Source organism: Zingiber officinale, chromosome 5A (genome assembly GCF_018446385.1).
Source record: "Zingiber officinale cultivar Zhangliang chromosome 5A, Zo_v1.1, whole genome shotgun sequence".
Classification (NCBI taxonomy): domain Eukaryota; kingdom Viridiplantae; phylum Streptophyta; class Magnoliopsida; order Zingiberales; family Zingiberaceae; genus Zingiber; species Zingiber officinale.
Genome location: NC_055994.1, coordinates 14566132 through 14638220, shown reverse-complemented (window position 1 = coordinate 14638220; position 72089 = coordinate 14566132). Strand labels below are relative to the sequence as shown.

Here is a 72089-nt window from a genome sequence, read left to right as displayed (position 1 = left end):
GCATGCTGATCGGTCCCTGGACCGATCAGAGGAAGCTCTGATCGGTCCCCAGGACCGATCAGAGGTATCCTGGACCGATCAGGCTTCAGCCTGATCGGTCCAGAACTATCCGTTGTGAGCCAACGGTCTTCTATCTTCTGGCTTCTTCTTCGCAGGTGGATGCAGGTATAAGAGGGCTGAGGGCTTCTACAGTGCGGCAATCCTCTCACTCTTCTTCTGGTCCGAAGCTTCTGCTTCTTCACTGCTGTGCTCTTGAGCTTTGCTGAGCTCCGAAGCTTCGGGTGAGCTTCTTCGACTGAGTTGCTTGTTGGCATTCGTCCGTGAAGTTGGTGCTTCATCCGGGACTTCAGTCGACGAGAAGGCAAGCGAGTATTTGTACATTCATTGTGTATTTTGTTCTTGCTCTTCTTTGTATTTCCATATTGCTGTTGCAAGTTATTGTGGCGAGGTTTCTCCACCCACAAGGAGTACTTATTAGCCGGTTCTCCGGGGACTCATCCACCGACGGATTGATAGGGCTCGTCCACCTTACGGACACGCCGAGGAGTAGGAGTATCACCTCCGAACCTCGTTACATCCATCGAGTTTGAGGTTTGTTTTCTTCCTTTTCGTTTCTACGTTTCATTTCCGCTGCGCTAACCCTAATTGTAGGAAGAAACGCGAAGGATTTGGGGCGGCTATTCACACCCCCCTCTCTAGCCGAGATCATCGGTCCTAACAAATAACACCAGTTTTGGCAGCGGTAAATGACCGATGTAATATTAGTTAATAACACCGATTTTGCAGCGGTGGAAAACCGATGTAATATGTATATTTTTTAACAGCACAAATTTGATTTCCGAAACAATGAAAAATCGACAATAACAAAAAAAAATACACAAATATTCAAAAATTATACAAATATTCTTCATTCAATAATATCCATAAAATACACAAATATTCACAAATTATATAAATAATCTTCTTACAACAATATCCATAAAATACCCAAACATTCTTTTTACATCAAAAGCTAGCTAATAGATATCAAAATCAAGGTAGAACATTCTTTTAACACATCAAGGTAGAACCGCACTTCAAATGTAATCTAGCATGCATTCTGCCCACTCGAACTGCATTTCATCAATTTCAACTCTGGAGTACTTGAGATTTGTAAACTGTAAAAACACATAAATCCACCATATGTCAAATAATTAAAACAAATGTGTACATGTATCAAATAAAAAATATAAGATCACAAGTGCTTGTCATAAACATGCTTACCAGCGTGTTGAAACCTATTCTGTGAATGGTGGCTTCGAATGAACTTCACGAGCAAGGCCAAAATTTGCTATCTTCACAATGTCCTTGGTTACCAATAAGTTCTCTGCAAAGGTCATAATCTAGTTTAATAGAATGCTAACTTCACCAGAATAATTATAGGTGCATAAATCACATTTAACAAAATAAATGCTAATCCTAGATAACAACGTTGTAGGAATAGATCTGTTAAGAGCACACAAATGAATCTTTATAGGGATATTTGGTTAAAAGCGGAACTAAAGAGGTACACCTACCTCCCATGTCAATAAGTCACTTCCTCGAGTTGGATATGGATTTTGCAAATCTAGCTCCATATAGAAGGTGTAGAGTTTGAAATCTTGAAGCTGCAAATCCAATCAGAAGTAGGATTAGCGTGGTAAGCAAGACATTGAAAATCCCATTAATAGACACATATTGGCCATGAGAACCCTTGTTCTTGTCATTGAAATAAGGTGGGGTAGTTGTCATGCCTCCCAAACTTGAATTAAAAGGATATGGGAGAAGACCCCTAAATCCTTCATTTATCCATTGAACTTCCTTAATGTACGAAGGCATAAAAAATGAAGAAGGATAACGATGCCATTCACTTCCGATGCAAAGCATAGTCTCTGTGCATAAAGGCAAGCATTCCATCAAATTTAAAACTATAATCCAATCAATATAAAACTATAATCCAATCAAATTTACAGGCTATCGCTTCTGCATAATTTCCCTATTGTAATACAAGAGAACTATCAATTTCCAACTAGGGGCAAAGACAACAAAGAAGATGATAGACAAATTATATGACTTTCTTCTATTAAATGAGGCAATATGCAGTAACTCTCAAACTAGCAATGAAAAAGGCAGATATAGTACTCTACCTGTTGCTTGTATATAATAGCCAAGTTGTTGAAGGGCACAGATATCCCTGTTGTAACTGCTAAAATTGCCTTATAGAATGATGCAGCAACACTCATCATATTACTGCATGAAGAGAAGTTTCATTAAGGAACAAAAATAAACTATCCGCACAGTTGTCATCAAACATTTCTAAAGCTTACCAATCCATGTATATATATGTTGCCAAGGCTTGACAATGCTTGTGGATGGTTAGGTTGTAAAGCAAAGCATGACTTGGGAAAATTTATTAAAATGAAGTTATTCAACAAGGAAAAAACAACTTGTTATTATCTCCCTGATTTCAGGATCATATGATTCCAGTTTCAGAACTAAAATTCTTTCAAATCTGTAACATTCTGAACGGTTGGGTTTTTTCTGCAGTTGGGCCCTGTACTTCAAAAGACGGTAGAATCTTTTCGTCTCCTCCCTCCTACGGAAAATTATGTTCCCCCATTTAAGGACCCTTGGAGGTTTTGGTGACGACTACAATGTTTTGGTATGAAACCTTCCAACGTGTCTACAGATGACCGTCATTGTATTTTTTGTATATACCTTGCTTGGTGTTTGGATTTGTTTATGCAAGGAATGAGCACTGCATCATCTACTGGGGATCTTTAACTATGCTTTATTTCTGAAGCAGCTACATCAGCACACTGGGTTACATTAGTTTGCTTTTTGTTCTAGCATCTAAAGCAAAAGAAAGTACATAAAGGATAGAGGATAAGGAATAACCATGACAAGAAACCAGGAAAATATATAATAACAGTAGTCCTTCAAAGACAATGAAAATAAAGTAACTAACTTAAATCTGAAGGTGATGCGTAAGTTCAAAAATCTTAATAAAATAAATTATAAGTCGACATAAAAGGATATAGCTTTATAAGTAATTTAGAAATTATAGACAGTTTTAGCAGCCAACAATAAAATAAATTAACAACAAAACTAACCTAAAGACCTTGTAAATAGATTGCAATTTTAGCAAAGAACACGAACTTGCTCTAGGTGCCGGTGCCATATAGAACGACCTCATAAATAGGTTGCAGCTTCAGCAAAGAACATGAACTTGCTACCGTAGTCATGTAGGATCAGCAAGTACTCACGTATCTTGACTCGAGGAGATTCTTCAAAGTTTCTTGGAGAATCTATCATTAGTGGCAATACAGTTTAATGACAGAATCTGCTCCAGCTGTGAATAGCCATGGCTGCCTCGGATGAAATTTACAATCTAAAACACCTGTTCAATTAATAAGTTAATGTTAGGTCTAAGATAGGCAGGAATTGCAATTTTTATTTGAGTTAGAAAGCCATAGTTTCTTAATCTAGATGCGGTAAATGAAAAACAAGGAAAATAACAAAGTTTGCAACACAACTGACCTCTGTCATTAAACTGAGAGAATTTGGTATGCCTAAACTTTTCAGGGCACTTTAGGTTTCATCCTGATTCCTGCCTCAAAGGCTAGGTAACTAGGTATAATGTCATGATTTTTATATATTTCCAATTTGTCAGTGTGTATTAGAAAAAAGAAAGAAAGAAAACTGAGATATAAAATAGGCACTAGGAATGACTAAAAATAAGTACAACTAAAATTCATAATTAGGATATCACTAGGAACGACAGTAGTGAAATAGTCTCCTTTCCGATGCCAATCAATTTTTTCACAACCTGCAAAGCAAAAGAATGAATAATAGAAAGGTAGTGGCAAATACTCTACCAATTAAAATAAAGTAATCCAAAGGATTAAGTCTATGTCCAGAAACAATTAAGGTAATTTGATGTGCCTATATTGAAATTAATTACTATACAGATACATATGTACTCTGAAGGGGGGATACACAATGAATATAGCTCACCTTGCAATGCTTTAATCGGATGCAATCATATTTATCATCTCGAACCCATCTCACTGCTGGAGTGGTATTTCCTAAAGCACAGAATCGAGTGCCAACTGATCTGAACAGAAACTAAAATAATATTATGAGTAAAAACACTTACCCTCATCCTCCTCTAGTTTTGATTCCTCCACATGAAGCAACTCCTTGACCCTTGCTTGATTCTCTGCACTTCCCAATCCAGTATCTAAAATAAGCACATCGCATCCTCTGAAACAATGTGTAAATGTATGTCAGAAAGAAGCAGGGTGGAATTAGGCATCGAAAACTGAATTAAAAAAAAACCTAGAGGGTGGAAATTAAATTACAAAAACCTGGAGGAAATGAACATACAAAAGAAACGCTAACCATAGGTACGGCTCCCTTCTTTTAACATAACCATATTAAATTTATATTCTAACCTAAACCATCCAATATCTAAATTCCCATTAGATCTTCAAGGTTACAATCTTCCATAATCACCTAACATGAAACCTAAATGTCACTGAAACCATTTCAGATTCAGGTTAATCTTTATTTACAACATTCAATTACCCAATATAACAACTCTTATCCTTGTTAACTAGTAACACATCATACCCTTAACCTCCAACACCAGAACAAACAAATTCTTATTGACTCTGCCGTGGATCCAGCTCAAAACACACAAGATTCATTAGGTAACATCTACTGCAACTAATGATCGCACAAGGGTAAGGAACAAGAACTAAACCGTACCTCAATCCCCTACAAACAGAACATTACATAGTGCATCTTCACTAGCCGGATCAAGAAGAAAGAATAACAAGAAGTCATCAAAACAACCTGTTAACAACAACAACAGATCGACCTCATTACCTTTGCACCCTTCAATCACCGGAGACGATCACTGATACGAAGAAGAGATCGATCCAACAGAGTTGTGGTGGCCGGGACCAAAATACCAGTCTCTGCTTCCCAGAAAGAACCACCTGAATCAACACTAGAAAGGATCAAGGTTCGAATTCACAACCAAAACCAAACCCTTACCTCCAAGATCGAAGTTAGGGCAACGACTTGTTCTTGCCGACGAACAGGGACAGAGATCGGGAAGGAACAATGGTTGTTACCTCCTCCAAACAATCGATGCTGGCCTGATCCAACGTCGATGCCCTTGGTTCCCTCCCGACAGCCGGCGAAATCCACCGATCGAGATCCGTCGCCGTTGTTCACCGAGATCATAGAAGGAAGGGATCGGGGAGAAAGAAGGTTCGGCTGTAACTAACCTCTCTTCCTCTCAACGCTCCAAGGTCCGCTCTTCGCCGGCGCCACCGAGAGAAGAAGAAATCGCCGGTCTCAGTCGCGTGAAGTCCGAAGTCGCGAGAAGCAGAGGAAGAACAGAGGAGAAGGTCGTGGGAAAAGAAAAGGCTTCGGCGCTTTATAGAGAGGCTAACCCCAAACCCCATCCTCAACCTTTAACAATCAGACGATTAAGAAGAATGAAAAGAGGAAACGAGAGGTTTTGAAGATGACCGTGTACCCAGCGAGCGAAGAGGCCGAGAAGGAGAAAATGAAGCACGGAGAGCCTTTATGCCTGCAATTTTAGGGTTTTAACAGTCAGACATACTTCGTTATTCTTGTACTGCACTCGATCTCTCTGCTTCAGAAGAAGGAGACCCCTTTACACAAGATTAGAGATCTCGGTGTTGTTCTCTCTTCCTTCGGATTCCCTCATGTTGCCGACCAACCGTGCCATGGTGGTCGTGGGCGTCCTCTAGCTGTTCGGATCTTGTCGGCCCCTACCTTAGCCGGGAAGAGCGAAGAGAGGAAGGAGGAGGAGGAAGAGAGGATCGGACGAGGAGGCAGAATGGAACTACGATTTTGCTTAGGATCGAAGTAGGTGGTTTTGATCCTAATCGGGAGAGGAAGGGGCGTCGATCCAGGAAGGGGAAGAGATCCAGGAAGGGGAAGAGGGAGATGAGGCTGAGAGAGATGGTCGGAGGTTTAGGTTTAGGTTTAGGCTGAGAGAAGGGGCGCGATATTGGTTTAGGTATGGAGGGAACTTTGTGAAGTGTTATAAATTTTGGCTGGTGGAAAAATTAAATTATTTTTTTTTGGTTCATTAACATCGGGTTTTAAAAATCGCTGTTAAAACCGATGTCTATTAACAAAAAAAAAGGCGCTCATAGACATCGGCTAAAAAACTGATGTCTATGAGCGAAAATCTGCGCTTATAGACACCGGTTTTTGGAAAAACCGGTGTAAAATACTCAAAGACATCGGTTTTTGCTTAAAACTGTTGTTGTTCCACCGATGTCTATGAGGCTTTTTCTTGTAGTGTCGGTTCCATAGCTATATGGAACTCTATGGTAAGAAATTACATCCTTCTTAGCCTTAGGTTTGTATCCCAAACCTCTATGGCCATTGGATGGCTTTTGTACTCCTAGACCTAGGCTATGCTCATTTTGCCCTTTAAGGATATTTTCCATCCTTTTTAGAGTCTTTTCCATTTTATCAAGTCTTGACCTCAAGACTTGATTTTCTTCCCATAAATCTCTAGATTTTGATTTTTTTCCTTAAATCCTTGAGCATTTTTGTTTCTAGGCTTATAGCTATGGTCCTTAGTGTTATTTCCTAGACTTTTACCTACATTCCTAACCCTAGGTGTGGTAGTCTTAGCCTGGAGAGTCATATGTTTTTCCTTAATGCTATCATGCTTCCTATTTCTATGGTAAATAGCATTAAAATGGTATAAAATAGAACTAACATGTTGTTTACCATTATTTAAAGGGGTAGGCTCAATAAATGATACCTTTCGTTTTACCTTGGAGGCTCCCCCTTGACTCATGCTTCCTCCCTTAGGCTTGATGATGTACGTAGATTATATACTCTTTTATGCATGTTTTTACGCACATTTACATACTTTGAGCATGCTTGATCTATGCATTTTTATACTTCCAGCTTTCCTTTTAGCATATTTACTCTTTTGGTTCGGAGATCTGCTTTTTGTGCATTTTCTGTACACAGGAGTCGATTTGGTGAAAAATCTACATCTTTAGTCATGCATTGGAGGAAACAAAGGGAGAAAGCACCGGGCCGTGCACCTCACACGGCCCTGCACTGGTATGGAGCTCGGGTCGTGTGGAGTTTGGCACCAACAGAAGAGGAAGATGACATGGCCGTGTGAACCTCGCACGGCCGTGTCAAGATTTGAAGCCATCCAGAGCAGAAGCCTTACATGGCCGTGTGGATCTACACGGTCATGTGAGGTTTCCAGAGACCAAGCAGGCTGTGGCCGTGTGCACCACACGGTCGTGTAGCATTTCCAGAGAGCAGAAGGGTTATGGCCGTATGGAGTCACACGGCCGTGCAGCTTTGGCAGAGAGGGAACTGGACATGGCCGTGTGAATCTCACACGGCCGTGGTGTGGCACCCGATTCCCTCCTCTATTTAAGCCCTCCTTCATGAATTGAAAGGGGATCTCTCCCCCTTTGGGAGAAAGCAAGATTTGGTGGTTTCCTCCCAATCTTGGGAGGATTTCTGGGCGATTCAAGGGGAGATCTCGACGATTTCGACTCTGGAGCGAGGATTGGATCCAAAGACGAGGCTTCTTCGTAGATAAGTTTTCTCTTTCCCCCTCTTCTTGATTTCTTGGATTGGGGATTTAAGAAATGCTTGTAATCTCTATTTCTTCGGGTTTTCTTCCTCGATTCATGGAGTAGATCTTGTATTCTAGGATTAAGGGAGTATTTGTATGGTGGATTGATGTAATCTCTCATGGATTTGCCATTTTCTTGTTTCAATGACATTGTCTTGCTTGTATCAATTAGATCTTGAATGATTAATGGTGATTTATGCTTAATTCTCATTCTTGATTGATTGTTTGAATTTCTTGTGGACTTTGTAAAGATAAACTCTCACTCGATCATCCGAGGGATCCACGTGACAGGTGCAAGCCCGTGTAAGGACGTTTGAGAGATAATCTTGAAGAGGAAATGGGAATATTCAAGAGAGTAGGATGGATCTTGTGATTAGTTTCTTGTATCTTGATAGATTAATAAGTTGTGGGCTTCTATGTTGATATCCGAGGAAGGCATAGTAATAGGTGCGCTTCTGTGTAAGGACAATGTAGGTTCATGTCTAATTAATCCTATTTAGATACATTTCTCAGTCCTTAGCCGGTTGTCTATTGCAAGAGAGAACCGGCAACTTTCTACATGTTTGGAAATTGAGGGATAAGAATTGGTGAACCATTTACATTCAAGAAATCTTACAAAGAAACCAAAACTCCTAGAATCTCCCTTTATCATAACCCAAAACACTAAACTCTTGTTTGTTGATCTTTAAGATTAGATTTGTTTACCTTTACTTTGCTTTTGAAACGATTGGATAGTTGTTTAGCTAATTCGCATTGAGACATTTCTAGTGCTTATTCCAGTCCCTGTGGATACGATAATCTTTTATATTACTTGCGACATTTCCGTACACTTGCGGAGCGTAACAAGTTTTTGGCGTCGTTGCCGGGGACTGTGCTATAACATTAGGAATTATCAATTGAGTTAGACTAAACATAACTTTTATTTCTTTCTTTACATTTTCATAGTTGTAACTTTAGAATCCTGTTTCTATAAGCTTTTCTTTTCTTGAATAACATTCTTGACAATTCTTTTTGTTGCAATTCTAATTCTAATTCTAACTTTGCATTCTTGATTTCTAGCACTCTAATCTAACTTTTCTCTGTTTTCTCTTTTGATCTAGTTTCTTTCTTATTTTCTTTTGTAAACATATCTTGCAATTTTTAGCATATGAATTATTCTAGATATTTTTCTTTTTCCTTTTATCTTTTCTTTCTTGTTTTCATTATGCACTTTCTTTCTTGCAATTTAAATTCTGCATTTGCTTTCTTGCTTTTCATATTGCATTTTATTTCTTGTTTTTGATTCTTGATAATTTTCTTTTTCTTCTTGAATATCCATGAGCACTAACATGTCAAGCAGGCCTATGAGAAATTTTTCTACACCCTTTTCTGCAAGATTTTTATCTCCCATTGTGCAACCTCAAATTGAAGCAGAAAGTTTCCAACTAGACCCAGAGATAATTTTCATGATACATGGTCACAAATTTGGAGGAGAAGTATCAGAAAGTCCTTATCTGCATCTTGAAACATTTTTAGAGATTTGTGATTTGGTGAAATGCGAAGGAGTATCAGCAAATGCAGTTCGATTGATGACATTTCCTTTCAGTATCAAGGATAAAGCAAGGACTTGGGTATATTCTCTCTGTCCTCAAAGCATCACAAGTTGGGAACAATTGGAGAAGCAATTTCTGAATCATTTTTTCCCTCCAAGTAGAACGGTGTATATGAGGAATTGCATAACAAATTTTGCTCAGGCATATGGAGAATCATTATTTGAAGCATGGGATAGATTCAAGAGTCTTCAAAGACAGTGCCCTCATCATGGTTTTGAAAAATGGTTGATTTTGCACATATTCTATGGGGGAATTTCTTTCTCAGACAAGACTTTATTGGATTCATCAGCTGGAGGTTCTTTTATGGACAAAAGTGTAGATGAAGCTTATTCGTTAATTGATCAAGTGACATTGAACCTCCGTGAATGGTCGAACAAAAGTTGGATGGAATTTCCCTCAGATATTCAAGAAGTGAAAGCCATAAATGTAAGAGAGCCTGTCAAACAAAATGAAATTCAACCACCTAAAAATGTTGAAATTCACAAGTCACAGAGTGAGGAGTTCAAACATTTGGGGGCAAAGCTTGATAGAATTGTTTCAAAATGGTTTAAAGAAGATCCCCCTCCTACACAGTCAAGATCCAATGAAAAGTGTGATGATGTGGGGTTGAGAAGTGGCAAAAATCATGAAGAACTTCTGAAGAATGACATGTTTAAAATTGAGGAGAAGAATAATAGAAGATCACAAGAACTCAATTCCATTTATCTAGGAAATTCCCAAAGGCCAGAAGTACCTTTCCCTCAATGATTAATCACACCAACATTAGATAAGCAAGTTGGACCTCCTCCAAAAGCCCAAAGGGAATTTGGGAAAAAGGGAGTTCAGTCTTTCCCGGGACCTTCACTAAGGGTTCCTTTTCCACAAAGGTTAGTGGGGGTAAATGAAAATAAAGACTTCGGCAAATCCTGTGACACTAATATGGTTGAGTGTAGATTTTTAAATATATATGACGATGAAGATTTTTCAGATGAGGATTTTATTGAAAATGTAGTGGTAAATAAGTTTTCAGATCTACCTCAAAATTTTATAAGGTGTTATAGTGACATTGAATTTTCAGATGATGAATGTGATGTGGTAGATCAACTTAAAACTGCAAGTGAAGTTATTGATCCTCTTGTTATTGATTCTCCTATTGAGGATATAGATGTTGGTTTATTTTTTGATGTATGTGTTGATGATGATGATATGGAAGAATGTGTAGGGAGCTGTGTTGTGGAAGCAGCATCTCAAGGATCACTACCTTTGTCAAGACAACCCTTAGAGGATCTAAGAATTGATCATGTTGTGGAACAATGTGTAGGGACTTATACAGAGCTAGTAGAGTCTCAAGAATCACCATCATTGATATCATCAACACCTAAGCTAGAGCCAGAACCATCATTTGATTCAGAGGAAGTCACATTTACATGTTTAGAAATTTCAGGTATTTCTCAGCAAAGTAAGGTTAGTATTTCTTGTGATCTTTTAGAAAACTTTATGGAGGTACCTATAATTGACTTTGTTGGATGTGATTCAGTTTTTATTACTTATTCATCTTATCTTGATATGGTTCTAGCTCTATACTATATAATATGCTTGTGGGAGATTTGTTTTTCTTTTGGATGTGCAGATTTCACATGGGCCAATAATTGGAAGCTCAATCTGAACCGTCTTCGACCACCTGAAAAAATTTCCAAGAAGACGAAGATGGAGAGAGTTATACTTTACTTTGTAGCTCCTTTGATGAAAGCTCCCTCCATAATAAGAGCCCTTGGTAGGAGGGTTCTAAAATATCTTACCCCTCCAAGAGCAAGATTTAGATGAATCTAATGAGGTGGTCGAGCTAATGACCTTAAACAAGAGCTTCTTGGGAGGCAACCCAAGTTCATTTTCCTTATTTTCTTTTATGTCTTTAGTTTTCTCTTTATAATAAACATGTATCCTCTACTTAATTTTTCTTGTCTATCTTATTTTTTGTAGATTTTAAAGTTTTGGAGGATTGTGAGCATTGGATAGAGGAGTATCTTAAAAAAAACATGAATGTCAACCATTTGGAGCTCATCACTTGGTAACTTCTCTTAAAATCTCCTCCACATTGTTTTTTGTTTTCATTGGGACAATGAAAAATTTAAGTCTAGGGGGATGCATTAGATGCATTTGATTTGCTTTGTTTGTTTTTGTTTTTGCTTATGTCTTGCATTTTGGGTTTTGATTTTTTGTGGCATACATCTTGAGAACATCAAAACTTCACTTATATGCTTTCTTGGATTCAAGTGAAATGTTAGCACGATTATTGTCTTGATTCATGATGTTAGAATGATGCTAGTAGTAAACTTTGTGTAGTTCTTTTTTCTATCTTGGGAAGCATTAATAAGCTAAGAATCTTATGGTGATGAGTTTTAGTTTTGGTTCAACCTTAAGGATTTTATCTTCACTACACTTGTGCTTGATGCTTGAATAGTTGATGTCATTGAAATAGTCATGATTCATCTTGTTTGCTTAGTACTTGGTTTCCATGGTGATTTCTCAACTTTCATTTTGGTTACTAGATGAGGCTCAAATCATTAAAGCTCATTTGGAAAAATCAAAATATCCTAACATGTGTGCTAAAAGTACATTTGTGAATAAGTTTTGCACAATGCAAACACTTAAAAAAAAAAAAAAAAAGAGGGATATAAAAAACAGTTTTCATGAGTGGAATCTAGCAAGTCACCCCTTTGAGACCGAGTTAGGTTACTGGGGAAATGACTGCTTAGCTTCCCTTGAGATTGAGCACACCTTTGAGACCTTGGGTTAGTTGAGAAATATGAACCAAGTGAATGGTGAGTAAGTGCCTATCACTGGTTACTTGTCTTTCACTGGAAACATTAGGAATTCAAATTTGATGACGACTTGACTAGGACATGGATTGAAACTTGAAGGGTGTTGAGTTACTTTTACACTGTGCACAAGATTCTTATGCTTGAACCATACTTTACTTGTTTCCATGATCACGCTTGTTAATGAAACTTTTTGATAGAATTAGGAAAGTGCACTAGGTTTTATAAATATGTTGTAGAACATATGAATTTAGACTGCAGCATTTTGCTTGAGGACAAGCAAAGGTTTAAGTCTGGGGGTGTGATGTGCGTAGATTATATACTCTTTTATGCATGTTTTTACGCACATTTACATACTTTGAGCATGCTTGATCTATGCATTTTTATACTTCCAGCTTTCCTTTTAGCATATTTACTCTTTTGGTTCGGAGATCTGCTTTTTGTGCGTTTTCTGTACACATGAGTCGATTTGGTGAAGAATCTACATCTTTAGGCATGCATTGGAGGAAACAAAGGGAGAAAGCACCGGGTCGTGCACCTCACACGGCCCTGCACTAGTATGGAGCTCGGGCCGTGTGGAGTTTGGCACCAACAGAAGAGGAAGATGACATGGCCGTGTGAACCTCGCACGGCCGTGTCAAGATTTGAAGCCATCCAGAGCAGAAGCCTTACATGGCCGTGTGGATCTACACGGCCGTGTGAGGTTTCCAGAGACCAAGCAGGCTGTGGCCGTGTGCACCACACGGCCGTGTAGCATTTCCAGAGAGCAGAAGGGTTATGGCCGTATGGAGTCACACGGCCGTGCAGCTTTGGCAGAGAGGGAACTGGACATGGCCGTGTGAATCTCACACGGCCGTGTCACGGGGCCGTGTGGCACCCGATTCCCTCCTCTATTTAAGCCCTCCTTCATGAATTGAAAGGGGATCTCTCCCCCTTTGGGAGAAAGCAAGATTTGGTGGTTTCCTCCCAATCTTGGGAGGATTTCTGGGCGATTCAAGAGGAGATCTCGACGATTTCGACTCTGGAGCGAGGATTGGATCCAAAGACGAGGCTTCTTCGTAGATAAGTTTTCTCTTTCCCCCTCTTCTTGATTTCTTGGATTGGGGATTTAAGAAATGCTTGTAATCTCTATTTCTTCGGGTTTTCTTCCTCGATTCATGGAGTAGATCTTGTATTCTAGGATTAAGGGAGTATTTGTATGGTGGATTGATGTAATCTCTCATGGATTTGCCATTTTCTTGTTTCAATGACATTGTCTTGCTTATATCAATTAGATCTTGAATGATTAATGATGATTTGTGCTTAATTCTCATTCTTGATTGATTGTTTGAATTTCTTGTGGACTTTGTAAAGATAAACTCTCACTCGATCATCCGAGGGATCCACGTGACAGGTGCAAGCCCGTGTAAGGACGTTTGAGAGATAATCTTGAAGAGGAAATGGGAATATTCAAGAGAGTAGGATGGATCTTGTGATTAGTTTCTTGTATCTTGATAGATTAATAAGTTGTGGGCTTCTATGTTGATATCCGAGGAAGGCATAGTAATAGGTGCGCTTCTGTGTAAGGACAATGTAGGTTCATGTCTAATTAATCCTATTTAGATACATTTCTCAGTCCTTAGCCGGTTGTCTATTGCAAGAGAGAACCGGCAACTTTCTACATGTTTGGCAATTGAGGGATAAGAATTGGTGAACCATTTACATTCAAGAAATCTTACAAAGAAACCGAAACTCCTAGAATCTCCCTTTATCATAACCCAAAACACTAAACTCTTGTTTGTTGATCTTTAAGATTATATTTGTTTACCTTTACTTTGCTTTTGAAACGATTGGATAGTTGTTTAGCTAATTCGCATTGAGACATTTCTAGTGCTTATTCCAGTCCCTGTGGATACGATAATCTTTTATATTACTTGCGACATTTCCGTACACTTGCGGAGCGTAACACTTGACCACCTTCTTTCCCTTAGGACATTGGCTCCGGTAATGTCCTTTTTTATTGCAAGAGAAGTACACAATGTGCTCCTTACTCTTCTTTGTTGTGGGGACGGTCTCCTTGGGCTTCACCTTGCCCTTTAGTGCCACTTGGCCCTTCTTCTTGGTCAATTTGGGGCACTTGCTCTTGTAGTGCCCATGTTCACTACACTCAAAATATATAATATGATTTTTATTTTTAATTGAAACATTTATACCTTCATGTGTAGGGATGGCATCTTCTCCTTTTGACCCGGATGTAGAAACTTCCTCTTGTTCCGACAGTGATGCTCCTCCAATAGATTTGACTCGACTTGTGGAGGTGGAAGCTTCTTCATCATCTTCTTCTCTTGATCTGGATGTGGAGACTTCTCCTTCTTCTTGATCCGGTGTCACCGAAGGTCGCTCCCCCTCAATCCTAGAGGTGGAGGCTTCTTCCTCCTCATCTTGTATATGGAACAAAGAGTATGCTCCCTCTTTGCCCTTTTCATTGTACTCCTTTGAAGATGAGGCTTCTTGGACTTCTTCATCTTCGGAAGTTGAGCATCTCTCAATTTCGGAGTCCTCTTGATTTTGATCCAGTGAGTCACCTTCTTTGGATTCTTCTTAATTTGGTACAGTGGAGGGGATCTCATGAATCTTGGCCAATTTTCTCCATAGCTCTTTGGCATCTTCAAAATCTCCAATTTGCTCCAAGATGTTGCTCGGCAATAAATTGACCAAAAGCTTGGTCACTTTGTCATTGGCCTCACATCTTTAGATTTGTTCTTGGCTCCACTTGCACCTCTTGAGAATTTTGCCCTTTGAATTCTTTGGAGCTTCAAAGCCTTCCATTAGAGCAAACCATTGTTCTATCTCTACCATCAAGAAATTCTTGATCCTTGATCTCCAAAGATTGAAGCTCATCATTGTGAATGGTGGAGGCACCCTTGTATCGAATCCGAGTCCATCTCGGAATTCCATCTTGAAGTTGAGCTTCTTGAATTCTTTGACTTGATGAATTTTCTTCAACTTCTTCACCATCAAGCTTTGTTGCCCCTTCCGGCGATGATTCCGGTGAAGAGCGGCCTCGCTCTGATACCACTTGTTGGGACCAAATATGTAGCTAGAGGGGGGTGAATAGCTCGGCACGATCTCATGCTCGTCGTTGCTTGTTTCTTCAAAGAAATGCAGCGGAAAATACAAAGAAGCAAATACACAACGCTAACTTGTAGATTTACTTGGTATCCACCTCAAGAAGAGGTGACTAGTCCAAGGATCTACACACTCACGCACCCTCCACTAATAAAACACTCCTTTATGGTAACTACCGAAGGCGGAGAAGCCCTACAAGTTCACACTACAAGAAGAACGGGAAAGGAAACAAATTATAAGCAAAAGCTTACAGGTTTGCACAAGAACACCCTAACCCTAGCTTTCTTCTTCTTGCTGTAGATCCGCCTTTTGACTTGGAAAAACCTCCAAGAACTGGCGGTGAGAACTCTATCGAGAATCTGTGGAAGTGCTGTGAAGATCTGAGATGAAAATCGTGAGCTCTGCCGAAGACAAACGCACGCCAACAGCTATATCCTGCGCCAACGGTCGGATCCCAATCGATTGGATTGCTCCCAATCGATCGGGGAGGCTTTGGATCGATCGACCGATCGATCCAGAGCGCCTCTGTGCTCTTGGGAATTGTCTGGATCGATCAGCAGATCGATCTAAGGCTTATCGGATGAAATCGCACCTCCCAATCGATCGCCCGATCGATTGGAGGCTCCCAATCGATCGGCTGATCGATTGGGAGGCTTTCTGTTCGCGCGACACTTCTCCCAATCGATCCACTGATCGATTGGGAGGGGGCTTGTCGCAAAGACTCGCCCAATCGATCAGCTGATCGATTGGGCATGAGTCAATCGATCAGCTCATGATTTCGCCCAAAATCAAGTCCAAAGCCCCCTAGACCAACATTCGGTCATCCATGACTTGTTGGTCCATCATGCCTAGCATCCGGTCAACCTTGACCTACTAGAACTCCCTCACCAAGTGTCCGGTCAATCCCTTTGACCTACTTGAACTTTTCTCCTCGTGCCAAGTATCCGGTCATCCTTGACCCACTTGGACTTATCTCCACCAGGTGTCCGATCAACCTTGATCCACTTGGATTTCCTGTGCCAAGTATCCGGTCAATCCCTTTGACCTACTTGGACTTCCCAACACCAGATGTCTGATCAAACTTGATCCATCTAGATTTTCTGTGCCTGGCTTCACTTACCAGGACTTTCACCTACCTTCACTCACTAGGTTTTTCCTTCTGCCTAGCTTCACTCACTAGGACTTCTCATTTGTCTGGCTTCACTCACCAGGACTTTCCTCCTGCCTAGCTTCACTCACTAGGACTTTCACCTGGCTTCACTCACCAGGACTTTCCTCCTGCCTAGTTTCACTCACTAGGACTTTCACCTGACATCACTCACCAGGATTTTCACCTAGCTTCACTCACTAGGATTTTCCTTCTGCATGGCTTCACTCACCAGGACTTTCCAACTGTCCGGCTTCACTCACCGGGACTTTCACCTAGGTTCACTTACTAGGATTTTCCTTCTGCCTGGCTTCACTCACCAAGACTTTCCTTCTGCCTAGCTTCACTCACTAGGACTTTCCAGTCAAGTATCCAGTCAACCTTGACCTACTTGACTCTCCTTCACAATCTCACCACATGAACAATTGCACCTGCAATCTCCATGTCTTGTCTCCATGTATTGTCAAACATCGAAGCCCAAACATCAAGACTCGAGCTTGAGCCAATTCAAGCTCAGTCAACCAGGTCAACCTTGACCTAGGGAATATTGCACCAACATATAGGACATGGCGCGAATGCATTCTCTCATATAACTCGATCGGATGCACAAGAGCCTGGGACATGGCGTGAGAGCGTGCTCACTTATAACTCGGCCTATGTGGCTCAGGAGTCTAGGACATGACGCGAGTAGGGGTGAGCATTCAGTTAATTCGATCCATAAATTAACCGAATTAACCGAATTAACCGAAAACTGATTTAGTGTTGGCTAACTGAATCAAATCAAAGTTATACTAAAACTGAATTAACCGAATTGGTTATTTCAATTAACACTGAATTAACTAAATTTGTTTAAAATAACAATAAAAAGAATTTATACAAATTTAATATCAAATTAACCGAATTAACCGAATGCTCTTCCCTAGGCGCAAGAGCATGCTCACTTATAACCCGACCAGATGCACGGGAGTCTTGGGCATGGCACGAGAGCATGCTCCCTTATAACTCGGTCGGATGCACGGGAGTCTAGGACATGGTGCGAGAGCATGCTCGCTTATAACCTGGTCAGATGCACGAGAGTCTGGGACATGATGTGAGACCATGCTTGTTGGACCGAATGTAAATCAAAATCCTGGGTAAGAGTCTGGATAGATGCACAAAATTATAACCTGGTCGCTTATAACCTGGATAGATGCACGAGATTATATGACATAGCGTAAGAGTATGCTTGCTTATAACTCGGCCGAATGTACGGGAGTCTGAGATATGGCATGAGAGCATGCTCACTTATAATCTGGCTAGCGGAATGGGAGTCTGAGATATGGTGCGAGAGCATGCTCGCCTTTAACTCAGTCGGAGGCTCAGAAGTCTAGGACATTGTATGAGAGCATGCTTGCTTATAACCCAATTTGAGCGGCTTGAGAATATGGGACATGACATGAGAGCATGCTCACTTATAATCTAGCTTGAGTGGCTCGGGAGTCTCAGACATGGCGTGAGAGCATGCTCGCTTATAACCCAACCTGAGTGACTCGAGAGGCTCGGGAGTCTAGGATATGCCGTGAGAGCATGCTCGCTTATAATCCAGCCAGAGGCTCAAGCTCAGGAGTCAGGCTTAGGAGTATGATCTAACCGATCAAGGTCACAAATTTAACCTAAAAAATGTTAGTTTTCTGTAAAACAGAATTAGAGAAATAGGCAAATAGAATAAAATATAACTTTGACAGTCTCCAGACTGTCCGTTTCTGACTTTTGGATTTTATAGAAATCCTAGGTCGAATCGACACCTACTGTTCCCTCTTCGGGGAACACGTCCTCACCTACTCTTAGGAGAAATTATCTTTTGCCAGACTGGTCCTCCAGACGGTCTAGACTTTTACTCAACGTCTGAAACCTTAGGACTTCATGTTGAATGTCTGCCCGATGACCCGTCCAGACTTTCACCTGGTCCGCGACCCCCAGGATTTTCACCTAGAGTCCTCGACTCTAAGATTTCACCCAAAGTCCTCGACCCGTCAAGACTTCGCCCACTCCCCCAGTCCAAGACTTCGTTGCCTAATCGCGGTTAGGACTTTCCATAACCTAGGATTACCACCCCAGAACCTAGGGTTACCTCCCTCTAGGGTTTTCCACCTGCCTAGAATCCACTAGGACTTTTACCTAAGAACACTTAGGACTTTCCTGCAAGCTCATTCACACTTGTTAGACAACAAGTAACCGTAAATTTGAACCCTTTGACATTATCAAAATATAGGTTTGATCATCTGGTGCTCCCTACACCAACAACGCTGACTTCAGCCCTAATAATCTCAACATAACACTTGTGTGCTACTAGTTAGTTTCCCCTAACTTCCCCCACCTAGTCATTGATGGGAAATTTTATTTTTTCGTAGAAGGTTGAAACGACTGCTCGAAATTCATTTAGGGTTGGTTGACCTAAAATGACGTTGTATGCTGAGGGTGTGTCCTCATATGGGGTTCCTCCTCTAAAGATATGGCCAGCTTAATCTAGCCAGGTGACTACACTTCATTGCTTGTGAACCCATATGGGAGTCGTCATGGGCTAGAGCTCGCTTGGCTCTATTTGCAGCTGCTCAAATGCTTTCTTGAAGATGATGTTGACAGAACTGTCTGTATCAACAATGGTGTGATGTATGTTATAATTAGCTATGGTAGCTTAACAATCAAGGTATCATTGTGGGGTACTTCTACCCCTTCTAAATCTTTGGGTCTGAAACTAATCTCAGGCCCTTGTGCTTGCTCTTGGTTACACCCAACCATTTGGATCTCTAGTCAGTAAGCGTGTGACTTCCTTGCCCAGTTGGAGTCTCCGTTGGTTGGGCCACCAACAATCATACTGATATCCCCCGAGAGGTATTATTATAGTTTTCCTCTTGTCGCGTCAGGGGATGATCCTACATAACTCGAGCGAGGGCTTGAGCCTGGTTCTCTTGGTGCTGGGGCGTCCTTTGACGCCGCTTATCACCTTGATGTTCTCTTCAAGGTGGTCCATCTGGCCTCCGATAATGATGAGGGTTGGGAGATAGTGACTGATAAACCTATATTTTTGTCATGAAATGGGTATCAAATAAAATACCAAACTCCTTTCTACACTAGTGCAGTATAGGGAATGACCCAAATCGTCTCTCACAAGGAATGTAATGATAATGAAATCTTAGGATCAATTTATTAGTTTGGGGGTTTGGTTTTTAACAGCAAATAGAAAAGACGAATAATGAAAGACAACCTATTTAACCTAAACTATGATTTCAACTAACCTAAGAAACACAAAGCATGTAATGGAACTTAAGCATTGACAAAATCTAACTACTACATGCATAAGAGAGAAAATAAAGGAAACTATACTACACATGCAATCAAATCAGGAAATTGGAAAGAAATAAAGCATCCAAACTATCCAAACTACAGAACTGAGGTAGAGAACCCAAAATAACAGCTAACTCAATCAAGAACATGAAACAAACAAACAAACAAACACCTAACCAATCAAGCAACAATCATTCGGATTACCCATGGAATTTGTTCAATAAAGTAAATGTAAGGAAATTGACAACCAAAGTAAACTCACAACACAAGCTAGTCCCTAACTCGTTCTGATTTGAAATTGCGGTGAAGAACTCAAAAGAAAAATCTGATCAAAGATGATGAAGTGTTGATCTAAATAGGGACACAGAAGTTAGAAGGTGATGGAAAAACACTATCTCCCTCATAGCTTCAATGATCGTCTCATCTTAGATCTAAGATAAAGATTAGCGGCGATGGTTGAGGAAATCAACGATCCTCTGTTCTACTAGATGGAAGCCTGCGTTGTGATTGATAAGAATTATGGTGGGCATGGAGGTGGCGTTGCCGGTAGTTGATGACTAGAGGAAGGAAAATCCCTTTAACCTCTTCGAGCAGATGGATAGAATTCTGATGATCAGTGATGGAAGGTGAACTCACAGAATGGAGGGACGTTGTGTGGATTGGGTGAGGGAGATAGTGGCCGAAGCTTTTGATGGAGATAAGGATGGATAAGGAAGGGAAACCTTGACCTCAGTGAAACTCAGGTGGCTGGTGATGCGTCGGAAGGAAGAGGATCGCCCCTCCTCTACTTTGCGCGATCGCGCTCTGCACTATACAAGTTGATGAACCAACACTGTAGCTACTCGTCCCTTTTAAATCTGATCAAGATCTGAACGAATGGCTCTAATCAACCATCTAATGGCTCGATCACATCAGATCTTGATCAATGGCCCTGATCTACCCTCTCTTTAACTTGGATGGAATAGATCGTTGATGGATGGCTTAGATCTCCTTGGATCTTGATTCAACACAAGGGTGCCTCCACCATTTACATCAATGGTAAGCTTCGATTGTTGGAAATCAAGAATCGAAAATTTTCTCATGATGGAGATAGAGCAATGGTTTGCTCTAATGAAAGATTTTGAATCTCCAACAAGTAGCAAAGGCAAAATTCTCAAGAGTAGCAAGTGGAGCCAAGAGAAAATCCAAAGATGTGAGACCAATGATCAAGTGACCAAGATATTGGTCAATCTATTGCCTAGCAACATCTTGAAGCAAGTGGGAGAATTTAAAAATGTCAAGGAGCTTTGGAGCAAATTGGCTAAGGTTCATGAGATCTCCTCCACTGCACCAATTCAAGAAAAATCCAAAGAGGATGACTCATTGGATCAAGATCAAGAGGAAGAGGACTCAGAAGTTGAGAGATGCTCAACTTCCGGAGAAGAAGTCCAAGAAGCTTCATCTTCAACGAGGTAAAATGAAAAAGGCAAGGAGGGAGCATACTCCTTGTTTCATGTGCATAAGGATGATGATGATAAAGCCTCCACCTCTAGGATTGAGGGGGAGTGTAAATCATTGACTCCGGAGCAGCCTCTACCTCCGAATCAGGTGAAGAAGAAAAAGATGGTGTCACCCCTACAAGTAAAGAAGGTATAACTATTTCAATGTTAAATAATAAAAATCATATTATATGTTTTGAGTGTAGGGAACATGGGCACTACAAGAGTAAGTGCCCTAAATTAGCCAAGAAGAATGGTCAAGTGGTACAAAAGGGTAAGGAGAAGCCCAAGGAGACTGCCTCCACAACAAAGAAGAGCAAGGAGCATATTGTGTGCCTTTCTTGCAACCAAAAAGGACATTACCGGAACCAATGCCCAAAGGGGAAGAAATCGATCAAGCCTAAAGGAGGAAGCACAAGTCAAGAGGGAGTTTCCAAGGTAAAACCCAAAATATCATTTTTTGAGCCAATTCCTTTAAATCATGGTAAAAAGCATGCTAATTCTAATTTATATCATTTTAATGCTATTTACCATAAAAATAGGAGGCATGAAAGGAAGCACAAGTCAAGGGGGACCCACGAGATCTTCCTGCCCCTCGATCCACCCGACCTACTAGGACTTCCTGCTTGGTGTCTGGTCCTCTTGATCCGAACATAGGAGTCCCCACTTTCTTTGTTCTAGGTCAATATTGTACCAACATTGCTCAATCAGACCATAGCTCTTATGGACAGTCGGCGGTTAAACCTTCTGGTAGTCCAGACTCTAATACCAATTGTAGGATCGAAAAGAACTTAGATATATCCACAATTGTATGATATTGTCCACTTTGGGCCTAATCCCTCATGGTTTTGCTCTTGGACTCTACTCAAAAAGCCTCATGCCAATATAGATATCTTTTCTCTTATAAATCCATGATCTTTCCCATGTCTTTTCAATGTGAGACTATGTTTGTAACTTTACAACCCCAACAGAAAAGACCCTAAAGAAGATGGAAAATATTATTAAGGGTCAAAAAGAGCATAACCTAGGTTTAGAAAATCAAAAGTCATCCAATGGCCATAGAGGTTTGGGATACAAACCTAAGGCTAAGAAGGATGTAGCTTCATATCATAGGATTCCATATACCTATCGAACCAATCCTAGGTCTAGGAGTCAAGTCAATGATACAAGGGAAGTTTGTATCAATGATCAAACCTAAGTTTTGATGAATGATAAATAGATTAAAGTTAGATGTTATGTGATCTAACATTTCTACCAAGTGTACAGGATTTGACGGGTCTGACTGGTACCAAGCTGAAATCCAGCTAGGTTTTAAGGACCTGATAGCTGGTGTAGAAGTCCAGATAGGTCAAGAGGTGACCTGATATCTAGCGAGAAATCTAGCTAGGTCTGCAGGACCTGACAGCGCGGAAGTCCAATTGAGTCTACAGATCTGACAACTGGCGAGAAAACCTGGTGGGCCGAAGTAGAGTCAAATGATTCTGCATGGTAGGTAAGGTAAGTCACTGGAGGAAAGTGTTCCAATGAGGACGAGTCCAATTAGGGACTTTAGGCATAGGTCCAGTTTAGGTCCATTTTGAAAACCTAGACTGAGACCATGACTAGATTCTGGTCTTGGAAATATATGATCTAATTAATAATACTATTTTATTATTATGCTAACTTTATTCTGCATGTTACACTTTATTTTTGGACTAACGTGTTTTGCAGAAGTAAAAATGCACAAGACACACTCGGGTGAACAGTGCTCGAGGCGTCTCTTGTGCAATTAGAGGCGCCTCGACTACTTTGGCCAAAGACCCTCACAGAAAGGAGTGGAGGTGCTTTCCATGTCGCTCGAGGTGCCCTGGATCGTGGTGCGGAGGCTCCCTGAATCGTCGCGCAAAGGTGCCCTTGATCGTGGCGCGAAGGCGCCTTGGAGCGCCTAGAAGGCGCCCTCAAGTGGATAAAGGTCGCAGTCTACGTGGCTTATCAATTTTGAGGATAAGGGGATAAATACTGCCTCTGGAGGTGCCTTGAACGATGTTGGAAGCGCCCTCAACAGCCTATATAAGCCCTGTTCTAGCAACTTTCTACACACAACTTAGATACAACTTCTACAAGTGATCTTTCAAGCTTTCAACTACTCTGACTTTGTCCTCCTGCTGTGCTACAATGATGCCACACCCTACTACTATTGAGAAATCGTCCGATACCGACACCGAGCCCGATCTAATAATTTTCAAGTATTGGTTAATGGAAGTTTTAATTAAGTGCTTAATTACTGTATAAACAAAAGTGTAGATTGTTACACTTGTCCTTAGTTTTCTATTGTACTTGATTTACTCTTCCAGCGGTTTTGGAAGAGGTTTTTAGTGGATTGCCAGTCAATACGGTCTGAGGGATCGTGAGTCTTGGAGTAGGAGTCGCCGAAGACTCTGAACCAAATAACTCCTCGTGTACTTGTGTTTTTCAATTTCTGCTTTATTTTATTCCACTGCGTACTCACGTTTAAAAATAAAAAGATAGATTTTTAAAATCACGTGATTCACCCCCCCCCCCCCTCACATGCGTAACAATCCTAAAAAAAGTTGACTAATCGAACACATCAGTTGACTAGTACAGTAGTAAATTACTATTCATAATCATTGTAGCAAAATACTATAGCAGTACTATAACACAATTACTATAGCAATGATGTAGCATATTTTAGAGTTTATTGTAGCAACCTTATTTTAAGCATTTTATGTTAGTTGATTGATACACCCTATCCTACTAGAACTTCCTTTACTCAACATCTGGTCAATGTTGGCTTGTTAAGACTTTTCATTGCCTAGCATCCAGTCAACCTTGATTTGTCAGGACTTCCTCGTTGTCAAGCATCTAGTCAACCTTAACCTACTGAGACTTTCTTATTGCCTCTCATCTAATCAACCTTGACCTGCCAGAATTTCATGTTTCATGTCAACTTTTTGTTAGACTTTCAACCATCAAATGTCCAATCAATCAGGACTCACGTGGGATTTTCCTCTTACCAACCACCTATTAAATTTTCACGAAGATGTGTGTAAATTATGCATGTTTTTTAAGCATTGTTTGACATATATTTTCTTGTATTTTATGAGCATGATTTGCATTCACACGCCCTATTTCTATGTGATTTCATTAATTTATTCTTTTAGTTCGGAGATCTGCTCTTTTCTTATTTTTCATTAATAGGTCTTGGAGTTGAAGCAAGGAGCACACTCCGGTCGTATCTCATGACACAGGTGTGCTCCAATAGCTAAAGAAAAACGAAGGATGGAGTGGAAAAAGGCTCAACCTAAGCACAATTGTGTCTCATCATCAATCCTCATTATCGAGCTAGACACGAAGAGTACGGGAAGAAAAAGGCATTCAAAATACCATTAAAATAAAATTTTAAACAAATAATATTATCACGCTCTAGGACTAGGGACTGACATTGGCGTTGCTTTCAACCTAAAGTTCAAAAACAACCAGCCTTGGTAGTATAGTAATTGTCACATAAAGTTAGTTTTTACATTCCCAACATAAAAAGTACATTGTTTTCACTGTTCGACGAATTAAATTGCATTCCCCCTAACTAAATTAAGAAACTCCTAGTTGCAGCAGAATTCTAGTCCTCCTATTTGCAATTAGAGTCGGTTCAACATCGCCAAAACTCAACTTGCTCTCTATCCTCGATCTCATTCTCGGTACCACCTTTGTCTCTAACTGAAATTGTTTGTAAGGAGGTAAGTGATTTGGGAATCACTTGGCAGATCTACCGGGGTTCTATCTTCTCTGTCGGTCAAAACTTCCCTCTAATAGGTGTGAGGTTATTTATAGTGGTGGGGATAAAGATTTGATTTCCCACTAACCCCACTACTTCCACCTTCCATTATCGCAGTGTTTCGAGTCCCACTAATTCCATCCTTTCCACTCCTTCCATTATCTGACCGATCTTCACAAATACACTCTAGTCATATCCCATGACACTGGTGTGTTCCTACAGATGAAATTTGACATAAAATAAAGTGAAAACAAAGTCTATAGCCTTCAAAAAGCGTCGACCGTGCCAAATCTACAGATTTTCCCGAGTGGAACATAGCATCACCGTTTTAGCTTTCGGCCCAAACTATTGACTAAACTTTGAACCACCATGACTATCGACTCGATTTGAGCCACGGGAGTGCGATCTATTAAAATGTATAATTTTAAGATCTACAAGTTTGGTTCAAAATGCAACCTGAGAAAAATGGATCTAAGGGGAGAAAAACTCATTTTGGAGGAGCGCAATAAATCTAGCAGATCTAGACAATTTAGGAAAGGTATAAAAGGGTCAAGGAAACCCTTATTTGGGGCATCTTGGACCAGGAGGCTATGCCCCTTCCTTGGATAAGGTTTTCCTCTTCTAGGGGAAACCCTAGAGTAGTCATCTTCTTTCATCAAGATGATTCATCCACCGTCGGAGCTTGGAAACACTTCCATCGACGCCGAAAATCCCTAGATAAGCATTCTCTTCTCTCGATTTCATATTTTGAGTCGTAGAATATTTCCTTTGATGTCTCTTGGTTGTATTTCCTTCTCCATGGAGTAATTCTCTAGATGTTACTAGTAGGAAGAAGTTACGATGTATTTATTGATATATGAACTATGTATTTATTCCTTTTTCTATTCTATGATATGTTTACTCTTTGTTCTTGTTTGAATGTATATGTGTGTTAAATGAAATAGGATGTGGAGGATTGGTCACCATGTAGAGGAGATTCTCTAGATTGTATGACCATGAGGCCTCATGTGACAGCGGTATCCCTTTAAGTAGACTTTTTAGAGTCACCACCTTGAAAGGAGGTTCATTCATTGCAAAGGATAACTATCATAGAGCTTAATGTGCTTGCTCCAATTTGATGTTAGGAAGTAGGGTAAGTAATATAGATCATATGACTTTGGGGTCTTATACGACAGGAGTATTCCTTTATGCGGACTTTCTAATGTTAATACTTTATTTAATAGCGTTGAATTTGTGGTAGACACTCTGATATAGTCCTCCCGAGTTCATATTGGTAATTTGGATAGAAATTCCTACAATCAAGTAAATATATAGATAGAAAAGTAAACAATACTTAGAGTGTCAACTAGCATCGTAATAAAACTGAAATCCTAGAATTGTTTCCCCAAACCAATCTCTTCAACCACTAGCTTTTCCTTAACCTCCTCTACTCTAGACCCTCTCAAATCTTTCCCTCTTGCTCTCCCAACTCAATCTCTCTTTCTCTCTCAATCTCTCAAACTAACACACACTTTCGACTTTCTATATAACTAATTTTACAAACTCAATTAGTATTTAATCAATTATCTAAATAAATTAATATTTTATTACTTAACAATAAATCATACACACTTCATCATGCTTAAACTTTAAAAATAATCATTACAACTATTTAGTATTTTTGCCACATGAATAAAAAAATATACAACGGAATTCCTAGTGACGTTGATCTGACAAATGAATATGGAATCAGAGTATAGACATGTGTTATAGTGATGAAAAATTTTAAGTAATATAAAATAATTAAATCTTCTAACAACTTAGAGACGCAAGTAGATTTAGGGTCAACATTGACAATGAAATTTTTTATAGCTTAGACATTTTCTAACCCTTTAGGTCTTAAAAAAATTTCAACTTCACTTAACTCTGTCAATTCATTAATCAAGTCATTTACCCACCCTCAAGCTCCATCATCCACTTCAATCCTTCATCTCATCCTAACCAAATCCAGCCCTTAAGAACACATGTAAACATATTGACCCTGGTTGAATTGGTTCTAGTTCCAAAAGTAACCATTGGTTCGTAACTCAATTCTTCCAAATTTCACCCTACTTGACTTCATGCGGCCAAATTTGATAATGGGGTTAGAACAATACGTAGTAAAATGGTAATCCAATTGTAGTTTGTTTTAGAATTATATAAATTCCATTCTGCCAACATGATGGTGCTGCAATTTCAAACATTCTGCACGCAAATCTATAATTGCAACAGTTTCTCATCTTAAACTGCTAATGTCGTTTTCTTTCACAAGAAAGGATTTCCCACACGGATTGATTTAATACAACGGGAAAGTTCATATATCACAACAAATGGATTTTGTAGTGCTTGCTGCCTTGCCAATGCCAATAATCCAACAATAAAAAACGCACAAAGAACAGCAAATGAAGACCCTTTCTCAGGCCTCTTTCCTGGTTATCCTGTCGTTAAAACAAAGAGCAGGATACCCACCGTTCAAAAAGTCGCAGTTGGTTCAAAAAGACAACAGTGGAGTAACCAAAAGGAATTTTTCTCACCTGAAGCAGAGAATGCCCAGAGCTGTGGTTATCTCATGGATAACGGACGTGGCAAAATGCAGGTAGAGTCCCACTGTTGTTAAATAAAAGGGTTCAAACAACAAAGAAAGCAAGCTACAAAAAAAGACTAAGAAAAAAAAAAGAGGCCGTACAGAATGTAAGTATCAATTTTAAGAGGAAGCAACTTTGTCACATGATCTAACTGTTAGATCATTACAATTCTTAGTTGTATATAACTTTGTGAAAAAAAAGTTGTTGATCCACCTCCTGTGGATATTAGACAGTGGAAAATATAATTCTAGCCATTGTGAATTTATACTAGCAAGATCTTAGCTGGACCAAGAGAATCCAAGATATTTCTGGCTTCCAAGAGTACATTAATGGTGAATTTGATTTCGTATGAAATTGATAAGGAACAAATAAGCGATTCTATGAAAAATGAAATTGAAAAGAAAATAGGAATATCTATTTTTTAGTTCATGAAATCAAATAGATGGATTTTTTTTCAATTCTGACGCTACATTTGCCCCCAATATGAAATATTTTTATTCAACTCATTTAGCTTGCATTATCTTGCTTGACCCAATAAACCAACCAGCCTAGGTATCTCAGTTCTTCAACCTGTGGAGCCTACAAAGCCTGATCAATCTCGACTTGACCAAAGTTAGCTCAACAAATCTACATAGCCCATCCGAGATGCCTGGATTGCTGATCCATCAGATCCAACCAACACATTCAATCACCTAAAAGACTATATTAGTTGCCTAACTCGCTCAACCTAAGCATTTACTCACTACTGTTCAACCCACTCAACTAGTTTAGTTTGTTTAATCCTCTCAGCTCAACTAGTGTGCCACTCAACCAATGCATTTGGCATGCTCAACCAACTGTTGTATCCAAATCATCAACCCTCACAATGCATCCAACCACGTAGCCTAATTCAACTCATTGGTTTGATGCATTCAACCCGCCTATCTTGATTGGTTCATCCAGCTGAGCAATCTAGATTACCCAGCCCAGCTGATCATATGAGCCCGACTAGCTTATCAAGCTGGCTCAATCCATTCGGTCCAAAGCAATTTACTCAACTGCCCCAGCTTACTTGACTAGCCTGTACAATCATTATTGCTCATTCGTCAGCCAGACCAATTGAGTCGTCCCAACCGCTCAACTTTATTGGCTCATAATACATTCTTAGGAAAATGGAATAAAAAAAGAATAAGCATCTTTGGAGAATGGATAAACGAGAAATAGTTATTTCTTTGAATAGGTAAGCAATAACTAAAAATAAAAAAATAGGGAATCTATGTTCCATTGGAATCAGTAAATTCCAATCTCATTTTTGAAATGAAAAATAGAAATATATTTATTCCATGTAAATTCATAGGAAATAAAATAGGTATGCCTATGAACCAAACACATTATAGGGTTGTTTTGGTAATCTGAATATAGATACAGTAAATTACCTGTGAACAAGCAATACACAAGGAGGACAATGTACTCATCTACTAGAGGTTCTCTGCACAAGGAAGAAAAACTCTCATGTAATGAAATAATCGGCTGCCCAACATTATTGAAGATTTCATAAGCATTATATATGTCTGTTATGCCAAAAACAAAATATACCCATCATTGAGCTTGGCAGTTAGAGCATTTGCAATAGCAAGAGGAAGAAACAGCAGAGACTGTCGACAAGAAAATCAGTGAGTGAAATATTTCCAAATTTCATTCATAAATCCACATGGTAAGAAAATTTAATGCATGGATAATCCTAGTAGATGACTATGACATGAAATATATATATATATATATATATGCAGAAACAATAAACTTAGAGATAGGTATGTACCATGCACATTCCAGTCTTCAAACCCTTGGGTTCATCACATAGGTGTGCAAGAATCATCCTCCCCTGTCAATGTTCGGAAAAAAAAAACATGGTTGTCTTTCTTTTATTTAAAAAAAAAACAAGACTGATGTAGTGCTAGGTCTTAACACAGCTTATTGCTGACTACTACCCAATATGCTACAGATCATATGGAACTATTTATTTGGATCATAAGAGAAGTACTCTTTTCTTTTGTTGTGCAAAAGAAAAATACAACCAATACATTGAAAGGAGAAATTATCAAAATAGGCAGATGAACTCAGAATTGGTACTATAAACTTTGATAATTGGAAGATACGTAAATTGTTTTATGCATGTGATGTGCATTAAATTTACTAGGAAGAAAATCATAAAAGCATTAGAGTTCATAGAACTATTGTGAAATAATTATAGAACAAGAAACTAACTATTGTTTCATTTATCCACAAAATTACAAACTAGACATGCACGCGTACATGTCTAGCATTAACCTAATTTCATTATAGTTACTTCTTAATTGTACAGGAAGCAAAATCACACCAATACTTAAAGATAACACATTCTTTTACATCAAATCATGAGGTATCATACCACAAGAAAGCCAAAAGCAAATCCAGTTCCAACTATAAGCAAATGTGGATGCTCACGCATAACATCTGAAGGGGACAAGTACCACCTGCATACAACTTCAAAAATATGATATAAACAAAATTTTGAAGTGATGAAACTTGAAAACTTAAGTTAATTATCAAGATTTAATGTATCCAACCAGACAAGAACTCCTGCCATTAGCACACCAAAAGGATAGACCTGATAAGAAAGAAAATTCATTAAAGAACCTCGAAATTTCAATAGCTCAAAAAGTGAAAGGAGACTGCCTAAAAACTTACCATTGCTAGTGCTAACAACATGCTTCCTTTTCTTGCTCGAACAACCTTGTTGACATTACTAATGCTGCACAACGCAAACAATCAATAATGAAATCTGATCCCAAGAAAACAGGAAAAGAAAAGCAACTTTACCAACCATATAATACACTAATAGGTTAAATTAATAAAAGTTTCTTTTTAACCACAAAATAAACAGGTTCTAGTAAGTTGTATAACTTAGGCCTAAGAGAACCTTTTCAGGATGAAAGAAAACCTTTACAAAACTCGAGTTAAAATTAATATGAATAATCTCTGAAAAACTTGAATGCTACCAGAGGTAATCAGGATTTCAGTGACTTGGCTAGAAAAAGTACATACAGATTTTTCTTTTGTTTTTTTGTTATAGCTTAGCTTTTAATAAAGAATATTGTCCTATAAATCTGATCCCTTTTTTTATTATTTTGGTCTTAATCCAACTGCATAGTAGCAAACTGGGGCACCATGTGTATATCTTGCTGTTATGTCCACATTCTTTGGAGGCTTTATTGTAAGGCATGTAAAAGGTGTATGTAAAACACAAGGTATTAGTTGAGCTACTGTGCCTATTATACAGTTAAAAGCATAAAGCTGGTAGGTTTTCACCAAAACTTGAGAGCGGAGTGATTAACCTCTTTGTTCAAGAACCTAAACACCATGATTTAAGGTTTAACCTTCGCTTTGATGAATAAGGCTCTAATGAACTCTAACTCAACGAAGGCTATATTTACCTTTCCATTCCTCTACTTGTGTTACTTCATATATACATAGAATCTTTTGTGTGATTATCGCATGCTAATTTTATCTGCCATGACTATTGTTTATATTAAATTATTAATACATGCTCAGAGTTGGTTGTGTTGATGATGCATGCTTAGGGTTGTTATTCTTATTTGATGACGTGTTTAGAGAGAATACTTTTACATGTTACTTGTTCTAATATGTAATATGCAAAACATTTACCCTAGTACTATTGTTGCCTAACTACATATCACATTACTTCAGGGATATTATAGCATGTGACCAGTTAGGATCATCAGTGCCTAATTGGAAAACATGACCTTAGAGATGTGAATGCATGCCGGTTAGGACTGCCAATGCCAAAATAGGAATGGTGTGACCTCAGTGACAGTTATCCTGAAGAGGCCCTTTGAGTCAATAAGTGTTCCACCCATCTTGTGTTGATTATGAGATGCGGCCATGAGCATTGAGATATACATGATATTTGTATGTCTTTGTCATATTTTTGAGATTGACAAACCTATGGTATTGTTGTGCATTTTAAGCTATTTTTCTTGGACTTCGTGCATTATTCTCTATATAGATGTATTTTTTATAGTTCCAACTATATGGGGTGAGCTTTGTTCCTTAGTATTGCCCCATTTAAAAATAAATTCAAGGAAGCTACAGGAAAGAAACAGAACTATGATATCAATTCTATGGCTAAAACAAGGACAACGATACAATCAGGAAACTGGTTACATAAATTAGTTAACTACAAAAATCAGAATGTGAAGTATAAGTTATCATAGAGTATCAAATTAAAAATCTTATAATCCACAAATTAAATATATTCCAGGCATATATATTGTATCAACCTCGTATTAATGAGACATTCTTCTTTACAAAATTAAAAAATCACAAAACATATAAAATACAGATTATATTCTTGTTAGAATTTATAAGCACTATATTCCAGATGAATATAGAGTTACCAAATATGTCATCTGACGAATAGTGATATATCATTGCAAAGACACTTACTGGGAGGTAATAGTCAGAATTATAGCAAAAGAAATAATAATGAACACAACTCTCACTTACTTGGAGCTAATAGTCGGAATTACAGCAAAAATAATCATAATGAACAACACAACTCCATAAGTAGGAATCTCTGTAACAAAGAAAACACTATAATTTGGCAGGTGAAATTGTAGATAACAGCATGAGGCATTTGAGTGCAACAACAATGAATTGAAGAACACGAACAAATGTCAAGTAATCATTGAACAACAATAATTGTCACTCAATAGATGGGAATAAAATGTTCATAGCAAATATTTCTGTAGCTGCTGGTATTTTCGTCCATTTTACCATCTTAAAATAGTTCATACAAACAATATAAGTTACCCTTTATGCAAAAGAAGCATACATAAAGAACTCGTGCAATTGCAATCACTGCGAATAGCACATATAATGATCATACTAGTGCAACCATCCAATATCAGTTGAATTTTTTTCCAAAAGAAGAACCATAAAGTAAGCTGTGAATCATACAATTTTTCTAGTTAATATTAGTTGAAACTATAATTCCTTTTTCTTGAAAGTTTTAAGCAAGAGATGGACAAGTATCCACTTCTTTCCATATTTTTCTCCTCTATTCTAATAACTTTTCACATATTAACATTATTTCTCTTAAAAATGGGACAGTATGCCTCACCAGATCCAGCCACTGGACACATCTCAGTGATGATTAGTAGAACATCAATATGTTATTATGTCATTGCCATGCCAACAAGGCTCCACATCAGTAGTAAGGAATAAATGTATATTCAAGGCTGTGAATTACTTTAACTAGCTGAAATACAGAAAATCATATTACTAGTTATGGACAATATATTTTTTTTGTTGATATTAGTTTAAACTTTAATCTAGACTTCCTTTTAGTTGAATCAGTTTTTAGAACAAGATGAGCAAGCACCAATGACTTCCATGTTTTTCTCCCTTTCTCTTATACCGTTTTTAATTAGCATAATTTTCTAACAAATGCAACAGTATGCCATACAATTCAGAAACTTAACCCAAGTCAATAATGATTGGCTGCACATCAGTCTATTATATGCTTATTTGCCACAACAGCAGTAAATAAGAATGAATAGTTGTCTTTAATTGTAATTATATTTTAATAATTTTAATTAGAATTAATATGAAATTGATCTACTATGGATCAAGGGATTAGGAATATTATTTGTAATTGATCTAAATTAATTATTAATTCAAGTAAATAGTCATGTACACCGAAATCGTAGGGGAGCAAATTATAAGAGTTGGCTATCTATATGTAATTTTTTTTTTATATCAATAATAGTCAAGAATTAATCTCAAAATAGTTCTGCTTTCTTATTTTCTCTTCTTATCCTCTCTTTCAAGAAGATAGGTGATCTAAGAATGCTACCTATCCTCAATAGTAAGACTCTAGGAATTCCAGGATCAGTGGGGTGTTCCTTACATACTACAGGTGAATAGAATAGTGAGAGTTAGATATCTTCTTGGAAGAAAGGGTAACGGGAGAAGAGGGGACTATTTTGAGATCAATACTTGCTTTTTTACTATTGATGCAAACATTATGCAAATATATGCATTAAGCCCACACTTATAATTCAGTCTCTTGTGAATTTGCAAGACTACTTGATTGAATCGATATAGTAAAATTAGACCAGTTATAAAACATATATTTCCAAGTCTGGTGTTCTTTGAGTACAACAAGAGGATAGAATAGTATTCTTTCAAAGTTAGAGGTCTTCTTGGAAGAGAGATGTAAGTTTTGAAGAGAGGATAAGATGAGAGTATTTTGATATCAATGCTTGCTTGATTATGATTGATGTAATCATTGCATGCAAATATCTATGTGTATAGTCAATTCTTAGAACTTGCTCTCCTATGAATTTGTAAGATTTAATTGAATCAAGCTAGTAAACTTAGGTCAGTAGTAAAAAAACATTTTTAATTTGTGGTCCATGGCAAACCAATTCCTCATTTACAATACAACAACAGCAACCAAGCCTTATCCGACTAGGTAGAGTCAGTTATATGGATCCTTTTACGCCATTGGGTTATATCGTATACAATATCATCATCATCTATACTTAAATAAATTTTATCATGTTTTATTGTTGCTAACCAAGTCTTTTTTTGTCTTCCTCTTCCTCGTTTGATGTGTGTTTGTCAAAGTTTCACATCGCTTAACTAGAGTATTTATTGGTCATTTAAGTACATGCTCGTACTATCTTAAACATGTCTCTCAGAGTTTCCCCTCAATAGATGCAACTCCGACTCTCTCTAATACTCTCATTTCTTATTATGTCAATTTTCATATGTCCCCATGCAAAGTCTGACTATAACGTATCAGCAAGAACCGCTACATCTCTATGAAAACTTAGGTGATGTGTTAAATAGACAAAAGTTCTCACATCATAAGTTGGATAAAAACAAATATTATAGGAAAACTAATAGTCTTAGATTTAGAATATGGAACATAAGAACCCTCACTAGTAAATCAATGGAGGTAGTGATACGATGATTAGGAGAAGAACTAGTATTTTGTGTGTACAAGAGACAAAATGAATAGGCAAGAAGGCAAAGATGATAGAGAACTCAAGTTTTAAGTTAAATAAAACAAGAAATGAAGTGGGTATGGTTGTAGATAGTTCGTTAAAGGATAAAATTATATGAGTAGCTAGAAAAGGGGATAGAATTATAGCTCTTAAGATAATAATAGAGAAAGAAGCTATGAACGTAATTAGCATATATGCACTGCAAGTAGGATTAGATGAAGCTACAAAATTAAGGTTTTGGGACAACCTAGATAACGTATTACAAAACATTCCTCCAAATGAAATGATTTTAATAGAAGGTGACCTAAATGAACATGTTGGAATGAACAATGAGAAATATGAAAATACATAAGGGTTATAAGTTTGGAATGATAAATGAAGGGAAAATTATATTGGATTTTGTGATAGTATTGACCTTATATTAGTTAATACATTTTTTAAGAAAAGAGAAGAACACTTGGTCACGTTCAAAAGTGAGAATAATAAATTGTAAATTAACTTTCTTATGATTAAGAAGAAGGATAGAAAGATTTATAAAGATTACAAGTTCATCCCTGGAGAGAGTTTAACTACCCATCAAGGTCATTCCTCATTTACAATATAACTAAAAATAAAGATAATTACTTATTCTTCAATACTACTATATGGAGCCTTGCTGACATGACAAGTAAGCATATAACAATCATTGAAGAGTAACAATGCAAAGATTTATAAATTGAAGTGAAATAAATCAAAAGGGTATGACTGAAAATTAAAATCTTAAGTACTCATGCATGCAGCAGATAATACAAAGGATAGTAGACAGATAACTGTGTATTTGTATTATATTCTTAAGGATGAAAAACTACAGGATTTTTCACAGAGGGATGGAAATCGAGAATAATCTAAACTCAGCTCAAGCCTACCCTGATTGAGAAATGCTTTGCTAAAATTTGTTCAGACTTACTGCTATCAAATGGCACCCAATCCATGAGAGGAATAGATTTTCTGAAATCCTCTGCCCACCATTCAGCTCCTAACAAAGGTCATTGTATAGAGATAAATATTTTTCAGAAAAACTGGATAATGCATTCATTTTTTAAGTGCAGAAACAAAACAGAATTTAGTCAAAACGTACCCAAAAAGAATGTAATCCAATGACAAACATATATCAACATGAGGCCTTCTGTAGGTCCATTGAATATTGGAAGAATAAGGGTATTTGTAAAGAAGCTGTGACATAAATGGCTGAATTTCAGTAATGCATATATAAACAATAACAACCACCAAGCTTTATCCCACTAGGTGAGATGGGTTATATGGATCTTTCTACGCCATTGGACTCTATCCCCTATTATATTATCATTTATATTTAAATAAATTTTATCTTGTTTTATTATCGCTAACCAAGTTTTTTTTTTTGTCTTCCTCTTCCACGTTTGATATGGACATTTTTCATAATTTTGCATTGCCTAATTAGAACATTTCTTGATTGTCTAAGTGCATGTCCGTATTACCTTAAACGTGAAAGTATGAGTTCAGTAAAAAGAACAAAAAACAAAAAGGTGAACACAGTAGGGCCTACAAGTTCAACTAACAAAACCACTATGTATACTGAATGATTAGATGAACTAATGGTTAGGTTAATTTTCTTCTATAGATTAGATGGAATAATTGTTCAGGGTTATAAAATTCACAAAAGCAAGAATATAGAAAATTTGGACTCTTTACTTGCTCTCAGCATTAGTATTTGAATATGAAGCATAAAACTTGGTTAAGAGATTTCTAGATAACAAATAAGGATAAGTATAGGGGGGAAGCTGGAAGCAAATAATCAAATAGGAGAGTTGGCACCTTTTTTCCTTCAAATGTTATTGAACCAAAATTTACAAGTAGATGGACAACCTAAGTTTGAGTTGGTTTGTTTGTTACCACTGAGACCAAGTAGTATGTCTTATGAACTACCTATAACTAGTATATAGGCCTATTAGGTTCATATCACTATCATATGGCACCACCCCATGTCTTAACCATCTGTTCATATCACTATCAAGCACATAACAATATAGGCCATTGTCTTTTTATCAGACAATCAAATGTGACTTTTTAAAATTGTTTTATTGTTTCTAGTCCTATAGAAATATGTTGTACTAAATTATGATAAGAATTCTAGGAATAAATACAAAAAGATAAAAGATTAAATATGAGGTGCAAGTTAAGCAGCACCAAGAAGTGAATAAAAGAAAGTAACAACATGAGAAGCATATACAGTAATCTGTGTCGACATAACTATCCGTGAACCATACAAATCAATCTCCACAGGTTACAACATAAAATCAAAAGATAAAAGTTAAATGTTGGCTGACAAAGTGATGAGAACTCTTAAAATTGGTGAATACTCAAAGAAATGTTCCAGAGCAATTAGAGGAGAACTTTAAACAATAGGTTCTATCAAGAATTGAAACTCAGGGAAATGCATTTCATGTGCTAAAATAACAAACTTGATGTTTTAATGGTCGATATGCATTGATGGACTAATAAACAATAGCAATATTGTTTCGTTTCATTAATATTTTTCATTATTCTGTAATCAATGGTAACATGTGTAATATAGGATACCTGGAAAAGGATCAACCAAGCATTTGCACATGGATTCATGTCGATTGCTGGTATGTAAGGTTCTATGTAATGAGATTTTAAACATTTTCGACCAGAGGCATTTTCACACTATAAAAATACCCTACTATGCAAAAGGCAGTACCAATTGTCATTGCCGTGTCCCATTGCAATGTTTTGCCTACATCCATTTTCAGAATGATACTAAGGTGAATCATTTCTCTAATGTAAGAAAATAAAATGTACTTGCAAGTTGCAATAAGCATAGTTTCATCTTCAAATCTAAAAAAAACATATTGGTTATTGGTTGAGACGTGAAATGAAGCCAGAATGTATAACAAATGTCTAGAAAACATCTACGAAGATTTAGCAATCTAGCAATCAATGGAGGTGAACACTGAACGTAACAGTCAAAACAAACAATGAGATACAAGAAAATGGAGCTGCAAACAAAGGACATACTGCTCCCATGTTGCGAAATAAAAAGGTACAGCTGCAATAACCCAAAACCAAAAAGTAGTTCCACCACACATTGCGGTGCTCCCAAAAGCCAAGGCTTCAAACTGATATGAAAAATAATACGTCATGGAACTAAACATCAGAAAATTAATCAACAGAGACAAGAAGAATGACATACAGCACATGTCAGTGCATCACAACCTGCAATAATCATCACTCAAAGTATCAATAAGAATAAAATGTGCATTAGTAAGGCAAACCCTATTAGCAATGAATCTACCATGATCAAAAAGTTCTCCCAATGGACTTGATGAATTGGTCCGCCTTGCTTGTTTACCGTCTACAGCATCAAAAGTCTATGATGACATGATTAATGCATACAAAGTTAGCAAGATATGTTTATATATATATATATATAACCATCAATTTTAAACATGTACAAAAGTTTGTTTGAAATCCAAGCTAACTACACATAGGAAAGCTTAGTGCAGAATATCGAGGAATTATATGAACCAGCAAATGTGTGTATAATCAGTATTTCTCTCATAAAGGTTCTTTCAACTACATGATCCTTTTTATCTTCCATACATCCCCTTTAATGGCCCAACAATAAGGAAATGAAAATTCAGAATAATCTAATAGCATCAAGTTGATAGAAGTAGAATATTGGGAATAATCCTCATTTTCTCCACCATTAGCTTCTAGAATAAGTATTGGATCTTGTGATCCTACCTTCCAAACCTAAGGAGTGTCTTGTTCCTTTGTAGGGTTCGATCTTGATAACCTTCAATTTAATCACTGTGAATTCATAGTAGAAGGCCACAATTTGAACATGACAGAGCTAAACCTCCAGACCAGTGTTTAAACTACTGTGTCGAGCCAATCGAAACGGGAAAACATCTCGTTCCGCCCGTCGACCGGCACCGATACGACCCCGGCACCAGGCCCCACGACAGCTAGGAGGCATCGTGCAACCCCGCAGCCGCAATAGAGGGGTTGCACAACCCCACAATAGCAGTGGAGGCGTCGCGCAACCCTGGGGTCGTCGTGGAGGCGTCGCGTGACCACGCAACCACCGCAGAAGGGTCGTGCGACCCCGCAACAATGCCGGAGTCACGTGAGCTCGCAAGTGGTGTCGGATTTCGGTTTTTTTTAATTAAAATTTAAGTTAATTATTTTAATGAACTCTCAACTATGATAGGGATAATTTAAAGAGACTTTATTAAACCCTAATAAAATTATCTAATTAATTTTATATTTAATTTATTTTAATTTAAAATTTATAATAAAATGTTTATTTATTTATTTATCTATTTTCTTATCTTTTCTTGTTTTAAAAGATTATTTTTTATATTTGTTGTGCCTAAAGGATGTTTACATATCTCCACAATGGCATGATATTGTCCACATTGGGCATAGACCCTCATGGCTTTGCTCTTAAGCTCTCCCCAAAAGGTCTCATTCTAATGGAGATATCCTACATCCTTTTAACCCCATGATCTTTCCCAAATCTTTCCAACGTGGGACTTTGATTGAATCCGAACAATCCTCCCCTCAAACAAAGGACCACCATTATTCTCATGGTCTAGGCCTCCACATGAGCATCCAGTCACTTTTGACCTACTTCGGGCCTCCCCTCGAGCATCCCGTTATCCTGACCTGCTTCGGGCCTCCCCGCAAGCATCCAGACACCCTGACCTGCTCCGGACCTTCCCCACGAGCATCCGGTCATCTTGACTCACTCCGGGTCATCCCTGTGAGCATTCGGTCATCCCAACCTGCTCTGGGTCTTCCTCGTGAGCATCCCGTCACCCTGACCTGCTCCAGGCCTCCCGCGAGCATCTGCTTCCGATCACTCTTGACCTACTCTGGGCCTCCCTGCGAGCATCCGATCACCCTGACCTACTCCGAACCTACCCTCAACTTCGTTCAAGGTCACCCCACATTGCATCTGGTCTGGACCATGGCTCTGATACCATTTATTGTGCCCAAAGGATGTTTACATATCTCCACAATGGCATGATATTGTCCACTTTAGGCCTAGGCCCTCATAGCTTTGCTCTTGGGCTCTCCCCAAAAGGTCACATTCCAATGGAGATATCTTACATCCTTTTAACCCCATGATCTTTCCCAAATCTTTCCAATGTGGGACTTTGATTGAATCCCAACAATATTGTTTATTTTTTAAAAATTTATGTTAAATATTTTATTTTTTAATTAATATATTTTATATTTAAAAATTATCAAAATTATATTGGCACGACACGATACAGTACCGAAACCGTAGGACTGAAATCTTGACATGGGTCAAAATTTTAAACCTTGCTCCATACTACTACTAAAATTATCTGCTATCTCTATCTAGACCTTCCCATTTCTCAGAAAAATGAGCTCTTAATTTCACTAACTTGCATCCTCTCTCACTATACCTCTTATAATTCCTTGTCACCCTAATATTCTATTTTTATTTCATCTTCATCTCCAATTCAAATTACTTGTTCAGAGGTACTAACCAATTGATTTGAAGGACACTCCATGGTAGATGAGATATTAAGGCCGTGTTTAGTTTGTTTAGTAGGGAATGTTTTTGGAAAAAAAATCATTTTTAAGAAAATAGAATATAAAATTTGAAAAGATGGATAAAATAAATATTTTTTTAAAAAAAATGTAGTAATTTTTTTTAATGACTTTTATTTTCTGAAAACTATAAACTGAAATGGAAGATTTTAACTAACCAAATAAAGCCTAACTTTTTGCTCTAACAATATTTAGGAACTAGTTTCACTACCCTTCTAGTAAATTTACAAATGAACATACAAGGGAACTCGATATTAAAATATTGTAACAAGTTTGGTAGATAGACAAAAGCCACGATTAGTAGGGGAAGAAAGGAAACACCCAAATCTATAGCGTTGACTATGTTGACACTTTTTATCATTGGCTAAGATTACACTTCCTCACCTTAGTAGCTATTGTTTCAACAGCCACCCTGTTGACTGGATATCGAAAACAGTCAAAACACACAAGGAAGTACACATGAAGCAACCCCTTGTGTTTGTTGCTCAAGAGGAGTATGACCTTGAGTACAAACTGAAAATCACTATTAGGGTTGAAGTAACTTCCTAAGGCATGGTTTACTAAATTTAGTTTTAGTGTTCTCTAGATAACATGATCATAAGGGTATCAGGTCACTCACTCAGTATTTTGCTTTATCTTTCAATGTATTTATTTTCATTAAATAGATGACAATACCAAATCCTTATGATGAAATTACTTAAATAAGGCTGAAAACATAATAAAACACTTCCAAATGGACACTCCTAAGCATCCAAATGTCAGAGTACCTCAGGATAAAAGTTATTTACTGATCCATAAAAGTACAGAATTTGTTGGTAAATTGAATTATCTTTGTCACATGTCTCATTTACCATGAGCATCATTAACCAATTTATCAAATCTCCATGTCATAACCACTAGATGGTCATTTTAGGAATTTGTAAATACCTTTAAAATGCTCCAAGAAAGAGAGCCCTGATTCGAACCCGTGACCTTTTGATTATTTAGTTATAATAATCTCTTAGCATATTACTAATTAAAACATAATTAAATCCTTAAGAGGTTATAGAATTGAACATATAAATAACAAACTGGTATTTATGATTGAGGAGCCTATGTACCACCTAAAGGAAATGATTTAGGTTTGTTTTATAGAAGTGTGTATTATCATGTTTTTCAGCAAGTAACCTATACTTCAGCTGGAAGAAACAAAATCATTGTTTCAGAAATTACTAGGCTCGCACGATTGCCAATGCAAGCTTTAGACATTAAAATTACCTCTTTGAAGTTTAAATCATTATGCACAATAAATGTTTTCATCTAGAACAAGTAACTGCCTAAAATGCTCAAGAAAGAGAGCCCTTGATATTATATTGTGATTGAGACCATCTCTAGACTATATAGGTTACAAAAATACAAACTGGACAAGTTCTAATTGTGCTTGTACTAAGCCAATAAACTTCTATTATGATAATCGAAATGTGGCATGATCTCTAGTTCAATCTTTCACAAGAGCACAAAACACATAAAGATACACCTGTACTGTGTTAGAGAAAAAGTGCAGTACAAAAGATCATTTAGTTCTAATAATTTGTTAGCATATTTACTGACTAAGTCCTTAAGAGAAAAAGTGCAATAGAAAAAGATGATCTAGTTTTAAAATCTGTTAGCATATTTACTTACTAAGACCTTAAGAGAAAAAGTGCAATACAAAAGGATCATTTAGTTATAATAATCTGTTAGCATATTACTAATTAAAACATAATTAAATCCTTAAGAGGTTATAGAATTGAACATATAAATAACAAACTGGTATTTATGATTGAGGAGCCTATGTACCACCTAAAGGAAATGATTTAGATGATAAAGCTCTGATAATCAGTGAGTGGCTAATTCATTCCCTTTGTTGACCTATAAAAGGTTTGTTTTATAGAAGTGTGTATTATCATGTTTTTCAGCAAGTAACCTATACTTCAGCTGGAAGAAACAAAATCATTGTTTCAGAAATTACTAGGCTCCCATGATTGCCAATGCAAGCTTTAGACATTAAAATTACCTCTTTGAAGTTTGAATCATTATGCACAATAAATGTTTTCATCTAGAACAAGTAACTGCTAGATAGTCAATTAAAGAAAAGTGAATAGTCAGGTGGGAAGAACTATGGTATACATGATAACAATCCATCTAACTGATAAAGTGAACCAAAGAAGAACCCATCCCATGAATCTATGACCATTCTATTAATACAAGAAATTCCCAACTCCAACCCTCATTCTTTACTTAGAGATAAACTCCCCTCAAAATACTTGTTCTATTTTCAAAATCTTGTAAAGAAATTTTCAGAACATAGGACAGCATTCTGAACAAACCTGGTATAAGAATAGAAGCAATCCATGAGCAAGGTGAACCCATCTTGGTGGAGCTGCGTCTAGACGAGGTGAATAAATCTGTAAAAGAAACAAGAAAGAGATCCAAAATATAGTAAGTAAAGTAAATAGTAAATACATCTTGCAGTTAACTACATAGCAGTAAGGATGAAAGAATAGGAGATTTTTATTTAGCACCATGGTTTAAAGTGTCATGCCGAGACGGTCGAAACGGGCGAAACATCTCGTTCCGCTCGGCGACCGGTACCGGCACGACCCCGGCACCAGACCCGCGACAGGTGAGACGTGTTGCGCGACCCCGTGGTCACAGCGAAGGGTCACTCGACCCTGCAACAGCAGTGGAGGGGTCGCATAACCCTTCCACTGCCGCCGCAGAGGCATCGTGCGACCCTGCAATCACTGCAGAGGGGTCGCACGGCCAATGCGGTCACGCTGAAAGAGTCACGCAATCCCCGTGGCATGGGTGGTCGCGCAACCCTGTGACAGCTCCGAAGTCGTGCGGGCTCGCAAGTGGTATTGGATTTTAGATTTTTTTAATTAAACTTAAGTTAATTATTTTAATCAACTCCTAGCTACGATGGAGATAATCTAAAGAGATTTTATTAAACCCTAATAAAATTATCTAATTAATTTTATATTTTATTTATTTTAATTTAAAAATTATAATAAAATGTTTGTTTATTTATTTATTTATCTATTTTCATATCTTTTCCTTTTTTTAAAGATCATTTTTTATATTGTTTATTTTTTAAATATTTATGTTAAGTATTTTAGCTTTTAATTAATACATTTTATATTTTAAAAAATACCGAAACTATATCGGCACGGCACAATACAGTACCAAAACCGTATCATTCCGGTGCAGGACCGAAACCTCGGCACGGGTCGAAATTTTAAGCCTTGTTTAGCACAACAATAAAAGAATGCAAACAAGGAAAATGGCAAAACCACAAAAGAGATCATCATCCAGTGGTAATAAACTGTAAATAAACCTACACTCATTATGCTACTATATGACCCTATTCCAGAAAAAATATGGGACTGGTGGGTCACGGAAGATAGTTTGGAATGCCGAACATAAAATGATATAGAATATATGGTTCTCATGTAAATCAAATTATAACAGGAGATAGTAGCAAACTTTGGCAGATAAAAACTTCAAAATGATGGTTTAAGATTGGCCAACTTAGATGAGTAATACATACAGAAAAGTGAAAATGAAAACACCACTAGGATCCAACATCCAAGTCAAGAACACCTTTTTAAAAACAGATTAAAACTTAAACACATTAAAATTTAGAAAATTACTAATAGAAAGGATCAAAAGAAATGATCATTAACTTACATAGCCAAGAAGTGCTGATATAACTAAGAACATAAGTCCTGTGAGAGTAATCTGGAAGCACATAAAGAGATCACTGCTCCAGCAGGATGAGTCAATTTAAAAGAAATGCATAAAAAGGAGCCACATTTCCAAGGTTCTTACCAGGTTTGGCCTACAAAAGTATCAAACCTATGAGGGTAAAGAAATAAATTGTAGAAAATCTGATGGATGCAACATAAGATACAACTTGAAGTATCATACCAAAAAAAACTGTTAAAAGAATGTACATAGGGATGTATGTGTGTATTCATAAGGATTTGTGCATGGGTTCTTGAAAACTTTTATATATGGAGGGTAGTATGAAATTGAATTCAGCTAAAGAATTAAAAATGATATTTGTATATGTTTGTGAAATCATCTAGATAGTGAAAAATACAGGTTCTCTTTTGTCCCACTACACTCATTGCATTGTTCACCAAGAACTAGAGAATTATTGCATATCTGCAGTAATGCAGACATTATGTCCTTACAATTTCTTTATATGATGTCATGTCTAAAAACCTAAAACAACCATAAGTTTGATATATTCATTCAATCCTGGAAAGAAACTTTGGTATTGACAAAGAACCAAAAGCTAACCGTCAATGCGTGAGAGCTCCTATGTACCAACTGTACTAATACATGCACCCATTCTCTTGCTAATATAGAGTTGAAGGGCAGTGTAATGCCCAATACACCCACATTCAGTACTTCTACCCTATGTCCAACGGACATGAGAAGTTATTTCCACATAATTAGATGCTAGATGTTGTTTAGGTCTTCCCTCAAATATTATTTCTCTTGTATTCAAGCTCAAAACTATGGCACCAAAACTACAAGGGTTACTTGACAAAAGTAAAGATTGGATAAATTAATCGAGACAAAATTCATTAATGTGTCCGTCAATATTAGCGTTTGACACGTCGACTTTATTTGCTTCCAGCAATAAGATCCCACTTATTATGTACTGTATATATCATGTGCTTGGCAGTGCATCAATTGTCGATCATGATAAACTATAGGCATTAATCTTACTCTTAAATCTGACATCCATCTAGATGAAGACTTAAATGAAATAGCTCGATATGTTAATGTATTAGTTTATCGAAATCATTGAACAAATCAGGACTCTTCAGCCCAAAGAGTTGCCAATGCTTGCAGATAAAATATTGGCATGGCAAATTTATCTTTTCTGCAGAATGTCCTTCAAATTGACAGAAGGGAATTACAACGCATCAACAGTTAATACCAACATTGAACTTATGCAAGTGAACATGGACATCTCAATCTTTCGAAACATGCTACATGGTTATGTAAGCATACAAATAACTAACAAAATAAATAATAAAGAATAAATGATACTATGATCATTTTTCAACCCAAACAAGATAAAACAGTTAAAGCCATACGCCATTGGTAGTACTTACGGCATCCAGAGAGGGAAAAGCGCGACGCAGCGACTCCAAAACGGCTGCAACACATACTTGGCAACTAGCGAGTTATCCACGCCACTGTATTTATATCTATGCAGCGTTGCCACTCCATGGTGCCCAATGTACCCCATTTTCTATCCAACAAGAAGCCGATCCTCCTTCCTCTTAACAATCTTACACCAAGAACCAGATCCAGCGCACACCAGACAACCGAGTTTCACAGTTTGACTATCCAAAAGTACATCGTCTGAATGAAAATAGCAGATCGAATCTAAATTCAAAAAAAAAAAAACGAAGGGCGAATCAAAATCAAGGAATCCGCAACCTAAGAGCAAATATAAGAGAGATTATAGCAGCGTTTGATACCTTGGGATTGGAACGAGAAGACGGGAAGACAACACGCGCCTCAAGCGAAGGAAGGAGCTCTCTCCTGAAGTCGCGGCATTCTACGATCTGGGAGATGGATCTGCAGAGGGAACCAACAAGCAACAACCACGACTTGTGGAAGGCGCTTTACCTGCTGTCGTTGTCGGCGTTAATAATTTCAAGCCGTGTGCTTTCGCGAACCGGTCGGGGTTGATTGATCCGGAGTCCGGACCAAATAAAAATAATTAAATAATATATACTCGTAAAATGGAATTATTAGAGAAAATATATTAGTTTGATATTTATTGTAAGTGATAAGGATGGAATAGTAGCGTGTATCTTAACTTTTCAGATTTCTACTAGTAAATAAATTTTTAAAATATATGATAATTTTAAAATTATGAAATCATATAACAATTTTTTTTTCAAATTAATTCGAAAAAATAAATAGTTGAATCGATTTCATTCTATTTGAAAAATTCATCAATTAATTTCAATCCAAATCGACTGATAAATTTAGAGATCTCAGAATAATATAAAATTAATTTCTGTATATTCGTCTAATTTTTTTATTGTAAAAATACTATTAAATATCAATTTGATCTAATATATTGAGAGTAATGATTTTTTAAATATAAATTAATTTTTAGGATATATTCGTATTCAAAAATCACTACTCTCAATATCTTGCGTCACATTGATATTTTATAGTATTTTTACAATCAAAAGAACTAGATGAACACATAGGATCTGGTTTCACTTCATTCCGAACTCTCTAGGTCCATCAACCGATTTTGACCAAATGAACCTATATTGATTTTATTTACGTTCATTCGGTCATGGTTTCAAAAAAAAATCACTACTCTCAAGGTCATTTCAAAGTCTTTAAGTCTATCAGTCGATTTCAACCAAAATCAGCTAATGGACATATAGACCTCTAAAATGACATGAAACAAGTTTTTATGTGTTCGTCTAGTTATGTCAATTGTAAAAAATACTATCAAATATCAATTTAACCGAATATATTTAGAATATTAATTTTTTAAACATAAATTAGTTTTTCGAATATATTTATATTTAAAAAAATGCTGCTCTTAATATATTTGGTTAAATTAATGTTTGATAGTATTTTTATAATCAAGAGAATTAGACAAATACATAGAAACTGATTTTATGCCATCAGCCTATAGAAAGAAATCAATTCAACTAAAAATATTTTTAGTCGAATTGATTTAAGGATGAGAGTAAAATAAGAAAGGGATATATGATTTGATAATTTTAAAATTATAATACGTGATTTAAGTATTTTAAAAATTTATCTACTGATTGGGTAAAAAGAGGTTAACTTTTTCTTATACGTAATTTCCGCCGTGTATTTTTGAGTATATTTTCAAGAAAATATTTTTTATTATTTATACTTTCTGAAAAATGAGTTTGGATCTTTGGAAAGAAACATATTTTTTTCTCAAAAGAATATTTATATTTTTTGTATTAACTAAAATAAAATTTATTATTGACTGTAATTTTCCATTACTCAAAAATTCAAAAACGGAAAAAAAAAATCAAACAAAGAAAGTCTGAAGTGTGAAATTAAAGTAACCGAACACCTTAGCACCGGTTCTTAAAATTGAGAACACAAGTTTTTGAAAATGAGAAAAATGATGACTTTTTATGGTTGCCTTGACTAGTATCTCCTCTGTATATATACATCTGTATATATATACACCATGTGTATTTTTTTAAAAAAAAATAATTTAAATACTCTAATCTTAAACCCTAAATTTTAAAATCTAAACCCTTAGATCTAAAAATAATTTTAAAAAAATATACTTGATACTAATAAGATGTGCATTATAAAATGTGAAAAGTAATATTTTTTTGTATATGAGAAATGTTATGTAGCACAACTTGCCTGTGAACATTTAATGTAATTTTTTTATACTTAATATTATACTATAATCTTGAAATTCTAAAGTCAAAATCGTAAATGGTTAAATCCTAATTTTAAAAAAAAAAAAATGTGCATTGCGCAGTTACGCGCGTGAGCATTTAATTTAATCCTTTTATAAAAAAAAAATAGAGGATAGGATTTAGAATTTAGGTTCAGAAGTTATGACATAGTATTCAAACTACAGAAATTATATATATAAATTATTAACACATTATTCGGATAAAATTAAAATTTTAAATAGTTTTATATAAATTTGAATCACAGATTTATTTTTAAAATTTCAATTTAATTGACACTAGTGGAATAAGTAATTGTTTGTCATAACTTCAGCTGTATTACTACTTATTCGACCACTCTTTTAAAGCTATTATCCTTCGGTCAAAGTAACTCGTCGATCGTAATTCAATTTTCACATCAAATGTCTGCAAATTGACAATCCTTTTTTCAAAATTTTCTGTGGAATCAGATCCATAATCTCAAAAAAAATTAAAAAAAATAAATTGACAATCCTTTTCTATTTTTTGTAAATTTTGTTGATTTATTTAGTGATGGAGCCCGAACAGTTGAGCTACTGGGGTTGAGTTTGTTTCTAAGCTATGGGCAACGATAGTCGGTGTCATCATCTTAGGCGGTCTTCCTTTATCTATCACATTTTTCTTTTTTCTTATTGAAAAAAGATAATTCTTGAGTATATTCCTACACCTCTATGCTTGCAGATCCTTTTATTAAATTATTGACTAAAGAGTCATTTCAAGAATATGTGAAGTCTTTAGTGTTGGTCCTGTGTAAGCCGACTATAGGGGTGAATAGTCTACCAATAAATTTAACACTTTCTTTTGTAATTCTCTTAGCAAGGACACACACTCATTAAACAATAAAAATGATTAGCATAAAAGAAAAGTAAGAGATAGGGGTTTTACTTGGGTTACAATGTAGGTGATTACTAATCCAAGACAAAATAAAGGACGCTAAAGATCTCCTTTCTTGGAGGTGGAGAAGTCCCTTACAGAAGTGAAAGTATGAACAACTAAAACAAAATTACAAAAATAAAGTACTAGTGTGTTGTCTTGAACTTCAAAGACCAAGGCTCTATTTAGAGTCCACTGGTCGAAGTTAGTCATTAGCTAACGTGGTAGCTCTGGAGCACCTAGACCCGATTTGCCCCTGGACGTGGTCGCCTCAATTCATTCTGCAATGACTCTTCGTCAATAGTTTATCAAGTCTAGGGCGCGTAGACCCGATCTAGGTGCCAAGAGTCTTGCTGACGTGGACACCAACCTGATCTTCACTACAATGGTTCGCTGACATGGCCGGGACATCCCGGGTGCCTAGACTTGGTCTAGGCGCGAGTCTAGGTGCTTGGGCCTTGTCCAAGTGCCTGGACACAGCCAACTCAGGTTGACTTGTCCAGTCGCTTGGGTGATTTTCCAACTATTCAGAGTTGAGATTATCTGAACCCAACTTCAGTCTTCTTTTTGAGCAGTCTTCCTCCCCAACTTCTTATCCCACGGAAGCACCACACACACCCTTCTTATCCACTGATGTATTCTTCTACAGCTCCTCGTCCCTCGGATATACCGAGCTCGTCAACTCGCTTCACGTGTCATCATTCTCGCTTACTACGTCTTCCGCTCTACTTTTATTTCTAAGTACCTGCATACTTAGACACAAGACATTAAAGTGCGAAGCCTAACTTAACTCGGTTGATCATATCAAAACTCGTCTGGGGTACTTACATTTGGGACTTCATAAAATGTAGCACTTTGTAATGACAATTGGATATATGAAAATGTCATGATTTATTCAGTGTATATGTTGTTGTTATATTTTTGGATAAAGTCTCAATGAGCATGTTGACAGGTGAAGATTGGTCCACTCACATGAACAATGATCTCTAATTGTTAAGTATAAATAGAGGTAAACTATTACTTATGGGACATCTTATGTAACTATGAATAGAGACATACTCATAAGTTGGGGTTACCTTGATAGTTGTATTAAGATGAAATCATTTATGTATTGATAATGATCGAAGTAAATATACCCACATTTACTAAATCTACAGGAAGCTAGATTTAAATTCATGAGTTGAATTCAGTATTAAACATTAGGTATGTCTAGATCAAAATTTATACAATGTTAAATTTTGAGAAAAACATACACTCTTTATTGATAAAGAGAAATACATCATAACATGCGATTCATACCATATGTGTCACGGTGACAATAAGGGTAGTAAGAGAATGAATCCCTGCTTCTCTACTATGTGATACCCTTGAGATTATAAGTTAATCTCAGTTTTACCCTAAGTGACTATTTAGCTATCTACTTAAAGTTATAATTAGTATCTGCTACTTTAACATGTAACCTATTGACTATGAATGATTTATTCTATGGAGCATAACTACGAAAGTGACTGATTAGGATGAATAAATTTCAACTAAAAAGGAAGATTAAGATATATTTACACCCTTAATATTTATTCACTAGTCGACCAATTATATTTTTTATTGAGTACATAAAATATGATTGTGAATAATTATATTGATTGGAGATATTGAATATGCTCTTGACATGATAGTCATTATGAGAGATTAGAGATGTTTATATTGATATAAATGATTTAATCTAGAGTAAATACAAGATCTTAATGTCTCTTATTTGTTCTAGAGAGCGGTTGTGTGCCAGCAGGAGAGTGGCTAAGTAAAATATTACAACTTTATTAGCATTGATCGCTCAGAAAGTGGCTATGTAAGGTGTAACAACCTTCTTAGCATCAATTGCTCAGCGTACTTATTGTCACACAAACCATTTTCCCCAAGTATGACTGGAATGTTGTTTCATGGTCTATGTGACTAGGTCTTTGTAGATTGACTTTGATGAGTGAGAGATGTTAGAAAATGTGATCAACTTGAGAAGTTGCAACATATGTTGTCCCACGATCTTCTCTTATATATTAGCGTCTAAGTAACAGAGGTATGGGTTCATTCATTTTAAGCAAAAAGTCTAGGATTTGGTTTGTGGAATTGCCAAGAAGCGTTCGTTGTCGTAACCTTCTCGCTAACAGCAAGAGGCGACTTCCAACATCCAGTATTTTCTCCATCTAATTCTCCAAGATCTTCAGTAGAGCAAGGTATAAGATTTATTATTTTGTACCATATTTTTGTTCTATCTTTCAATAGAAGTGTCTTTGTCATTGATAATGTTGTAGTGATGTGCCTCTATCGTTGAAGGAGCTAGAAAAGGGATGAGGATGCTACGCCTCTGTCGTTGAAGGAGCTCAAGAGGGGCAGGGGTGTTATGCCTTTGCTGCTGACAGAACTCAAAGATAGGGGGTGGCACACAACTGCTCGAAGAGGGAGGGGTGGGGCAGAGTTGATTCGCTGATAGAGCTTGAAGAGGGAGGGGCGGCAAAAGAGGGAGGGAAAGGGGGTGTGACGGCTTAAAGAGCCTGAGAGGGGCGGGGTGCAACACCGACAAAAGAGGGAGGGAAAGAGGTTCAAAGATCCAGAGGGGGTTCTAAGAGCTGGAAGAGGGAGGGGAAGGGGGCCGGTGATGGGGGTGACGCTACGAGAGTTATGGAGCATATACCAACATATGTCCACAACTATACTATGGTCTAGTAATATTCTACCTGTATAACCAACCTAAGCAAGAATAACAATTTGGGAGGGAAAGGGGGTGTGGCGGTTTGAAGAGCCTGAGATGCGGGGTGTAATATCGATAGAAGAGGGAGGGAAAGAGATTAAAATATCTGGAGAGGGTGCTAAGAGCTTGAAGAGGGAGGGAAAGGGAAGGGGGCAGTGATGGGGGGTGGCGCTGGGAGGGTTATGGAGCATATATGAACATATGTCTATAATTATACTATAGTCTGGTAATATCCTACTTGTATAACCAACCTAAGTAATAATTTGGGCTACATAGATACCTAAAATAAATCAATATACAAGATCAAGTAATTAAAAGATCAAACTCAAGAGGTAACATAGAGTAGATATCAAGGTAAATAAGTATTATACAAGCAATACAAATAATAGAATCATTCACTATGGTCAACAATCTAAAGAAGGCAAGCAAGAACTACCCACTTCAAATATATATCGTCCTGATCTATCTTCACGTCGGGACGTGTCTCAAATTAGTATCTATTTAGCCCTTCTTCTCTAGCGGCCTAATGGAACACAACAACTTACTACAGACGGCGATGGTCAATTATAGACAGTGGCAACCACCAAATTAGGCTGTAGTAGCAGTTGTTGGACTCAGTACAGCGGGGTCAAATTGGCCAACTGTAGCACCCGCAATAGTGGTAGCAAGCGGTTGCGGCTCATGGTCCGCTGGTGTGAGATGGTGATAGATTAACTCCCCAACAATGTCTTAGCCCTCCAGCGGCAACCCATAACAATCGACAATGAATTTGGCCTCGCGCGACAGGCTCTGACGGTTGCCTAATGTCTACTCATGGTAGCTGATGGCTGATTGCTGTGGCTAATTGTTGCTCACGATGGCTGAGACACACGAGGTGGAAAGCAGGTGGCCAATGCAGAGCTAGGGCACAGGATAGAAGGGATCAGAGGCAGCACTGTCGTCTCTCATGACGACAATGGTTGCGATGTTGTCATGATGTTCTTACCCAAAGAGAGGTGTTGACAGTTAGCTGGGGGCGATGACCATCATGGGGGCAATCGTTGGTGTGCTGGTGACGAAGAGGAGATGGGAGGGAGAGATTGGCTGGTGGATGCACCAGAGTTGGCCATTGATGTATACAATCTATAAGTGAATGGTTGTTGTCAAGTAATAAAATATTAATCCCACGAGGACTCTTAATTAAGCACTAGTTAATATTACACGATGAATTATCTAGACAATCGAAGATTGACTTTGGTCTCAAACGAAAAGAGAGAAAGAGAGTAAAGAGGGAGAAGGAAGAGAATAGAGAGAAAAAGTAAAGAGGGTAGAGAGAGGGAAAGAGTGATTGGAGGGAATGATTCTAAGAGTTTGATTTTACTATAATGTTAGTAAAAGTAAAGAGAGTAGAGAGAAGGAAAAAGTGATTGGAGGGAATGATTCTAGGAGTTCGATTTTACTATGATGTTAGTTAATGTCTCTATACATTATTCATCTCTTTACCTCCATTCTTATGCACATGTAAAAAGTCTAACTAAATACTGATACTATCCCGTGACAATCATGTCAGAGTGTTACCCTATTGGTATTCTATCTTACTAAGCATAAGAGATAACCTAATAAGTCCGATTAAAAGGATAACACTGTCACTAAGGTCTCCCAGTCATACAATCACTAGATTACATAAGACACTTATTAACATAGGATTAAAGATAACTCATTAAGACTAATTAGATGTTTCCTTGTGGAGACTTGTCCTCCCTTTCAAGATGATACTCTAAATGTCCAATTAAAAGGATACCCTTGTCATTAAGGGCCTCCCAGTCGTACAATCTAGAGTATCCCCTGCATGGGGTAAATAATCAATACACATCTAATATTTACACCATTTACACATTTTATCAAACACATAGAAGACACAATATATAGAACATGACATAAATACTTCATTGAATAAGAAAATATCCAAATACATAGTTTATACATCATATCATAGTTATTTTGCACATCCTTGATTTAGAGATCTACTCCATTATAAAGGATTTATAAATAAGAGACGAGAAATTAAGCATCCTACAATCCAAAACATAAGATAGAGAAGAGAGGAATACTTATCTGCGTGTTGTCTGTAGCGACCCACCTTTCTACACTACTACTATTCTCTAAAGGTGGACGCTACTTGACTACTAACTCTACTTAACCGGTATGATTAAAAATCACATAGAAACTCTACCGAAAAATTTCGGCAGAGTCTCCCCTGTACCGGTGACCCCAAACTGGGATACATAACATGTATACTCAGCCACAGGCGGCTGGAACATATAATTTCACAACCACGCAGTATAATAGCACAATAAAAATATGAAACTACTCTAGCAATGGCAAACAACCATATCACTCCAACAATAGGAGGTATCAAACTACAAATGCGGAAATAAACTCAATTTCAATATAATATTAAAAGAGAACTAAAAGAAAAGTCTTGACAATTTTGCCAGCTAATTCTGGATCTCTCCATAGTCCACACATCACACACCGTCACAGCACCTCCTTGTCGCCTTCTTCCTTATACTTTAGCTTTTTCCTTTATCTGCAGTAGGAGGAAAATAGTATCTATAAGCTAAAAGCTTAGTGAGCGCTATCCTACTCACAAAACTCGATATGCATGTATATAAATAAAAACATGCTAAAACTGAATGCTAACATGTAAAGCTACTCATGCTCATAAATAGCAAAGAAATCATGCTAACTAAAATACTAAACATGTATGACTAATCATGCTCATAGATAGCGAAGGAACTAACTGAAAAGCTAACATGTAAAGCTAATCATGCTCATAAATAGCAAAGAAATCTAACTAACTGAAATACTAAACATGTATAGCTAATCATGGAACTATCATGTGTATCAACAGGAAACTGAACTAATACATAAGCTGAACTAATTAATGCTAAACTGAGTCTAACTTGTATTCATATAACTAATTTGTGAAGTTTTGAAAACTATTTACATAATAGATCAAAATAATAATCATGCTGCTGATGGGCCCGGCAACTGTACTTGCTGTGCGCGCATCCCTAACTAAACCCGGGATTGCAAGTTCCGAGTCTAGTAGAGTTTACTAGGTTATCTAAACCTAGGGACGACTGTGGGAGCCCAACCCAATGGATATCTAATTCAGTACAGTGCCATTGCTGAAAATAAAATACTGATTTCATAGCTAATTTTCTTATCTTGCTTTTACTAGGTTATCTGAACCTAGAACTAGGTTATCTGAACCTAGAAGCGACTGTGGGAGCCCACCCATTGGACCGTAGTCCCATATAAGCTGAAGCAAGACTAAATAAGTTATTTTAAATGCTTCTACTGCATTTACTGAGCTATTAAAATGCCTACTGTAGCATTATATTGAGCTAAGCATCTTATCAAGCACTTGGGGTACACTAGAACACACTCTACGTACTGAAAATCTGTATACAAAGCTTAACATAAATCTGCATGCAAAGCTTAACAAAAATCTGCATATTGAGCTTATCAAAATCTGCATACTGTACTTATAAAAATCTGCCCATGAACTTCTAATATCAAGAAAACTAGAAATAAAGGAATCAATGCTGCACATACTCATTCTTTATCATGCTTACTAAATAACGAAGAGGCTGAATTTGCAATGCTATTAAACAGGGCTGATCATATGACAATTTATTCTAATCAACAAGAAATCTATGAGCTAAATGCAAACTAAAAATCTGCTCATGCTTCATTAGTTGTGCACGCCTACTGCTACACAAGGAAACTAGATGTTTGATACAAAAGTCTAGATTTGCTTAACACTTGGTTGTTCTTCTTCATTGCCGCAAAGAGAAAGAAAGAACAAAAACCAAAACTGCAATTAAACTAGCGAAACTGAAATGCTAAATCAAGGAATCTGGAACACATGTAGAATAGCACTAAAAGCTAAACTAAAACTGAAGGCTTAATGCTAGGGCTGGAAAATCTAACAACATGCTAGAATAAAGAGAGATTACAATCTGCTGAACTGGAAATAAGAAACTTGAAAACTAAAGCTAAAAAAAACTAATCTCCAACTAAAAGTTAGGGTTCGGATGGAAGTAAACCTAAGCACAACTGAAAATTTAAAAGGAACAATTTGCCAACTGATGCTAGGATTCGGATCAAGAAGAAGGATCAAAGTACATTCACTTGCATAGCACTAACGGAAAGGAACAGAACCGAATCAAGAAGGAACAAAATCCAAAAATCTCCACAACCTAAAATCCGAAAACCATGAAGATAAATCGAAGTTCGGAACAACTCCTACTGCAGGTGAGAAGCAACTCACCTAGAGCTTCTTGCACTTACTACCGAGAAGAAGGAAAGGGGAAACTTTTTAGGGTTCGGGCGGATCCTCTCGGCAACCCTTTGTGTTCCCGAGCTTCTCTTCTTCGAGACAACCACCGTGGATGAAGACTAGCCGGAGGGAAGCTTCGCCGGCGCCGGGATCTCAAGACCTAGCTGTCTCTAGGTTTTCCGCCGAGGTTGCACCGTCGCGAGGGAGAAGAGTGAAGAGGGGTTTTCGGGAGGAATTGTTTTGGTTTTTGGAAAATCAAAACCTAACTCCCTTTCTTATACTCGGCTTTAATCACAACTATGCTTTAATATCAATTTTCTCCATATTGGATTGACAAAGTCCGTGTAGCTCAGCTGGCTGGGCCGGATTCTGCTCGGGCCGAGGAGCTGGGTTCGAACCCCAGCTTCTACAAACTTAAATTTTTTTTTTCTTTATTTTAGTTTATATTTAAAACTTATTCTCCTTGGTGAAAATACCAAATGAACTCCAAAAATTGCATAAAAATACTCTAAAAATTTCTAAAAATCTCTAGAATATTTCTATGACATTTCTAAATATTTTTAAGGGCTTTTAGAACTCGAAATAGGGAAAATTGGGTTGTTACAATTCTCCCTCCCTTATAAAAAGTTCGTCCTCGAACTTAGACATGAAATACATTGTGTATTGCTGACATGTCTTGTGGTAAACCCAGCTTGTAAGCTACTTTCCCAATCCTTTCTGTTGATCAGGTAAGGTCCTACATAGCGAGGACTTAACTTGCTCTTTTTCTCTTGGGTTCTCCGATGTACTCAAACTGTGCTTCTGCTTCAGGTTGGAATACGGCTTTCTGTTTACGGCACTCTATGGAGGCACCGTATCTGATCAGAAAGTTCATTCCAAATATGACATCGTAGTCAGTCATGTCTAGCACTATCAGATCACAAAAAGTTCTCTGTCTGCTATCATGACTGGCACTGTTCTGAACCAGTGCGTGGATGTCATAACTTCTCCCGAAGGTAATGTTGTCTGAAACTGACTACTGAGTGCCTCTGGGGGTATTGCTAACTTTTCGGCGAATGCCCTGGCTATATAAGAATGGGTTGCCCCAGTATCAAATAGAACAGTAGCACTATACTGAAAAATACTAATCTGACCTGTGACAACTGTCGAGGCGTTGGCCACGTTCTCTCTGGTGAGTGAGTAGATCCTCACATCCGCCATAGCTGGAGGGCTTCTAGTCTGCCCTGGCTGATATGTGGACCATCTAAAGCTGTCTGCATATGATGGAGCTGTGCTGGCTGACCTCCGTACTGAATCGGCTGTGGTGCAGGAAAACTGGTCTTGTTCGGGCATTGCTTGGTCATATGCCCTTCCTGTCCGCATTCAAAGCATCCTCGTGTACCCTTGCGACAAACTCCTGGATGGAATTTCCCACAAGTGGCACACTTGGGATAGCTGGGTTGTTTGCTAGCTGGTCCTTTTGGGTAACTCCCTGATTTGCGCTTGTTGCTGGAGTTCTCTTTCCCGTTAGAGCCATGTGAGCGGTGGCCCTGCTGTTTCTGGGCACCTGAGTCTCCTTGTCCCTTGGACTCTGAGAAGGCTTGCTTCTGTTGCTTGATGCTGTTCTGGTAGTGCTCGATGATCAGAGCACTACTCACTAGTTCCTCCGTGGTTTGTGGCCTATGAATGCCACCAGCCACGTTCATAGCTATTTCCGGCCTCAGCATTTTGAGCATCAACCGGACTCGTTCTTTCTCTGTGCTGACTAGTTCTGGGTATAGACGAGTCAACCTGTCGAATTTCTTCACGGCTTCCCCAACTTATAGGTTGCCCTGACGAAATTCCGTGAACTCGTCGTAGTGGCGATTCGTGACTCGCATATGGAAGAACTCCTCGAAGAATTCTCCCTCGAAGTCTGCCCATGTCATCTAGCTCACTGGGCGCTTCGCTCTGATTCTCTCCCACCATATGCATGCGTCTCCTGTCAGACAGAAGGAGGCATACTTCACCTTTTCCTGTTCTGGCCAGTCTAGAAGCTCCATCGTCCTCTCCAGTGTTTTGAACCACGCTATGGTTCACTGGTGCCTGGGAAGTTCTCGGGCTTGATTCTCTGCCACTGGATCAGATAGGCTTCTCTTCTGGTTTCTGCTGCGGGGGCTACTAGTACTACTGGTGCTGTAGGCTGGACTGATGGAACCTCTATAACTACTGGGGTTGCTATGTTTGGTTCCGAGGTGACGGTGGGAGTATTCTGCTGATTAGCCTTTAAGGTGGCTATCTCATGTTGCTGTTCTACTAGTTGCTGCTATAACTGAGCCACTAATGTTGTAAGGTCTGGGGAGGCACTGAACTGCCTGCCTCATGCTGGGGCTCAGTAGCTGGTGCCCTTCTAGCTGGGCGTCCTCATACCATTTTCTAAATGGGTAGAGAACATGCATAACTAATACTATCATGTTATAGGTAACTACTACTATCATGTCAAATGCTATCAAATATTAACATGCTTTAGTTATCTATAAACATGAAAGCAGAAAACATAGATAAGAGAAGAGGTATTCTTACTTGGAAGACGGCAAGACTGATGCTGATGTGTGTGATGCTGGAGAATGGGAACTGCTCTGATACCAACTGTAGCGACCCACCTTTCTACACTACTACTATTCTCTAAAGGTGGACGCTACTTGACTACTAACTCTACTTAACCGGTATGATTAAAAATCACATAGAAACTCTACCGAAAAATTTCGGCAAAGTCTCCCCTGTACCGGTGACCCCAAACTGGGATACATAACATGTATACTCAGCCACAGGCGGCTGGAACATATAATTTCACAACCACGCAGTATAATAGCACAATAAAAATATGAAACTACTCTAGCAATGGCAAACAACCATATCACTCCAACAATAGGAGGTATCAAACTACAAATGCGGAAATAAACTCAATTTCAATATAACATTAAAAGAGAACTAAAAGAAAAGTCTTGACAATTTTGCCAGCTAATTCTGGATCTCTCCATAGTCCACACATCACACACCGTCACAGCACCTCCTTGTCGCCTTCTTCCTTATACTTTAGCTTTTTCCTTTATCTGCAGTAGGAGGAAAATAGTATCTATAAGCTAAAAGCTTAGTGAGCGCTATCCTACTTACAAAACTCGATATGCATGTATATAAATAAAAACATGCTAAAACTGAATGCTAACATGTAAAGCTACTCATGCTCATAAATAGCAAAGAAATCATGCTAACTAAAATACTAAACATGTATGACTAATCATGCTCATAGATAGCGAAGGAACTAACTGAAAAGCTAACATGTAAAGCTAATCATGCTCATAAATAGCAAAGAAATCTAACTAACTGAAATACTAAACATGTATAGCTAATCATGGAACTATCATGTGTATCAACAGGAAACTGAACTAATACATAAGCTGAACTAATTAATGCTAAACTGAGTCTAACTTGTATTCATATAACTAATTTGTGAAGTTTTGAAAACTATTTACATAATAGATCAAAATAATAATCATGCTGCTGATGGGCCCGGCAACTGTACTTGCTGTGCGCGCATCCCTAACTAAACCCGGGATTGCAAGTTCCGAGTCTAGTAGGGTTTACTAGGTTATCTAAACCTAGGGACGACTGTGGGAGCCCAACCCAATGGATATCTAATCCAGTACAGTGCCATTGCTGAAAATAAAATACTGATTTCATAGCTAATTTTCTTATCTTGCTTTTACTAGGTTATCTGAACCTAGAACTAGGTTATCTGAACCTAGAAGCGACTGTGGGAGCCCACCCATTGGACCGTAGTCCCATATAAGCTGAAGCAAGACTAAATAAGTTATTTTAAATGCTTCTACTGCATTTACTGAGCTATTAAAATGCCTACTGTAGCATTATATTGAGCTAAGCATCTTATCAAGCACTTGGGGTGCACTAGAACACACTCTACGTACTGAAAATCTGTATACAAAGCTTAACATAAATCTACATGCAAAGCTTAACAAAAATCTGCATATTGAGCTTATCAAAATCTGCATACTGTACTTATAAAAATCTGCCCATGAACTTCTAATATCAAGAAAACTAGAAATAAAGGAATCAATGCTGCACATACTCATTCTTTATCATGCTTACTAAATAACGAAGAGGTTGAATTTGCAATGCTATTAAACAGGGCTGATCATATGACAATTTATTCTAATCAACAAGAAATCTATGAGCTAAATGCAAACTAAAAATCTGCTCATGCTTCATTAGTTGTGCACGCCTACTGCTACACAAGGAAACTAGATGTTTGATACAAAAGTCTGGATTTGCTTAACACTTGGTTGTTCTTCTTCATTGCCGCAAAGAGAAAGAAAGAACAAAAACCAAAACTGCAATTAAACTAGCGAAACTGAAATGCTAAATCAAGGAATCTGGAACACATGTAGAATAGCACTAAAAGCTAAACTAAAACTGAAGGCTTAATGCTAGGGCTGGAAAATCTAACAACATGCTAGAATAAAGAGAGATTACAATCTGCTGAACTGGAAATAAGAAACTTGAAAACTAAAGCTAAAAAAAACTAATCTCCAACTAAAAGTTAGGGTTCGGATGGAAGTAAACCTAAGCACAACTGAAAATTTAAAAGGAACAATTTGCCAACTGATGCTAGGATTCGGATCAAGAAGAAGGATCAAAGTACATTCACTTGCATAGCACTAACGGAAAGGAACAGAACCGAATCAAGAAGGAACAAAATCCAAAAATCTCCACAACCTAAAATCCGAAAACCATGAAGATAAATCGAAGTTCGGAACAACTCCTACTGCAGGTGAGAAGCAACTCACCTAGAGCTTCTTGCACTTACTACCGAGAAGAAGGAAAGGGGAAACTTTTTAGGGTTCGGGCGGATCCTCTCGGCAACCCTTTGTGTTCCCGAGCTTCTCTTCTTCGAGACAACCACCGTGGATGAAGACTAGCCGGAGGGAAGCTTCGCCGGCGCCGGGATCTCAAGACCTAGCTGTCTCTAGGTTTTCCGCCGAGGTTGCACCGTCGCGAGGGAGAAGAGTGAAGAGGGGTTTTCGGGAGGAATTGTTTTGGTTTTTGGAAAATCAAAACCTAACTCCCTTTCTTATACTCGGCTTTAATCACAACTATGCTTTAATATCAATTTTCTCCATATTGGATTGACAAAGTCCGTGTAGCTCAGCTGGCTGGGCCGGATTCTGCTTGGGCCGAGGAGCTGGGTTCGAACCCCAGCTTCTACAAACTTAAATTTTTTTTTCTTTATTTTAGTTTATTTTTAAAACTTATTCTCCTTGGTAAAAATACCAAATGAACTCCAAAAATTGCATAAAAATACTCTAAAAATTTCTAAAAATCTCTAGAATATTTCTATGACATTTAATATTTTTAAGGGCTTTTAGAACTCGAAATAGGAAAAATTGGGTTGTTACATTGTCAGTCTTCTTGCTTGCAATCCTTGATTCAAAGGTAGACGGATCGGTAAAGATGGAAGATCTAAGGTTTTCCCAAGAGGGAGAACTATGTAACGGCCACCCTTCTTACTACTACTACTCTCTAAGGATGACCGTTACTTAACTACTAACTCTACTTAACCGGTATGATTAAAAATCACATGGAAACCCTACCGAAAAATTTCGGTAGAGCCTCCTCTGTACCGGTGACCATATTCAACAATACATGCAATATATACTCAGCCACAAGCGGCTGGAACACATATCAATCAACCACGTAGTATAATAAATCCAAAATAAAGAAAACAACACCAGAAATCATCACACAAGATTACAATTGTTCTACTATGTCCTAATCATAGCAAAATAACAAATACTATCTCAAATACTCCTAACATAGCAAAAGACAATGGAAACTAAAATAAAACTTCCTTCCTAGTCCCAAGGCTTCTATAGTCCTGGCATCACACATCCTTCGAACACCTCCTTGTCGCCTTCCTTTCTATATCTTTTCCTTTCCTGCATCTGCAGTAAGAGGAAGTGCAATCTATAAGCAAAATTTGCTTAGTAAGCGCTATCTAACTCACAAAATCATGAATGTGCATGTATACGAAAAGAACTAGAAATTATATGCTCTAAAAAGAAATAAAGCATAAACATAACTGCTCATGTCAAACTAATATCAAAGAAAAGCTAAGGAATATACTCATGTAATTCTAATAGCTAATCATGCTACTCATCTAACAGGTAAACATGAAAACTACTCATCCACTAGATAAACATAGTAGAATAAAGAACTAAACTTACTGATTTTTAGAACTATATGAAACTTATTTCATTTGTTCTAAACTTAATCTTTAATACTTTATGTTTATGTAAAACTCGTTTTACTTGTTCAAAAATTTATACTTATAATACTTCAAAATAATAATCAACTTCTTCTTGGGCCCAGGCTTAGTACCATCTTATGCGCATTCCCTAATAGGTTGGGGTAGCGAGCCACCAATCCTAAAAGAGCAGACCTCGGTCTACCAGGGCCAAGACCTCAGAATTGGACACCTGGATTTGTTTAACGATAACCTCGGAAGTCGGGTACTAGCCTCTTCTTAAAAGTAAAATACTTATAATCTTAATTACTTATTCTTTAAATGCCTTGACATTTTAATAGGCACCTTGTGTGCCAAAAATCCCTAAAGTCTTAACTTTGGGATCTACTTAAGGCCTCGGCCTTTTCTTTTCTTTTCTTTATCTTTCTTTTACTTTTCTTTTAAAAAAAATGCTTCTTATAAAACTGAAATATTTAAACAAATTCTAACACTGCAATGCTTAAACAAAAATCTGCATATTAAGCTTAACTAAAATCTGCATATTAAGCTTAACTAAAATCTGTATATTAAGCTTATCTAAAATCTGCATACTAAGCTTAACAAAATTTGCATACTAAGCTTATCTAAAATATGCATTTGCTAAAGAACTAAACTAAATCTGCACTTAATGGAATATAACTGCACTGAATGAAATATACTCTTATTGAAAATCTGCATTAAGACTTAGCAGAAATATGCACTAAGACTTAACAGAAATAAAAAGAAAACTTAACTAATTAAATCCCTAACTTGTCCTACTGGAAAACTTATCTGTGAATCTAAATACCAACATGTACTCACTAGATCTACACATGCTGAATTGTTTGTGATGTTTGTCAATTTGGAAGGAAAGACAGGAGTCTTTTCCTGTTAGTCAAACTCAAAGAGCTACTAGAAAATTACAATTGGTGCATACTGTTATTTGTACTCCTATGAAATCCTATCCCTTGTATTTAAACAGTAGCATGAAACCTTAATATCCTTGTCCACACCAACATCCCAGAAGTTAGAATCTAAATCTTTTACAATAAGTAAGAACACGGTTCTAGAAAGAATCGCATCTATGATCTACAAATTCTGCTCAATGATTGGAATTCTGCATACATAACTCAAAGCTCAAAACTCCTGTTCAGTGTCACTATAAGAAAACAAAAAGGAATCGAGAAGGCTACATTCTCAAACAACTATACCCTTCCATGTTAAAATCCCAAACCTACTAATCTGGATTAGGTTTTCATGGCATCAAACCCAAACAAACCGAACCACTACTCTTCCTCCTTTAACTGATCGGTGCCACGGCAAGGAAAGAAAAACAAAAGATTGCTAGCTTCCTTACTATCCGAACATGCTTATTTAACAACCTAACCAATTCTTTCTAAAACCTCTAAACATCATAAGGAAGCAAGAACAACCTCAAATTCAAACTGTTGACCACTAAATCAGTTCAAGGGACTATCTGGAAAACACAACCAACACAAGAGAGCATCATTGTTTCGGGTCACAATCCCAAAATCATAGACAATAGAAGAACACATGAACTAAGATCTCAATCTTCTAATCTGCTTCGGAAAAACAAGAAGAAATCATGAATCCAAATCCTCAAATCACGACAGCAAGGAAAGAAAATCTCGGAGCTATCCTACTGCAAGTGAGTAGCAACTTACCCCTCGTATTCTTGGACTTACAGCCGGAAAAGGTGGCTTCCAATACTTCTAGGGCTTGCAGAGGACTCAAGCTCTCGGCAACTCCTTCACCTCCACTTGTTCTCCTCGACAAGGTGATCACGATGGTAGAGAACCCTCTCGGATTAGGTCCTTGGCCGGCCGCCGGAGACGAGCCCTAGTTGTGGCTTCATCGTCTTCGTTTTCGCCCGAACAGAAACGCCGCGCGCCATCGCGAGAGGAGGAATTTTGAGAGAAATTTTTAGGTTTTAGGAAAAGGATTTAAATCTTATACTCAAGGTTATTTTCGTTTCCAACTATAGCTTAAATGGAATATTTCTCCTTCTTTAATAATCGCTAGCACACTTGGTCAGCCCGGCTTTAACCCAATCCCAGGTCGCGGCTTCGATTCCTCAGCCGCACACTTTTATTTCCAATTTAATTTTACTGTTCCTAACTACTACTTATATATATCTCGCTCCATATATGTTCAAGGTCGTAGACCAGTTGGTTGGCTGAGCTCGATAAAAACCTGGTTCGGGTCCGAGGTCCTGGGTTCAAAACCCGGCTTTAACATATATATTTATTATTATTTTTTTTTAACTTCTTCCTCTTGGTAAAAATACCAAACGAACTCCAAAAATAGCATAAAAATACTCTAAAAATTTCTAAAAATCTCTAGAATTTTTCTATAGCATTTCTAAATATTTTTGAATTATTTTTGGGACTCAAAATGAGGAAATTTGGGTCGTTACAAACTATTCCCCAAGGAATGGGGGTGGAACCTCAAACCAAAGATGAGTCAAAGAATGAATTTCTTGACCCTTTTATACCTTCTTCAAACTGCCCAGATTAACCAAGATTGCATGGGTTTGGTAAACTAAATTTTTCACGCATTAAACCTAGTTTTCTTGTATTTCACCCTGAACTAAAGTTGTAGCCCTTGAAATTTTCTATATTCTAACATTTGGGTCGAGCTTTGGCTCCAATTGAGCCAAAATTTATGGTGGTTCAAAATTTGATCTACAGTCTGGGTAGAGTGTGTGACACGACCATGGATGGGAGTCACGATCGTGTCTTTTAGCATGGCTATACCATAATATTCTCTGTTGAACCCTGAAGAAAAGTTGCATATTTTCAAGTTAGCTATATTTCGGTATAAATAACAACCCGTAATTCCAATCGAACACAAAGTTATACCCATTTAAAAATAAGTCTATAGTCTGTCCAGATTCAACTCAGCCTTGTTTACATGTGACATGGTCCCCTTATTTTCTCCGCCATAGCCGTGCTTTTTGGCACAGCCTAGGCATGAATAGTCTCGGCTAAAGAGGCATGACCGTGCCTTTTGGCACGACCATGGCATAAATGGCCACGGAGGGGACATGGTTGTGTCATTTGGCATGTCCAGCCTCTGAATCAGCTCTGAAAGAGGACACGGTCGTGTGATTTCACACAGCTGCCCCTTGATTGGCCTCTGGTGGGAGGCACAGTTTACCCTTGTTTTGCCACAGGCAAGAACACACGGCCATGCCTTTTGGCAAGGTCATATTGCTGGATTTTCACAAAATATTTTAAAGTGTCTTTTGCTCCATTTTTACTCCAAAATACATTCTATCAATGAAAATAAGCAAAAAAGTATATCTCCAAATAAAAAAAGTAGAAATATGATATTATAATGAAATAGAGTACAATAAACATAGATTATGCTCATGAAATACAAGTAAATGTGTGTTACAGTATGCCAAAAAGCTATATATTCTATGGGCATCAGGCGTCAACGCCTGACAGCCAACGATCGGCGATGTACGCGAGGGAGAATGTGTTGGTGGTGATGACGTAGAGATGGGGAGAGGGTGAATGAATCGGTAATTTTCCCTTTAGGGTACAGTAACATTAAGTTAAATGTTTAAGGTCGATTAATAATGATTAATTAATTAATCTTTAATTAATTGAATTCTTTCCCTAAAAATATCATACGGGTTCAGTTTTAATTATGAAAAATCCCTAAAAAATTATAGAAAATTTTGTAAGGTTATTTTTCAAACAACACTTATTATTTATTTATCGTATATTACATTCTCCCCCGCTAATAAAAATTTAGTCCCCAAATTTACTACTCAAACTAAAAGATCCTCATATAAATGTAACAATCAAATAGCACACCTACATACTAGTCCATTCTAGTATCATGAATAAATTTCCAATAATGAGGGATTTAAGATTCCCTTATAAAACTACATGATCTACTCCTAAGATATGAAATCATTGTTCTATGGGTTATAAATCTATTATGCTTCCGCTACTCCCACGTGCGTAAGTCACCAGCAGCATGAAGCACAAATGACAACTTTCTTTCATACACCTCATATATAATCATATCTTGCACAGCAACAGCCTGTCCTATGTTACATATATTGAGACTTAATCCTTACATATATAAAAGCTGCAGTTTGAAGTTCAACTGTTCAAGTACCTAAAATTATCACAAGGTCTAAAGCTATAGAATCTGAACCAAGATCACTATACAATAGCAACACCGAAAAGTAAATTACAGATGCAATATCATGGCTCTTAAGAAACTTAGTCTACATCTCCTCAGTGCACTGATCATAATTTATTCCTAGAGGACAATTACTTAATTTAGGTGTATCATATCAACTCAATTGACACTCCTTCTAGTTGGGAAATAGGTTCTCATCATATCCATTTCCTCAACATTAGATTCGGGTCCTAAATGTCAACTGATCATGTCCATAGTTGACCTTGACCATGACTAAAAATTAAGGCTTTCTCACTAGGTGTCATCATGCTAGAAATGAATAAATTAGTACCTAATATACATGTCTAGAAACAGCTACACCATCCAACAAAATTGGAGGGAGTCTAATTGTTATGCGTAGATTATATATGTTATTTTGTAGGATTTAACACAAATCTTCTTGCATTCATTATCTATTATCTATGCTTTTTCACCCTGTATCATATTAATTTCAGCATAATTACTATCTTGCATTTAGAGATCTGCTCAGAGTCTGTTTTCATTTTCAGGAGCAGTTTGAAGCAAAAAAAAATTCAAAACACACAAAAGAAGATCATTTGAAGAAATGCTAAGACCTAGCCATGCCCCAAGGCATGGCCATGTCTCCCTTATATATGGACTTTGGGATGAAAAGAATGCCTTTCGGAGTGAAAACAAATGAAGAGTACACTTTGGAGCAACTCCGGAAGACAAAACAAGCAATAATGTCCAACGACATTGCCATGTTCCTTGGAATATATCGGGTCTAAACAAAGTCAAAATATGCTCAAATTTCACCCACATTACCATGACTTGATGAAGAACACGACCATGAGAAGTTTTAGGCAAAATCACATGGACAAAAGGCATGGTCGTGCCTTCAAGCATGGGCGTGCCAGATTTTAGATTGGTGCATGGATGCAAAGTAAAACGACCATAACTTTTCGCTCGGTTGGAGTTTTGGGTCGTTCCAAGTGTCAAAGTGAAGATAACTTCGAGATCTACAACTTTTCCTCAAACTTAATTGTGAGATTTCATACTGGTGTGCCCCTAACCATGCCTCAAGGAGGCGGCCATATCCTAGGAAGCGCATCCAAGAAGCAGCAAGCAAGGGGTGGCCATGCCTAGAGGCATGGTCGTGCCTCTTGTTCCAACCCATTTTTAAAGGAGGTCATGCCTTGAGACATGGGCATGAGAAAACTTAGAAGAAGACCACCCTGGAAGGTGGTCGTGCCTTGAGGCACGGCTAAGGAAGAAGTGAAGGTAAGAGGTCATGCCAAATGGCACAACCAAGAAGAAGAGCCAGAGAAGAAATGGGCATGGTTGTACCAAATGGCACGACCAAGAATCTTCCCATGCCTTTTTCCAAAGCAGAATTAAACTTGACCGTGCCTTGAGACACGACCATGCTTCTAGAAATGTAGGTTTAAATATCAGGTCGTGTCAAATAACACGGCCCAGAAGGGCTAAACAAAGAAGACTCTATTTTGGTCGTGCTATTTGGCACGACCAAAAGCTAGAGAAAGCTTTGGTCATACCAAATGGCACAGCCAGGTGCCTAGAGCCATGTTCAGGTCGTGCTTAGAGGAACAACCACCCCATGCCTCACCTCTATTAAGAGACACTTCATCCCCTTTATAGAGGAGGAAGCTTGGTGGACGGGAGGAGACCATCTAGGTCGAATCCTTACATTCAGAGTCGTCATCTGAACGATCTGAGGTCATTCTGCTACTCCATCCTCGTCGGCATTCCAAGCACTTCACTCGATGTTAAAGGATAAGTTTGTACTCCCTTTCCTTAGGATTTTGGAAATTTCTATATATTTTGAGTGTTTGGATTGTACTTATTGCTTATTTATATTGTTCTAAGACGTAGGATGTAATTGTAATGTGTGGATGATGCAAACTCTATGAATTGCCAATTTCCTAGTTTGATGAAGCTTGTATGCACTTGTTCTGTTTGATGAAATGCTTGCATAGAGGCTTTTCCCTTATGATCATGAATTTGTCTATCTAGATTACATTTTGTATGCATAGATCTTATTCTGAGTAGATACATTGTTGTGTGTCTAAATTAGGACTGTGCATGAACTTGAATTTCATTGATCAGATGCATAAATCATCGTCTCTTTTGAGTGTGCGTTCCGATATAGCTCGGCATGGCCTTAGGATACTTGTTTGTAATTGAGTATCTAAGGTAACTATCCTTCTATATGGAATGTAACCTCCTAAGGGAGGACGATTCTATATATGGATAAGTTTATCACTTGACCTAATGGGCTTCCCCTAATCATATGCTATGCAAGTGACCTACATAATCTAGAGATGTATATCCAAGGGAGACCTTGTTACAGGAGGTACTCTACTGAAAACCTAGGCTCTCTAAGTTACTTCTTCACTTGATGGCATACTTGGTTATTGACAGGGGAAGTACTCCAATACACCATCGCGGGGTGGAATTCGGTAAATGTTTAGACTGTCCTACAAACATACAAACAGAGAACTAGGAATGAGTTAATTCATAGCACAACATCTACCATTACAATGAAACATTCGACCTAGAACATCTTCTAAATTAAGGACTTCCTCAATTTTCATTCTTTTACTTCTGTATTTGATCGAAAATCTCAAAACAACCTATTATTGATTTTGTCTAGTTAGATTTGAAGTGTAGAACCAATTAGCATTTAAGCTTCAATCCTCATGGGATCGACTTTTATAAATTTCATTACTTGACGATAATCGTGCGCTGGCAGTTAACACATCATTAACCAACCATACCTTAATTCCTATGATATTAAACTCATCTAATAATAAATTACACAAAATAGTGAACACAAAAGGTAAGATAATCACTAGAATTATACCTTACTTTTCTATAGCTCAGAGATGTCCTATGGCTTACCTTACGTCCCAAACTTAAAAACTCGTAAATCAAAATGAAATGGAAATTCCAAAAATATAAAACCTAGCATTAAAACTCGAACCATGATTTGATACCAATAAAATTGCCATGTCCCGGAGGTGTACTTGTCCAATAGAACTGACGGTACCCTCTTGTGACAATATTTGATACAACATGATATAAGTCCACAAATCAGAAATAAATATTCTGCGAAAGATAAACATATAACCACCACTCAAAAGAGGGATTTACACAATCCCCTCACAATAAAAATAAAATATAAATGACTGTATATCGATATGACTTACACAACAAATACAAGTCCGAATAAAAGGACATCACAAGACTAAAATCCCTGAATGAAACAAAGCGTAAATATAAACAACAAGACACAACAGGAAAAACACGATCTCGAGTGTGGTGTGGGGCTGGCAACCAAGACCTTTGAGCGACACACATATCCTCTATCTACTAACCTGAAAGGTCAAAGAAAAAATAGGTAGTGAGTACAAAATACTCAACAAGTATAAGAAGATAGTGCATGATACTAAACTATAAGGAGATCAAAGGATGCAGTCTCAAGAATAATACTTACTACAAAAGTAAGAGTATCACTACAATCGTCTACTAGTCAAGCCATAAACAATATCTTAACTCTCTAACCTACTCAACCAGGTATAACCCATAAATCGGGAGTACATACTATACATCCAAACCTGCACGAATATATGGGTAACTAGAATATAATAAGCATATAACAAATCTTGATTAGTATAACGTGCTACCACAAATGGGTCTCATGGGTAGTCAGGGTATATAAATAGTCACTGCCCGTGGGAAAACACTCTATCATGGATGGTCCCGTGAGTGGACATAATGAGATAACTATCTAGTTCCTCAGCCACTTTTTGGATCGTAGACGTTTGATAGAGGGGGTGAATATCGATTATAAAAAATTTGTCGATAAGAGTAAGCGTAGCGGAAAAGTAAAACAATGCAATACTAACACAAGAACCAATTTTACTTGGTTCGGAGCCTTTGGCGACTCCTACTCCAAGGTCCGCACACGAGGGTGCTTTCGATGGGCAATTCACTAGCAGTTCGAAAGATATTACAAACTAAGTACAGAAAATGCTAATGAAAAAATTAAAGCAATACTGACAAAATAAGAGACTTAAAAAGAGAAACAGCGCGTTTGTCGGAGCTTTGCAGCGTCGCAGGAGCACAGGAGAGCGAGTTCTTCAATTCAGAGTTGTTGTTGAGGCTCCACCTCTGCCCCTTCTTTTATATGAGGCTCGGGGTGCCCCGGATCCCTTCCGGGCGCCCTGGTGTGACATAGCAGGTCCAACCAACGAACTCCACGTGTCGACGCCGTGATCAGGATAGAATTCACCTCCGGGCGTCCGGACCACCTTTCTCTAGGGAACTTTTTTCCTGCAAGACAAGGTTAGTCCGAGGCAAATAGATAATGTATATCCTGCAAAACAAAGTGTCAGCACAGTTTATGAGTTCAATATAAAAAGTATGACTTAGATTCCATCTTTCCGAGACCGGAATCTAGTCACGATCTCGACTTAGATATCCGAAATGGATCAAAGCCGGATCGTCGCCTAATGTTCCCTTCCCGGGAACGCGTCCTCACAGTCACTCCCTTCCAGTGACTTACCTTTACTCACCTGCCAGACGTCCGGTCAGCCCTTCGACCCGTCTGGACTTCTCGCCAGCTATTCGATCAGCCCGTCGACCTAGCTGGACTTCTCGCCAAGCGTCCGGTCAGCCCGTCGACCCACTTGGACTTCTCGCCAAGCATCCGGTCAGCCCGTCGACCCGCTTGGACTTTGTGTCAGACATCCAGTCAGCACATCGACCTGTCTGGACTTAGCCTGCACACTCGATCAGAGTGTTAGATAACGACATACCTAACTTAACCTAATTTGTCATTCATCAAAACCTTAGTTAGACCATTAGTGCTAACCGCACCAACAATCTCCCCCTTTTTGATGGAATGACAACCTGGTTAAGTTAGTTAAAACATATACAAAAATCAAGCATGATTTTTGAGGTTTTTAAGGTTTTTAAGGTTTTAAGTTAGATTTTCAAATTTGCATTTAGTTGCTTTAACTTAACCACATATCCCTCCCCCTTTGGCATTCATCAAATAAGGACATAATCAACAATACAGAGTACAAACAAAGTAACGAAAAATTTTAAGAAATGATGTCAAGTTAACTTGGGGGAGTTTAAATTTTAACACATAGTAATTTAGCTTTTATTTCTTATCTTTTGTAACATAGCTCAGTTTTGAAAAATAACTAAGTATTTATTATATTTTGAGTAATTTTTAAAGATAATGAACTCAACAAGAATTTTCAAACAAGAGTTTAAAAACTAATTTCCAAGTGTAAGTTTAGGAAAGCTAAGTTTAAGATAGACTAATTTTCAAATATAAGTGTTTAAGTTCCAAATTTTTTTAAAAAAAATTTAAATTTTCAAAATAAGGTTCAACTTTGAAACATTTTACAAACATGAGTTTTCAAAACCAAGGTTTAAGATTAAAGTTTAAATTTTCAAACTAAGTTTCAATTTTGAAACATTTTTCAAACATGAAAAATCAAAAATTTCAAAGCTGAGTTTAAAAACTATTTACTTTTTAGAACTGATTAAAACTAAGTTTGCAATAGATTCAAAAATTTTAGTTTATAAAATCTAATTGAAGAATTTAGTTTTATAAAAGCTAGTTTTCAAAAATAAGTTTAAAAAGAATTTGAAACATAAGTTTTCAAAATTAAAGATTTTAAAACTAAGTTTGAAAACCTACTTTTCAACATTGACTAAGTTTGTAAAAACTTTAAATTTGAAAACCGAGATTTAATTTTAAAACTGAAAAAAAATAGAAAAGATATTATGTTTAAGGTGGAGAAAATAATTTTAGTGCTAAGTGTTGATTTAATCCTCCCCCTAAACATGACCTCTAAAATAGCTGTCTAACCAATTAGGTACTTACTGATTATCAGAAGATAGCAGCTTTC

At 37.5% G+C, this 72089-nt stretch overlaps 1 protein-coding gene, 3 long non-coding RNA genes and 1 other non-coding gene across 13 annotated transcripts in view; 1 reads left to right on the top strand and 4 right to left on the bottom strand.

Annotated features, from left to right (window-relative positions):
• The window catches only part of LOC121980250, a 9117-nt gene extending 5609 nt beyond the window's left edge, over window positions 1–3508 (top strand). Inside the window, exons 3-4 of the long non-coding RNA XR_006111468.1 lie at window positions 2566–2680; window positions 2768–3508. This is a non-coding gene — a long non-coding RNA (uncharacterized LOC121980250). The remainder of the gene's footprint in view (window positions 1–2565; window positions 2681–2767) is intronic.
• Window positions 1101–2356, bottom strand: LOC121980249. Its single transcript, XR_006111467.1, has 4 exons — window positions 2166–2356; window positions 1557–1910; window positions 1264–1366; window positions 1101–1157 (listed from the first exon to the last, which is right to left on the bottom strand). It is a non-coding gene; the product is annotated as an uncharacterized LOC121980249 (long non-coding RNA).
• LOC121980248 lies at window positions 3041–5379 on the bottom strand. Of its 5 annotated transcripts, none has more exons than XR_006111466.1 (5): window positions 5319–5379; window positions 4912–5024; window positions 4178–4284; window positions 3559–4106; window positions 3041–3418 (listed from the first exon to the last, which is right to left on the bottom strand). It is a non-coding gene; the product is annotated as an uncharacterized LOC121980248 (long non-coding RNA). The 5 variants fall into 5 exon arrangements; XR_006111464.1 differs by lacking the exon at window positions 5319–5379 and adding an exon at window positions 5083–5265 and having other exon boundaries at window positions 4912–5003; XR_006111463.1 differs by lacking the exon at window positions 5319–5379 and adding an exon at window positions 5163–5197.
• A 4012-nt stretch (window positions 5380–9391) lies between these two features.
• On the bottom strand, window positions 9392–9497 carry LOC121983446. The gene has a single exon (XR_006112498.1). It is a non-coding gene; the product is annotated as a small nucleolar RNA R71 (small nucleolar RNA).
• A 17548-nt stretch (window positions 9498–27045) lies between these two features.
• LOC121980247 (choline/ethanolaminephosphotransferase 1-like) lies at window positions 27046–45874 on the bottom strand. 5 transcript variants are annotated; one of them, XM_042532223.1, is made up of 19 exons: window positions 45727–45874; window positions 45355–45631; window positions 44051–44060; window positions 43910–43982; window positions 42547–42624; window positions 37902–37977; window positions 37800–37822; window positions 37625–37725; window positions 35685–35779; window positions 35514–35582; window positions 32058–32127; window positions 30219–30282; window positions 30098–30138; window positions 29920–30004; window positions 29311–29373; window positions 29088–29146; window positions 28928–28980; window positions 27462–27534; window positions 27046–27365 (listed from the first exon to the last, which is right to left on the bottom strand). In XM_042532223.1, the coding sequence occupies exons 2-19, from the start codon at window positions 45407–45409 to the stop codon at window positions 27344–27346; spliced, it is 1110 nt and encodes a 369-aa protein (XP_042388157.1). In that variant the 5' UTR covers window positions 45410–45631; window positions 45727–45874; the 3' UTR covers window positions 27046–27343. The 5 variants fall into 5 exon arrangements, 4 of the variants coding, with proteins under 4 accessions (XP_042388157.1, XP_042388156.1, XP_042388159.1 ...); XM_042532222.1 differs by having other exon boundaries at window positions 43910–43960; XM_042532225.1 differs by having other exon boundaries at window positions 43910–43947; window positions 45355–45588.
• Window positions 45875–72089: the final 26215 nt, after the last annotated feature.

Bases quoted from the DNA above. Each gene is read 5' to 3' on its own strand.
- LOC121980247 (XM_042532222.1), bottom strand. From the start codon at position 45,491: ATGGGGTACATTGGGCACCATGGAGTGGCAACGCTGCATAGATATAAA. The intron at 32,128-35,513 runs GTAAGTCTGAAC...TCTTTGTTACAG, and splicing joins TTGGGTGCCATTTGATAGCA to AGATTCCTACTTATGGAGTT. The intron at 27,366-27,461 runs GTGAGAAAAATT...TTTTAACGACAG, and splicing joins CTGGGCATTCTCTGCTTCAG to GATAACCAGGAAAGAGGCCT.